The sequence below is a fragment of the Podarcis erhardii genome (genome assembly GCF_964252035.2).
Source record: "Podarcis erhardii genome assembly, chromosome: 14".
Lineage (NCBI taxonomy): Eukaryota > Metazoa > Chordata > Lepidosauria > Squamata > Lacertidae > Podarcis > Podarcis erhardii.
In genome coordinates this window covers 53,715,793-53,785,842 of record NC_138503.1, presented here as the reverse complement: position 1 = coordinate 53,785,842, position 70,050 = coordinate 53,715,793, and the positions used below count along the sequence as shown (strand labels likewise).

General features: G+C 49.8%; 2 protein-coding genes across 2 annotated transcripts; both read left to right on the top strand.

The window, feature by feature from the left end:
* The first annotated feature begins 10,695 nt into the window (after nucleotides 1-10,695).
* On the top strand, nucleotides 10,696-17,002 carry ACTB (actin beta). The gene is made up of 6 exons (XM_081840202.1): nucleotides 10,696-10,857; nucleotides 13,350-13,478; nucleotides 14,158-14,397; nucleotides 14,889-15,327; nucleotides 15,495-15,676; nucleotides 16,122-17,002. The coding sequence occupies exons 2-6, from the start codon at nucleotides 13,356-13,358 to the stop codon at nucleotides 16,263-16,265; spliced, it is 1,128 nt and encodes a 375-aa protein (XP_081696328.1). The 5' UTR covers nucleotides 10,696-10,857; nucleotides 13,350-13,355; the 3' UTR covers nucleotides 16,266-17,002.
* Nucleotides 17,003-21,185: 4,183 nt separating this feature from the next.
* FBXL18 (F-box and leucine rich repeat protein 18) lies at nucleotides 21,186-56,696 on the top strand. Its single transcript, XM_081839738.1, has 5 exons — nucleotides 21,186-21,311; nucleotides 23,176-23,376; nucleotides 23,959-25,508; nucleotides 29,503-29,721; nucleotides 54,764-56,696. Exons 1-5 carry the CDS (start codon nucleotides 21,294-21,296, stop codon nucleotides 54,918-54,920), a joined length of 2,145 nt encoding a protein of 714 aa, XP_081695864.1. The 5' UTR covers nucleotides 21,186-21,293; the 3' UTR covers nucleotides 54,921-56,696.
* Nucleotides 56,697-70,050: the final 13,354 nt, after the last annotated feature.

Sequence of the window (70,050 nt, the reverse complement as noted above, 5' to 3'; positions counted from 1 at the left end):
TATAATATCCAGCTTAAAGAATGGGAAAGGTTGTGGAGTGGAAGGATAAAATTTACAGCCTGTAATGCTTTGAAAGATGATGAAAATGATGTCTAGAACTCTAGATGGTATATTACACCAGTGAAATTAGCTAAAATGTATAAGAACAAATAATAAATTTTGGAAATGTAAAGAAAAAGAAGGAACATTTTATTATACGTGGTGGGAATGTAAGAAAGTAAAGAACTTCTGGGAAATGATATATAATGAGATGAAAAAGATCTTGAAATATACATTCTTAAAAAAAACAGAAGCACTTTTTACTTGGTATTATAGGCCAAGACATTAATAGGCAAGATGTTAAATTGTTCTTATAAGCAAAAACAGTGGCAAGAGTACTGTTAGCCCAGAAATGGAAGCAAGAAGAATGGCAGACAAAATTAATGGACTAAGCAGAATTGGGCAAAATGACAGGAAGGATTCAAAACCTGCGGGAACAGAGATTTACAGAAGATTTGGAAGAAGTATAAGAATTATTTGAAGAGCAACTGTAATCAACAAATTACGCTAGCAGGACTACAAGAAGTTTTGGATAAATATACAAAGTGTTACAAAGTAGAAAAAGATAGAGATATTGGTTATGAGTTTGAAATGTAACAGGAAAAATAAGAAATGCATACTAAGAGATTAGTTTGGAAAATGTTCAGACAGGACTGATGGAAGTAAAAAAAATTTGAATAAGATGTAAAAGTATGTTTAATTATTGTTGAAAATGGTATGTTAAAACACACACACACACACACATATATATAAATATAAATAATAGACTGAAGTTTCAAGGGTTCGGCCAGGCATTGGCGGAGGACGGGGTGTGGGGTGTGGGGTGTGTGTGTGGTCCGCCCCGGGTGTCATCACTGAGGGGGGGTGTGTGTGTCCCATACACCACCTCGAAGCCCTTGGAGGAAAAGTCAGAATATGAATGGGATCAATCAATCAATAAGAAACTGATAAATAACAACGCACACCAACTCTGCACTGGAGTTTCTGGAAACCAACTATCAAACCTGCCAGGATTAAGGATGACTTCCACCCCAATAGAAATAGCGCTTATTTATAAAGCCACCCTTATCTGATCGCGAAGGGATGCGCGCTACTTTGGCTGTGATAATAGAGGCAGATGCATCATGGGTAAACAGTAGGACATGAAAGGTTAATGGCGCCAAGGAGCTGGCAACTAGTCCCATACAGTAACTGGTATTGTTTAATTTTTCTGCTGAGATCTTATCGGGGGGGGGGGGGGTTGAGGCATAAACTGAGCATCCCAAATAGTGCTAGAGGTCAGTCATGGCGCTTTGGTCAGCTCCCAGATCTTGATGTCTAGCCACAGAGGTTTATTTTATTCCCCAATTATCTTTTGGACTTTGGACAAATATCTTTCAGATCTTATTAAACTTAAGCTCCGGATTCAAAGGAGGTTTCGCCTTAGATTATTGGAGGGGGGTGGGGAGAGGGGATGCAAAAAATACGATTGCAACGAAAATGGCGCTGCGTTTATTTAATGCCTTCTGAGGTGCCCAAGGCAATTCGCAGAGGTTCTCTCGAGTAATTCTTCCACCCTAAATGGTAGTCCATATTATTACCCCCCCCACACACACACTGTGGCAAGAATGGAAGGCCGAGCCCCCGCCCTGTGGCTTCGTGGCTCAGGTGAGATTCATACTGGGTATTGCCAGGCTAAGCCACCTTTCATCTCTGCAACCCTATGGTCTCACCAGAAATGCATGATGGGAGCCAAAAGGTAAGTTGGGGCACCTTGAGGTGCCACAATAAACAGTTTCTTTTTTTAAAAAAAATTATTCATTTTTTAAACATATCATTTTCAACAATTATTAAACATACTTTTATATCTTATACAATTTTTTTTACTTCCATCAATCTGAAAATTTTCCAATCTTTTCCACTTAATTTACATTTCTTACTTTCACTGTTACATTTAAATATCATAACTAACATCTCTCTTCTTTGCAATATTTCATATATTCCTCCTTACAAAACTTCTTGTAGTCCCACTAGCGTAATTTGTTGGTTACAGTTGCTCTTCAAATAATTCTTATATTTCTTCCAGTCTTCTGTAAATCTCGGGTCCCGCAGATTTCGAATCCTTCCAGTCATTTTGTCCAATTCTGCGTAATCCATTAATTTCGCCTGCCATTCTTCTTTCGTTGGTATTTCTTCTTGCTTCCATCTCTGAGCCAACAATTCTCTTGCCGCTGTTGTTGCGTATAAGCAATAAACAGTGTCTTTGTGGGGGGGCGTTAAGAGGTTTTCCACAACCTGATTCCATCCAGCTTCCCTGCGTGGTAATCCAAACATCTGTTCGCAGGAAGTAGCACCAAGCTGTGCCGTTTTGAAGGTGGCAAGAGCACTGTTTTCCTGGGACTTAAAAAATCCATGGGATTTCTTTCTCGAGAGCCATGCGCATGCGATATATTCCCAATGCTCTGCAAGAACCTGCCATAGGGGTGTGGAACATGTGGCCCTCCATATACTTATTTTTAAACTAATATTATTCACACCGCACCTTGCAGGATACAAGCTTATAAGAAACACATTATGCAACTTTTTTTCTTTTGCAAACTATGCCTGCCTTGGCTTATAAGGAACAATGAGGACCCTTAAGAACATAGGTAATAATAATAATAATTTTTATTTATACCCCGCCCTCCCCAGCCAAGGCCAGGCTCAGGGCGGCTAACAAGCAATAATAAAACCAAGTTGAATGAATACAACTTAAAAACAAGATTAAAATACAACAATTAAAATACTGAAATATTAAAATGCAGCCTCATCACAGGAGGAGAAAGAAAAAAGAAAGAGGGGGAAGGAATCAAATTGATTCCAGGCCAAAGGCCAGGCGGAACAACTCTGTCTTACAGGCCCTGCGGAAAGAAATCAGATCCTTCAGGGCCCTGGTCTCATGAGGCAGAGCGTTCCACCAGGACGGGGCCAGAGTTGAAAAGGCCCTGCCTCTGGTTGAGGCTAATCTAACTTCCTTAGGGCCCTGGACCTCTAGGGTGTTGCTATTTATGGACCTTAAGGTCCTCTGTGGAGCATACTGGGAGAGGCGGTCCCGTAGGCACGAGGGTCCTAGGCCATGAAGGGCTTTAAAGGTCAAAACCAGCACCTTGAACCTGATCCTGTACTCCACCGGGTGCCAGTGCAGCTGGTAAAGCACTGGGTGAATATGCTCCCATGGCAGAGACCCCGTGAGGAGCCTCGCTGAAGCATTTTGCATCCGCTGGAGTTTCTGGGACAGCTTCAAGGGTAGCCCCGCATGGAGCGAATTACAGTAGTCAAGCCTGGAGGTGGCCGTCGCATGGATCACTGTGGCCAGTGATCTGACCTTCCATAAGAAAGGTCGGTTGGATCAGGCCAATGGCCCCTGTTCTCATCATAGCCAAACAGATGCTCTTCATTCATTCATTCATTCATTCATTCATTCATTCATTTCCTAGCTTTTCCCCAACAGGAACTCAAGGCAGCTTACAAATAAAAATAAGAACAGCTAAAACCATGGGAAACCAGCGAGTGGAACCAAGCACAAGCTCCCTCTCTGCACCTGCAGTTTCCAGCACCTGGGATTCAGAAACATTGCTAGCTCCAGCTGCAGAGTCCGACCACGGCCATCCTAGCTAGCAGCCGTTGATAGCCCCCTCCCCTCCCCCGTGGATTTGTCTAGCCCTCTTTTAAAGCCATCTGATTGGCCACCCCTCCCTCCTGTGGCAGCGAGTTCCGCAGTTGAACTCTGCACTGCTGGAAGAAGCACTTTCTTTCTTTCTTCTTTTTTATACATTTTTATTAATTTTTTAACATAGCATTTCCAACAATCATTTAACATACATTCTTATCTTGTATCATATTTTAGACTTCCATCAACTACCTCTGAAGATTTTTCCATTCTTTATCACTTAATCTGCATTTCTTAATTTCTCTATTACTTTTAATTGTCCTTAACTAATAATTCTCTTCATAGTCTTCCTTGCAATATTTTGCATAATCCTCCTTACAAAACTTCTTGCAGTCCTACTAGCGTAATCTGTTTATTACAATTGCTTTCCAAATAGTTCAAATATTTACTCCAATCCTCTAAGAATCTCTGGTCCTGGAGGTTTCGAATCCTTCCTGTCAGTTTGTCTAATTCTGCATAGCCCATTAATTTCATTTGCCACTCTTCTTTCATCAGTAATTCTTCTTGTTTCCAATTTTGTCCCAATAATATTCTTGCTGCCGTTGTTGCATATAAGTAATTTCGTTGTCCCCGAGAGGGGGCAATGACAATAAAGATATTATTATTATTATTATTATTATTATTATTATTATTATTATTTAAAACAATCTACAATCCTGTCTATTAATATCCTCCCCTAGAATGCCAAGTAAAAATGCTTCTATTTTTTTTAAATAAATGTATATTTCAACATCTTTTTCATCTCATTATATATCATTTCCCATAAGTTTTTTATTTTCTTACATTCCCACATGTGATAAAAAGTTCCTTCTTTTTCTTTACATTTCCAACATTTTATTACTTATTTTGTACATTTTAGCTAATTTCACTGGTGTGATGTACCATCTATGGAAGAAGCGCTTTCTTTCAACCGGCCACAAATCTTCCAGCATTCAGCTCCGTTACCCTTGCCATGGGGCAGCTGCTCAGAAGGAAAGGGGGGGCAAGGGGACCAGCCTTGCCCTCTCTCTCTGGGAATCCTTCTCATGGGACCGTGGCAGGTGCATGACTCTTGAGGGGGCAGCATGTGTGTATGTGGGGGGGGGGGTCCTGTTGTCACACCCCGTCTCCCATCAGCTCCAGGCTGTCTGCAATAAAATGTCAAAATCCCACATAACTGGACCCTGTGTGCTCTGTTGCTTACCTTGCTGCTAACCCCGGAGGAACAGAAAAAGGTGCTACAAGTAAGAATTAGGATCAGAGTTGTCCACAAGGGCCCTTCTCTCTCTCTGGCTGAAGTGCTGTTCTGTGGGCGCCATTCTTCCTTGCAAATCATCCATGACAAGTAATGTGCTGGCCGTTGAGAGGTGGTGTTGACAGCTGCTTTCCTGCTGCATGCAAGGATTCCACCCTGGCTCGCTCCGCTGTTGTCGACATTGCCACTTCTGGCAGAGCCACTGGTGCTGCCCAACTCCACTTCCGACAGGCCGTATGAGAGATGGAGTGGGTGGCGGCAGCAGGAATATCAGGCTTCTTGCTCAGAGCGAAGCCTCTCCCTCCCTCCCCTAATTAGCAGAATCCTTTATCATGACTTTCCAAACAAGGACACCTGAAAAACTGCTATTTATGCCTATTTTACGTGGACAGCAGGTGCGCCTCTCCCTTTGGGCGGTTTCCTTGAAAACGGGGTGGAAGCATTCCTTCGAAACAGGTGTCATGGTGGGGGCCTCTTTCACCAAGGCAATGCGACTGATGCTGGGTGTGTTCCTCCAAGGTGGCAGAGGAACGAGGCCAGGGAAATGTATCACCAGAGTGCCATGAAGCAAGCCAGGGTTTCATTTGCTCTCAGTTAGCCAGCTACCTGGGATGCGGGGGGGCACTGTGGGTTAAACCACAGAGCCTAGGACTTGCCCACCAGAAGGTTGGTGGTTCAAATCCCCGCGACAGAGTGAGCTCCCGTTGCTCGGTCCCTGCTCCTGCCAACCTAGCAGTTCGAAAGCACTTCAAAGTGCAAGTAGATAAATAGGTACCACTCCGGCAGGAAGGTAAACGGTGTTTCCGTGCGCTGCTCTGGTTCGCCAGAGGCGGCTTAGTCCTGCTGGCCACATGACCCGGAAGCTGTACGCCAGCTCCCTCGGCCAATAAAGCGAGATGAGCGCTGCAACCCCAGAGTCATGCGCGACTGGACCTAATGGTCAGGGGTCCCTTTACCTTTAGCCGGCTACCTGGTTCCCTGTCCATGACATCATCATGGAAGGTTACAAGGAAAGAGATTCCAACTCAACATCAGGAAGACCTTTATGATGGTAAGAAGAGGTGTTAGACAGTGGGACCGTCTCCCTCGGGAGACGATGGACTCTCCTTCCTGGGAGGTTTTTAAGCAGAGGTCAGATGACAGCCTGCCAGGGGTTCTCTACCTGAGATTCCTGCATGGGAAACCTGCTGCTGCTGCTGATAATATTTAGAAGACTGTGCATGCACTGAGGTAGGGGTCTTCCCTCCTGCGCTCCCCTCTCCCAGTTGACATCCATCACCAGGGCCTGCCCCCAGGTCTCAGGTTTGGGCCCTGAAATGGCAGGATCTGGGATGCTCCTGAACTGGCTCCGCTGGGGAGCAGGTGAGGAGGCTGACAGGGAGCGGCTTGCTTTAAGGCTGCCTGGCGAGTTCTCCGCAGAGTTGAAATTCCTAGTCATGGTGCGTGATGGAGTAGAGAGTCAATCTCTTGACTGCTTTTCACCCCCCTCATTCTAGGAGAACAACTTCCATCAGCCTCCATCTCTCAAACGTCTTCCCTCTTGTTTCTGCAGAGCTCTCAGCGCTTGGGTTTGCGACGAGAGGGAGGGATGATGTCTTGGGATCTGCCTTGCAGAAAAGCATCCTGTGTAAAACTACCTGTCATTATTGCCTTGACAGGGAGATATCACCTAATGCTTGTTCTCAAATGAATGCTGCTGCTGCTGCTGTTTTGCGTAGTGCAGGGGGACCAGCCTCTGCCCGAAGGAGGCTACAATCTAAGATTCCACCCAGGGAAAGCAACAAGAAGGGAGGGACACAGATACAGGTGAAAGTAAACAGCTGGCAGATACGCTGGCTGGCGGATTTACAGGTATTTTGGCTCAGGACTGAGCATACCTTGGTGCCGATTTGTTTAAATGCAAATTGCATCAGCTGATGGGTGGGGCGGGCTTGGTAAACATGGAGATGGGGGCGTAACCTTTCCCCTACCTGAGAAAGATCCTTCCTCTGAACCTGCTGTTTGCACTGGGAGGAAATCCCCCGCTGGTGCCTGATCCTGTTAATTATCAGAGCGGAGCTGATGCAATTTGCATTTAAACAAATGTGCAGGTTTGATGCAAAGATGCCTTGGAAAGTCAGGCCAAGTCTAATTTGGCCCCAAACTTCCCTAGGGGATGAGGATAAACAGGTTGTGCCAAAGACTTCCTGAAAACCGCCTGATCTGTAAGCATGCTTTTACTTCCAGCACCCTGGGATTACAGGAAGTACCGAACTGCCCTGTTGAGAAAAGGGCATCAGAAATCAGCAATGAGATCTAGCGACTCCCCTGTGAAGGAAGGCTGCAACATTTGGGATATCCCCCTCCTTGTGTCATGACACTGGAACTTGTAGGCCTCCAATGGAGTTGCATGTTGGACGGACACAAGGAAGTATTTATTCACAGTGTAAACGATGCAATTCACTTCCAGAAGAGGTAGCGATGCTCAAGTTGGATGGCTTTGAAAGGGGATTGGTCCCTTACCTTTCCTGCCCCGACCTGGCCACTGTGATTCACGCGACCGTCACCTCTAGGCTTGATTACTGTAATTTGCTCTACACGGAGCTGCCCTTGAAGCTGTCCCAGGAACTCCAGCGGGTGCAAAATGCTGCAGTGAGGTTCCTTACGGGGTTCCTGCCATGGGAGCATATTCACCCAGTGCTTTTCCATCTGCACTGGCACACGGTGGAGTACAGGATCAGGTGCTGGTTTTGACCTTTAAAGCCCTATACTGCCTAGGACCCTCATACCTATGGGACCGCCTCACCCAGTATGCCCCACGGAGAGCCTCAAGGTCCAGAAATAGCAACACCCTAGAGGTCCCGGGCCCTAAGGAAGTCAGACTAGCCTCAACCAGAGCCAGGGCCTTTTCAACACTGGCTCCGGCCTGGTGGAACGCGCTGTCTCATGAGACCAGGGCCCTGCGGGATCTGATTTCTTTTTGCAGGGCCTGTAAGACAGAGTTGTTCCACCTGGCCATTGGCTTGGAATCAACTTGATCCCCTTCCCCTCTATCCTTTCTCCTTCTGTGATGGAACTCCTATTTGGGGACTTCCCTGGCTTTTTTCTGGCCCACGCAGGACCAGTCTGGATAGTTGGCCTTGGTGAAGATTTGACATTTTCATCATCCAAAAGTTTTGATTTGAGTTTCTACTGAAATGAGGCTGCATTTTAATGTTGTGCTTAATTTTGTTTTTAAGTTGCATTTTAATCAATTGTTGTTATACTTGGTTTTAGCCGCCCTGAGCCCGGTCTTGGCTGAGGAGGGCGGGGTATAAATAAATGTATTTATTTATTATTGTTCTTCTTCCTCCATCATCTGAGGCAGAAGACCAGGGGCTGGAAGTCGCAGGAGGCGGGCAGGATCCTGCTTGCAGGTTTCACACAGGTGTCTGCAAACCCCCGACCATGAGCCTCAAATCCTATGCCAGCTGAATTTGGCACATCTAAGCAACTCTGAATGGGAGAAGGGAAAACGTACTGGAAAATATTTTCAGAATTCATTCATTTTAGGCTTCGTAATGTATGTCCCCTAGCTGAATCTAGGAAAGGCCCTGCGTAGGTCAACCCAAAGGACCATCTATCTCGAACCTAGTTTCTTGAGTTGGGATGGGGTAGATTCAGTTCCTGTTTATAGCCAAATGCATCAAATCCACACATTCCCAAACAAGAACCAAGATACAGTCGCCCTTCGAGATTTCGGATTTCGCAATGCAAAATTGTGTATGTCGGGGGTGGGGGGTGGGATGCACATGAAATATATTGTCGAAAGTAACATACCAAACCGCATTGTCTTATGGAAACCTGCTTGCAGAAATGTGGGCCTTCGTCAAAACTGCATGCAGAAATGTGTTTATTAGGTGCACAAGGTGCTGACGAATCTTCACGAGGATGTTAAAAAAATAATACACACATGCTGCTTCAAAAATGTGGAGAACTGAATTTTAAGATTGGAAAAACCAGAAACTGGGAGCAGTGAAACTGGCCCCCTACTCATGAGCAGCCTTTGGCCGCATGCCAGAGGTGGGCGGGACCAGCGTCAGAAGCAGGTTGGAGCAAGGGATGGAGGAAACTTCCCTTTCTTTAGCCGGCCCATGCAAAAATGCCAGAGGGTCATGCCATGCACAGAGCCCTTCATGCAGGCAACGGGGATCATAATATTATCAGAATTCACATCCTGGGCAGGCCAGGGCGAAGGAGGGTCGTAACCACCTAAGAAAGGAGCCTGCTGGATCAGGCCAGTGGCTGGATCTCGTCCACATCCTGTTCTCACAGGGGTTGAAGGAGCCCACATGCAGGGCTGGCGTCTCCTCCCCCCCTGCGCTTCCCAGACCCTGGCATTCAGAAGCCGGGCAGAGCAAGGCCATCATCGTAGCTGGTAGCCACCAATATCATCAACCTCCCAGCCTCTTTCAACCCTACATCTTGTGGCAGCCAGTTCCGTAGGTTAACTTTGTGCTGTGTGGAGATTTGGGCAGGGGGTCCAGGTGCCCTCTACAGTCCAAAGGAGCGTCTTTAAGGCGGCCCCTGCCTACAACCTAGCCGGTGTGTGTACAGTATGTGTGGTTTCCATTAAATTTAGCAGTTGCTTCTGCCCCAGCATGCATAGATACAGTACTTCGTGCACCGTCCTTAAAATGTGGACCCTGCTGTGGGTCCAGTATGGGTCCAGTGAGGTTCATGGCCTTCCTTGCAAAGTTTTGACCCATTGGCCTGATCTCTGAGTGGGCACCTGAGACGTTTGTGGGTCAGTGGATTTTTACTGGGAAGTCAATCCTATTCTGTGTGTATGTGAATATGTGAGAAGCAGGGTGGTATACAGGTCGGAGTGCCAAACTAGGGCCTGGGAGAGACCCGAGTTCAAATCCCCAGCTGGGTCCAGAAGCTGGTAGCAATGACAGGCATCACCTCTCAACCCTAACCTACCTGGCCCCGTTGTTGTGGGGGTTAAATGAAACTTAGGACCTTGGCAAGGCCAGGGTTCAAATGCTGCTCAGCCATAAAACTCACCGGCTGACCTTATTAGCTGCCTCTCCCGGCTTAGCCTACCTCACAGGGCTGTTGGGGGGATGGATTAGCAGGGGGAGATGAACCACGCCGGCCACCTTGAGCCCCTTGGGAGACAAAAACGTGGCATCTATTAAGGCAACAAATACAAAGCCTCAGCCAAGCATCCCTCCACGCCACGCAGGCTTTGCTCCCAAAGGAGGCGCACAGGGTCCCCGGTTCAGGTTCTGCAACCTCCCAGGGCCGAGCTGGGGTCCCCAATAACCCGCGCGTCCCTTTGAGGGGGGGGGGTCCGCTTCTCCGGAGGCCGGCAGACCCGGGCAAAGGGTGTGCACGCGCGTCGCTTGCTCTTTCCGAAGCCGGAGGCCTCCCCGTGCCGCCATCCCGTTGCAAGACCCCGCTGCCCCAAAGGGCGCGCTTGCAAAGGGAGGCTCGGCGGTGCAATGCTGCGGGGGAGCCCCTGCGCGAGGGAAGCAGGCGTGCAAGCGGCCCGTGCAGAAGCCGCGCATCTCTGCCCCCTCCCGGGCTTGCATTCCCCCCCCCCTTCTCCTTTTCGCTTTGCAAGAGAGAGAGAATTGCTGCAATGTGCACCGAGGAGCCTCGTGAGTGAGTGAGGGCGGCGCAGCCAATCCGAGGCGCCCGCTCCGAAAGTTGCCTTTTATGGCGAGAGCGCCGCCGCGCTGCCCGTATAAAACCCGGCGAGGCGGCGCCGGCCGGGCAGCCGTTAAGCGCGCTCTCTGCCGTGCGGGTCTCTCTTGCGTGCCGGGTGCTCCGCCGCCGAGCTCCCTTTTTTTGCCGCCCCCGCCGCTCCTTTTGAAAAAGCCACCTGCCCCCCTCTTCTCCAGCAAGCAACCTTGCCACTAGCAAAAAGGTAAGCGCCTCTGGTTTATTTTATTTTAAATTTTTTGCATTTGCAAAAAAAAAGGAAATCTAAAGAAGCAAGGGGGGGGTGGGGTGGGATCTTGGCATTTGCAAAGAGTAAGTGAAGGTGCATGGGTTAAAACGCTTCGTGGGGGGCCTCGGGGGGCTTTGGCACTCGGTTGCGTAAAGTTGCGCGTTGTTGGTGGCTCGCCTAAGAAAGGCGCGCGCCGGGTTTGGGTTGCTTTTCTTGGGAAGGAAGCCCTTTTTTGGGGCTGGGGGGGGTGTCTGGATTCTCTGAGATGGAGGCTTGCTCTGTAAAAGGGGAGCCGGGTTGCATCTCTAGGAGTTGCCAAGGGCTTGGATTAATCGCGTGTGCGTCAGCCTTCCGCGGAGAAGCCGCGAGGCTCTTTGCACGGAGTTTGGGACGGGTGGGGGTGGGGGCTGGAGGTTTCCTGGTAGGATCGCGCGCCCCCTTTCCGGAGCCCTTGGCGCCGGTGCCTTTGGACTCGGCGTTCCGGGCTGCGCAATGGGCTGCGCGCCTAAGCCGTGGCGCGCCCGGGATTTGCAACTCCGGAGTAAAGGGGGGGGGAGGTGCCGAGAAACGAGAGGTCTTTTGCCCAGCTTTTGTTAACGAAGGAGAGAGAAGGAGCTCCTCTCCCCGGAGCTAAACAGAAGGCAGCTGGGTTTGCGCGGGGGTTTTTCCTGTTCGTAGGAACGCGTTGACGCGAGTCTCGCCTTGCGCCAGCCAACGGCCTGGTCCGAGTAGACCCGGTCGCAGCTTGGCGACTCTTCCTAGGCATTCCCGGGCCTGGTAGGCTCCGTTTCCGGGCTGGTGGTCTGTTTTTCGTGGGGCCTTTTTCTCCCCCCCCCCCCAAAGTGGGATTTATTGCAAAGTGCAAAGATGGTGGGCTTGACTTGCATGGGTAAGATTGGCCATGCTGGCAGGCAGTTGGCTTCAAGGGAGGGAGGGGGGTTGTTGGAGTGCTGTTCCCCCACCCTTTCTCCTAGCCACCCCCCAAGAGGGAGGTGGGGGCAGCACCCAAACGTGCCAGGGTGTGCCTCGAGAAGGAGGGGGTTGTTTCCGGTGGGGGGAGCCGGCATGTCTATTGTATTGGTGGAGCACATGGGGGGGGAGGGAGGTGCCTTTTGGGGAGGGGAAGCCGATCAATCATTCACGGAGGGGCTGCCCCACCCATGTGGGTGATGGGCGCTCTTTTGTCTCCTTGGAGCAGCTCTAGATCCTTCGGTGGGGGAAGGAGGAGCAGGAAGCCTTGTCTCTGTGTTATTTCTTTTGGGGGGGGGGGACACTGGCTGCCCTAGAGGGCTGTCCTCTCCCCCCCCCCAATAAAGAACATTTACTTATTTGCTCAAGTGCCAAAAAGTTCCCTCTCCCTTCTTTCAGCCCTTTGGCCTTTTTCTTTTAAGCTTCCTGGCGCAGAGTGGCATGGCGCTAGTCCTCATTGAGAACCTTCCATTGTGTTTTATCTTTATAATAAAAGACTTCGGCAGCCGGCTGCTCTGGAGAGGGGTGGGGTCCTGCTACAGCCAACTGGGGAAGTAGTACAGGGCTTGCAGCTCCTGGGTGGAAATTCCCCATTTTTTAAAGCACTGCTGAATTATTTGCGTCTTACTCCGACAGAAGCGGGGAGTTGAGGAGCTGCTCCTTTTTTGCAGGTGGGGAAGCAGAATTTGCTCTTGGGAGTTAATGCCCCTCCGAGCCCAGCAGCAGAAATAGCATCTTAATCTTCGGCCGGGGACAAAGGGCCCTGGTCATGCCAGCCTCCCCTTGCAGGAGGGCGAGGCAGACGGTGCCCCCCTTCTCTTAAAAATCCCTGGGAGGAATATTGTTGCTCCTTCCTGGCTTTTTAGCCGCATCTTGGCTTGCGAGACTAGCAGGACGAACAGGTTGGCGAGCCTCTGTTCTGAGCTGGGTGCGGATGCGAGAGCCCTTGCATTTTTTGAAAAATAACCTATAGGGTGTAACTTGCCCTAGTTTCAGGGCAAGACCGTTAAGGTCTTATCTTGCCTGAAAGGGGTGTTGAGATGAGCTGCCTGCGCCACTCCTGGGAGTGGCCCTCAGACATATGCTCCGCTCGGGGGAGGGTGGGGGGGAAGGCGTGGCCTCCCTCCCCATTCAGCCCTCCGAAATCTGGCTGCACAGCTCGCCTTTCTCCCAACCATTGCCTTTTATGGTAATAATGCGAGACGGGGAGCAGAGGACTTCCTTTGTCCCAAATCTGCACAGAGGAGGCGGGGCAGGGCCCCCTGGCGGCGGCGGGCGGCAAGTGCCGCGCGATGACAAAACAGGAAGCTGGGGAGGAAGTAGGGGTGGGCGGGTGCCTGCCTGCGCCATTAAATCCCCAGAAGGAGAAGTGGGTGGGGTGGTTGCGCTTAGCAGCGGCAGGTGACGCCGAGTGCGAAACCAGCACCCTGCGGAAGAGACGGTCCTCGGATCCAGCTGCCTCATTGCCAACTCTTCCTTTTTGTTTCCTCCTTTTAAAGATCGCCATGGATGATGATATCGCTGCCCTCGTGGTTGACAACGGCTCTGGAATGTGCAAAGCCGGTTTTGCCGGGGACGACGCCCCTCGCGCAGTGTTCCCCTCCATCGTTGGTCGCCCCAGACACCAGGTATGTCGCTTGCCAGGGCCTCCTAGGCTCAAAAGTGAGTTTAAACGCATTGCAGGTCTCTAACAAAGTATAGTTGGTAGGTCTCTAAATCGGATGCTGCTGCTGCAGCTGCCAACTTGTGCCTGACGCTGATAGTTTTAAGTGCCCTTTCACTACCAACACCAGGTCCACTTCGATCCAAGTCATCTGCTAATTTCTCTCTCTCTCCCCCCACCCCAGCCTTGCAGCTGGAGGTACAAGGAGGGGTTGAACCCAGGGGCCAAGTGTGTACAAAAGCAAACCAGGGCCCTTCCTCACAATGATCTCTGCCCCCTTTTGAAAAAGCTTGGAATAAATTAGTAGCCTCGAAATAAATTTCAGCAGTGGACGGCTCTCTAGATGGGCAAGCACTTTTAGCTGGGAGTTTTTCTCCTCTGTGCCAGCAAGTGAAATTTAAAAGTCCCTTCCTCGCTTGGGGCTTTCCAAAGCCTTTATACAGAAAAGAGGCAATGATGAAGGGGCCGCCCCAGGTGTAGAAATGGCACCCCACCCTGGGTTCCTTCACAATCGAGTCTCCTTGAGCACCAGGAACTTTAAAGACAAGCCACACCTGCTGCTTTTTGTGCCCGGTGCTGGGCTTCTGCTAAAGGCTGGCTCTGGTGCCTGCTTGTCTTCTGATGCCTCTTGTCTCTCCTCCCAGGGTGTGATGGTTGGCATGGGCCAGAAGGACAGCTATGTTGGTGACGAGGCACAGAGTAAAAGAGGCATTCTGACCCTGAAGTACCCCATTGAACACGGCATTGTCACCAACTGGGATGACATGGAGAAGATCTGGCACCACACCTTCTACAACGAGCTGAGAGTCGCCCCAGAAGAGCATCCTGTGTTGCTGACAGAAGCTCCCCTGAACCCCAAAGCCAACAGAGAAAAAATGACGCAGGTACGTGCCGGCAGAGCCCCGCTTCCGCCCACCTCTCTTCCCCCTCCCCTGCCAACGTGCCAGAAGGCTACCTGTCAACATTCCCATTTTCTTTTTGCTCATCTTTCTCCTCTTTTGCCCATCTCTGCAGGGGTTTCCTTTCCGGGTCTGAATTTCTCTTGCTGGATCTTGAAAGGTTTTTATCTCTCCTGAATTGGCTTTTCTTTTCTCCTCCCGACTTGCTCGCACCACTTAAAAGCCACTGCTCTTTTCCACTAACCCTTTTGACTTTGTTTTTGAGTGACTTCTGTAACATTTCCTGTGTTGTGAAATCGGGGTGGCGCGGGCAGAGTTTGCCACTATGCAAGCTGGTTGCATCAATTGTGTGGGGGCCCATGGCTGCCTAAGCATGGGCTGACCATCTGGGTGGTACAGGCTATGACCTGTTGAGCATGAGTTTTGGGTGCCCCTGGGGCTTCCAGGTTTTAACAGTCTCCCCTGTGCTCTTCCAGATCATGTTCGAGACTTTCAACACCCCAGCCATGTACGTAGCCATCCAGGCCGTGCTGTCCCTGTACGCCTCCGGCCGCACGACAGGCATCGTGATGGACTCTGGCGACGGCGTCACCCACACTGTGCCCATCTATGAAGGCTACGCCCTGCCCCACGCCATCCTCCGTCTGGACCTGGCGGGGCGCGACTTGACCGACTACCTCATGAAGATCTTGACCGAGAGAGGCTACAGCTTCACCACCACGGCTGAGAGGGAAATCGTGCGCGACATCAAAGAGAAGCTCTGCTATGTTGCGCTGGACTTCGAGCAGGAGATGGCGACCGCAGCGTCCAGTTCCTCCCTGGAGAAGAGTTATGAGCTTCCTGACGGCCAAGTGATCACCATCGGCAACGAGAGATTCAGATGTCCAGAAGCCCTCTTCCAGCCCTCTTTCCTGGGTAATTTTTTTTTGCAAAGCTGTTCCCTCAAAACATAGCCTCCAAGAGTGGTAGCTGTAGTCTAGCAGAATGTGGAGGCTGTGGGTAAAATCAAGGTTTCGGTTGTGTGGTGGGGGAACTTTGTCCTGGGTCCGAGGCATTAAAAGCTTTTTCCCACCTTCCGGCAGGTATGGAATCCTGCGGCATCCACGAAACCACCTTCAACTCCATCATGAAGTGCGACGTGGACATCCGTAAAGACCTGTATGCCAACACCGTCCTGTCTGGCGGCACCACCATGTACCCAGGCATCGCTGACAGAATGCAGAAGGAGATCACAGCCCTGGCACCCAGCACAATGAAAATCAAGGTGAGCTTTCTGTTTTCAGCTGACACTCTCTTCAGCCAGTGGAGCCACAGGAGACTTGGCGTTGCTTTTAAGCAGGTCCTTCTGTAGCTAACTCTGCTGCCTGGAGGACTCTGGTTTAAAAGTGTGCTTTGCAGCCACTGAAAGATTGTGTTTGGCCCATCTCGTCGTGAAGCTTGTGTGCATAAATCACATCCTTGGGATTTGGGGCCTGCGAAGAATCCTACCAACTCTACAAAGAGCTGCCATGATCTCTGGCAGGGGTTGGGGGGAATGGCCAGTGGTTGGGAGTTGCTTGTTTTATACCAGGGTATAGTCAGTGTTCGATTTTGTGAATGGGCAGCACCTGAGCACTCAGCTGAGCTTCTGTAGCCTTTTTCATGGCTGAAACCTTTTCACCCCCGGCCTGTGGAGTCTTAACAAGTTCTGTAACGCTTTCTACCAACAGATCATTGCTCCACCAGAGCGCAAATACTCTGTCTGGATTGGCGGTTCCATCCTTGCCTCCCTGTCGACCTTCCAGCAGATGTGGATCAGCAAGCAGGAGTACGACGAATCTGGGCCCTCCATCGTCCACCGCAAATGCTTCTAAAACAGGACTTAGTTACCATGATAACAATTACCCCCCTTTTTTGACAAAAAAAAACCCATTACTGCGCGTTTAAAAAAGTGAGAGTTGAGATTGGCATGGCTTTCTTTGTTTTGGCGCTTGACTCAGGATATAAAACTGGAACGATGAAAAGTTGACGGCAACAGTCTTTTAGAAAAATAATAATTGTGTTGGAGTGAACATCCCCCCCCCCAAAGTTCTGCAATGCATCTGAGGACTTTGATTGTACATTTGTGTTCTTCCTCTTCCTTCCCTTTTTTTTTAAATAGTCATTCCAAATATTGTACCATGCATTGAGAAGAAGTTAAACCGGCCTCTGCGGAGGCAACAGCCCACTTTTTGAAGGAGCAGGAGTGCTTTCTGGTGTTGCAGGAAAGTATTGCTTGTACTTAGAAACCTCCCCCCTCCCAAATGTAATCCAACAAGTGTCTTTTCTGTATCTTGCGCCTTAAAATGAAAAAAACACTTGGTCCTCTTCCAACTTTTGTTTACTTTTGGCCATGCAAAAAACCAATAATGAAATAGAAACGGGCTGTGTAGGTTTATCTTCTTCCCAATCTCTAGATGTGAAGGTTTACAGTGTACCCCCCTTCCCCCTCCCAGAGCTGGGGGAGCCCTACCCAAATTTGGTGCCAGTATGTATACGGGGATAACGGTGGGGGTGAAAACTGTACACTGACTTTAAAATAAACAGTTCCAATAAAGATGCACATGATAGACTTTTGCCTCTTTGTGTCAAGTCTCTGGTCGGCGCAGTCTGGGTTTGGTTGGGGCAAAGAAGAAGGTCATACAAACAGAACTGCAGAGGTGGAAGGAACCCCAAGAGAATGTGGGGAGGGTGGGGGGAGTTTGTCCCCAGGGCTGGTTCTGATACTGGCAAGATCAATTGCCAATCTAGGAAGTGTTGCCAAACCAAGCTGCTAGTCTAGTTGGAGTAATGCATGGTCCAAGTCAGCCACAGGCTTCCATACATGAACTTCCTTCCAAGAGACTTCCCTTGCCGAGGTAGAAAGCGGTCTGACTACAACTTGGAACAAGCATAAAACTAGTACAAGAATGGGAAACCTGGGGCCGTCCCAATTCCTATCAGCCGTAGCCTGTAGGATCTGTGGTTGAGGATGAGCAGCCTGGCACCATTTGAAAAGACCTGGCCTTGTGGCTCTAAAGCGCTCCTGGGATGCAAGTTCTGCCTGCTTACAGGCCTGGGCTTTGAACCACTGCTGCAGAACAACTCATGAAGCCTAAGGGCTGAGCAGAGTTGGAGGCAGCCTGCTTACCCCTAAGCTTCAAGCAAAAGCTCTTGGCATAGTTTCATTCATGCAGGCAGACTATGGTGTTGAATACTAATAACGTGAAGGGACAGGATTAACTGGACAATGCCCTTTTTCCTTTTGACTTCATTTTCTGTATGGGCTTGAGGGGCAGGTATATGAAGTATATGAACATGGTTCCACTTCAGGGTGAGTTCTGCCTTTTGATCTACTAAGATCTGCTGTTTCTAGGTGCATTCAAGGACAATTGGGTTGGCAATTCAAAGCAGCCAGAAGCCTTGGGAGCCATGACCCAGGCGCTTTGCTCTGGTTTGGGCTGAAACGGTCCTCTTGGTACTGGAGGTTCCACTGAGCTGAGGGGCTGGGATGATGCACACAGGATGGTAGAAACCAAAGAAAAGTAGCTTCTTCAGTTTGGCACCTTGAGTATAGTATTTAGAAGCATTTCTAATTATAAAAAGCCATTCAGCTCTCAGGTGGCAGCCTGCAACCCCTGATACTGTACTGAGTTAGAACTGGTAAAAATGTCTAGAACTGACCAAAGCTCTTAATATTACTGTCTCCTTATGCAGAACCTTTTTAGTTGCAAACACAAGCAAATATGTATTAATCCCCTAGCACAGAGATTTCTCTTCTGAGACTTGGATTCCATCTGCTTGCCCAAGTTGGCCTTGCAACAGGAACAGGGGTCTGCAACCCTATCCAGTTGGTCAGAAGGAGAATTTGCTGGTTCCTTCAGATGTTGGTCGTATGTGTGACCACTTAAAGGGACCCCTGATGATTTGGGTTGCGGCGCTCATCTCGCCTTATTGGCCAAGGGAGCTTCTGGGTCATGTGGCCAGCATGACTAAGCTGCTTCTGGTGAACCAGAGCAGCGTATGGAAATGCCATTTACCTGTACCTATCTACTTGCACTTTGAGGTGCTTTCAAACTGCTAGGTTGGCAGGAGCTGGGACAGAGCAATGGGAGCTCACCCTGTCGCGGGGATTTGAACCACCGACCTTCTGATTGGTAAGCCCAAGGCTCTGTGGTTTAACCCACAGCTCCACCCGTGTCCCTTAGTCCTTCCCTTAAAGATAGGCCCTCCTTGAGGGACGTCAACTGCCAATGGTCATTTTGAGATGCAGCTGAGCAACCTTAGGGAAGCTTGGCAAACAGTGCCAGCCTGGCAATATGGGCCCCTCTGCAATGCCTGGAATCCAGGGTGCACTGCTTCTAACGGGAGTTGAAGAAATTAGTTAATGGGCAGCCATTGATCCGATTCCTTTTTAGCTGTCTTGAAGGCTTTCCCACTTTACGTGTACCTTTTGCTGGAATCCTGTTCCGCCTTCCTTAGAGACGTGGGGCTGTTTTCAGTCAAGGTGTTTTGAATCGCAGGTGCTATTTAAAAGGGATCCAGTGGATTCATGGAGGAGAGGAGGTGTGTTGATGGTTACTAGTGAGGATGGCGCTCTAGAGATCTCCAGGATCAGAAGCAGTGGATCTCTGGGCAAGGTCCCTAATACAGTAATGGGTTTTGCAGACAGGCTCCTGTGAGCGATGGGGTGCTGGAAGAGGAGACGGACCTTTGTTGCTCTCCTGAAAACTTCCAGTAGCGTTTACCTGAATGAATTGAACCGAGGAAATGGGGTGTGTGTCTTTCTCACTAGCAGTTCTGCGAAAAGGATTTACAGTACAGATGGTTCTTTAAAGCGAGCAGAGTGTTTCTCCCTTAATAATAATGTAACACTAGAACTGATGGGCACCTAAAGAAGATGAATATTAGAAGGTTCAGGGCAGAGAAAAGAAAGTCATTTTTTACCTAGAGCAGAGTTAAAACTTTGGAACTCCCTCCCTCAGGAGACAGGGATGGTCACCAACGTAGAATCATAGAATCGTACCACTGGAAGCGACTCCCAGGATCCTCTAGTCCAATGCAAGAATTTCAACTAAAGCGTCCATGACAGATGACTGTCTAGCATCTGCTTAAAAACCTCCAAAGAAGGAGAGGCCACAATTTCCTGGGGGAGTCTTCCTGATGTTTAGTCAGAATCTCCGTTCTTGTAACTTGAAGCCATGGGTTCAGGTCCTCCCCTCCAGAGCAGGAGAAGCCAAGCTTGCTCTCTCTTCCATGTGGCTTCCATGTGAAGATGGCTTTTGTAGCTCCCCCGAGTCTGCTTTTCTCCAGACTAAACACGCCCAACTCAACTGTTCCTCCTAAGGCTTGGCTTCCAGACCCTTGATCAACCTGGATGGCTTTAAGAGAGGTTTAGACAAAATCATGGAGGAGAGGGCTATGATGCCTATGTCCTGTGTCCACCGTCAAAGGCTGATATGCCTCTGAATACAGACAGCTCAGTTGATTAGCGCATGGTGCCGTTAACTCCAAAGTTGCGGGTTCGATTCCTATATGGGAGAGCTGCCTATTCCTGCATTGCAGGGGTTTGGACTACATGATCCTGAGGGTCCCTTCAAACTCTAGGATCCCATGACCATATAAGCCTAGAGGAGGGATGCACTTGGCCGCCACACTACAGTTCCCATCCCTCTGGGAGAGGCATGAAGCGCAGCCCTAGCCATGTCTGCTCAGAAGTCAACCCTGCTGAATTCTGAGCGGAGTTGGGATTTCAGCCTCTGCTGTCCTTCATAATCCATATTTGCTGCAAGGAATTTAAGAGCCCTGCTGGAAAAGGTGAAAGGTGTGCAATGCAGTGGCCAACCAGAGTCCACAAGCACAATTGCACTCTTGCTGTTGCCCCACAGCAGCTGGTGTTTGGAGGCCTCATCTGGAGGTGGCAAACACAGCCATCATGACTTGCAGCCTTCCCAAAGAATCTGCCAAGTCCTCCTTTTAAAGCCATTGAGGTCCAGTACAGGCTCTTTCTTTCCTTGGAAGTTTTTAAGCAGAGGACAGGTGGCCATCTGCCAAGGGATTCCTAGATTAGTAGAGGTGGAAGGGCTCTTGAGGGTCATCTAGTCCGACCCCCTGCAATGCAGGAATCTCAGCTAAAACGTCCAGGACAGATGGTCCCTCCAAGCTCTGCTGAAAAACCTCCCAGGAAGGAGAGGGAATCCATTCCGCTGTCAATCAGCTGCAATTCTTGAGCTGCAATTCCCGCATTGCAGAGGGTTGGGCTAGATGACCCCGCGGGGTCCCTCCCAACTCTGCAGTTAGGAAGCTGCTTTATACCAAGTCAGGCCTACCTCGCAGGGTTGTTGTGAGGACAAACAGGGGGAGAGGGAGAGCTATGGAGGCCGCCTCGGGAGGCAGGTGGGACAAGTATGCCCTCAGTCACTATGCAAAGAAAAGCAGGCATGTTTTGGATAGCAGCCTAGAAGCAAGAAATCTGAGGGCCGGCTCTTTTTGGCCGGCCAATGCCACTCCCAAGATGGCGTCCGGGACACGATGGTACACACACGGAAAGACAGGGAGGCAGAGAGAGAGAAATAGACGGAGACATAACGAGGAACACAGAGGCAGAAACTCTATTCCCGCGCCAGCGCCGGACGGAGGCGGAGAAGCTGGAGAAGAGACGGCTCTGAGGAGGCGGGCGGCGGACCTTCTCAAGATGGCGCCTCCGCTTTCTTCCGCCTCTCCCCAAATGGCGCCTCTGAGGCGGCCGGGGAGCGGAAGTGAGGTCAGGAGCGCGCCGGAAGCTGCTCCGTCCTCGTCTCCGCCGGCTGGGAGGCTGCGCGTGAGGAAGGGCCGGCGGCCGGGGCCGAGGCGGAGGCGCTTTCGGAGGCCGAGGCCCGCCGACCATGGCCTCCCCGGGAGAGGTAACCCCGCGGAACGAGGCGCGGCAGCATCAGCCAGGCTGCCTGCGTGTCCATGGCAACCCCGGCTCCCTCGCGTGTCCATGGCAACCGCTCCCAGCAGCTCCTCCCGGGGGCGAACGTCTGAAGCGGCCCGGTCGCGTGTCAGGGGGGGGGGAGCGGCCCAGTCAGTGCCGCCTGCTGCTTGGCAGGGAGGGAAGGGGAGGGTTCGGCTCCTCGGCGCTTGCTAACTGCCCCCCCCCCGCCCCCAGTCGGAGAGGCTGCACTTCTTTATGTATTTCATCCGTTTCATAAAAATCCAGAAAACATCGCCGGCTCCCAAAGGGGAAGCTTCTATATGCGGGTGGTTGACCTTTATTAGCACGTTTGCAGCTCTCCCCGGCGTCCGATGTGGTGCCAGGCTGGGCTGACCCCCCGCCTGTTCGGCACTGCTGGCTTTTCCCTGCCTTGCTGCCTTTCGGGTCTGATTTGTATCACTTATTAGCATTTCCATGAATTAAAGTGAGAGCAGGTAGGACAGAGGTTTCAGCCTCTTGAATCTCAAAGTGCAGGGCAGCAGCTGCTATAAGGTAAGGCTGCAGAGTTCATACCCCCCCCCCAAGACAATTGCATGGGCCTTAACCTGGTGCCGAAAGTTGGGGGCAGCTGGGCCTGAGCACCTCTGTTTCGCTCTGACAGGCAGCTACTTTCCAGCACGAGTGGGTGATCTCCAGATGTTATTGGGACTCCCATCAGCCCCAGCTGCGCATGGGAGGGGTGGGAGAGTTGCAATTCAGCAATATCTTGGGGGGGGGGTCCCCCCACAAATGTTCCCCTACCCCTGTTCCAAGGCTTAGGCTTCTGCAGCTCTGCTTCCTGAGGCAATTCTAATGGTCATTCAGAATGGGGCCTCTTCTATGCAGAGCAGCTGCACCACCCTCTGGGCTGTGCCCCCCCTCCCCGGTCTCTCCCAGCATTGTAACTTGAGATCTTGGAACTAGAGGTGCAGCCGGCACACCCATCCATCCTCCCCTGCTCAAATTTGTGGTAGTTGACAGTTGACCAATTCCCACCTCTCCTCCCCCCACCACTTATATTTCATTCTACTTTCTCTTCATCCACAGCTGTGGTCTTGCCCTAACTTCCTTCCTCACCACTCTTCTTCACCCCTCTACTTTAATTTTGAGCCTTTCCCCCTCTTCCCCAGCTTCTGGTCTCCCTCCATTTCCTTCCTATGGGGCCTTTCCTTCTATCCACAGTCACCCACCACATAGCAGACCCTCACCACTTTTGGTTCATAGCCCACCATTCTCTCACAGACCAGTTTTTAAGTGCCTTGAGTCAGGTGTGGTTTTGCACCCGGGAGGAACTGGAGGACACAATCCCCAAGGGCCCTAATTCAGGCCTGGTTCAAGCATGCCTATGTGTCATTTGGCATCTCGAGACCTGCTGGCTCACAGTGGGCCTGTGATCTTCACTCCCTTGGGAACTGTTGTACTCCATTCACATGTACAAGATGTTAACTTGACGACCTTTCATTCATATTTATCCACTCAACCGTAAGTCACCAAATATTGCAGCAGAGAAAAATTAAGAGATAATGTTCACACATTGTAGTCATCAGGTGATAAACATGCATGTGTGAACAAGTTTCCAGCATTTCCAAGTTGCTTCCTGTATTGCTCTTTTCTCGATTTTGTTCTTTACTCTCCTGCTCTTTCCAAAATCCCCGCTTTTCTTTGTTAACTGGCTTGCAGGTTTCTTCACCGGAAAACCCGTCATTCCATATGCTCTCCTTCAGACACATTCTCTTCCCCAACGGTCCCCAAAGGAATCTCATTTCTGTGTCCTGAGCTCTTTTGCTTTCTCTCTGTCTCTCTCTCTTCAGGAAGTGACGGGCGATGAGAGTGGAGAGGAGAGCAACGCTATGAACTTAATGGAGTTCTCGGATGAGATCCTTTTGCACATCCTGAGTTACATTCCGGTTTCAGACCTGGTCCTGAATGTCCGAAGAGTCTGCCGGAAGCTTTCTATTCTTAGTCTCGACAAAAGCCTTACCCACGCTGTGACCCTGCATAAGGACTATCAGGTGAGGAAGAGCCTTGAGGGAATCGCAGGATGTGGATGGAGCTGGGAGGGGTACTTGTTCTCAGGGATACTGGGTTTCAGTTCAGGGATTCAGTCCCTAGTGTACATCAGGGTGGAGAAGGTGATTTTGTTCTTTACTCTCCTGCTCTTTCCAAAATCCCCATGGAGAAGGTGCTTCCTGGGTTTAGTGTAAGAAAATGCTTTCACTTGTCTTTATTCTGGCCTCAAACAGGGTAGGGGGTTTGCTATATGGCTCTCTCTAGCAGAGAGAGTGAGAGAACAGGCTCAGTCTGACACTTTTCAGGACTGCCCTTAACTTCACCATCAGTCTCTCTCCCAACCTTTCTCTCCCTCTGGCTGTTTCTTCAGTCTGAAAGTTAGCCTAGCTCTCTGAACACAGTGCAGGGTGATCTGGCCTTCCATGCTGAAAACACTGGAAGCTAACCCTAACCCTCAGCTGCTTTCAAAGAGAGCCCTGTAAAGAAAGAGGTCTCTGGAGTGTCTCTTCCTTCACATCGAAAGTGGTGCTGGCTCCTTTCACGGATCGCTAACGTGTATTTTTGTTTCTGCCTGTTGCACACAGGTGGACAAGGACAAGGTGAAGCAGCTCATGCGGGAGATTGGCAAGGAGATTCAGGAGCTGAACATGAGCGGCTGCTATTGGCTGCCCGGCTCCACCATCGACCAGGTGACCCGCTGCAGGAACCTGGTGAAGCTGAACCTGTCCGGCTGCAACCTCACCTCCCTCCGCCTCTCCAAGATGCTGTCTGCCCTGCAGCACCTGCGCTCCCTGGCCATCGACGTGAACCCGGGCTTTGACGCCTCCCAGTTGAGCAGCGAGTGCAAAGCCACGCTGAGTCACGTGCTGGAGCTCAAGCAGACCCTGTACACGCCCTCCTACGGGGTGGTTCCTTGCTGCACCAGCCTCGAGAAGCTGCTCCTGTACTTTGAGATCCTGGATCGGTCGCGGGAGGGCTTGATTATCTCTGGCCAGCTCATGGTTGGTGAGAGCAACGTTCCTCACTACCAGAACCTTCGGGTCTTCTACGCTAGGCTGGCGCCCGGGCCGGTCAACCAGGAGGTGGTGAGGCTGTACTTGGCGGTGCTGAGCGACCGCACACCCGAGAAACTCCACGCCTTCCTCATTTCTGCCCCTGGCGGCTTCCCCCAGAGCTGCGCTGTGAAAAACCTCTTGGACTCCATGGCCCGGAATGTGACGCTGGATGCCTTGCAGCTGCCCGGGTCTTGGATGAATGGCTCCAGCCTCCTCCAGCACTTGAAGTTCAGCAACCCTGTCTACTTCAGCTTCAGCCGCTGCAGCTTGTCCGGCAGCCAGCTGGTCCAGAGGGTCCTCAATGGCAGCAAAGACCTCCGCAGCTTAGTCAGCCTGAACCTGAGCGGCTGCGTCCACTGCCTGTCTCCCGACTCCACGCTGCGGAAAGCGGAAGACGAAATTGACAGCAGCATCGCTGAGACCCTCGTCACCTCCTGCTGCCACCTGAGGCACCTGAACTTGTCGTGCGCCCACCACCACAGCTCCGAAGACTTGGGCAGGCACCTGTGCCAGCTCCTTGCTCACCTGAAGTGCCTCCTCTCGCTGGCCTTGCCCGTCTGCTCCATCGCCGACGTGAGCCCTGTGCTCGCCGACAAGCCGTCTGTGCAGCCGGCAACCAACACCACCTCCCCGAGTTTTGGGAAGAAAGTCCGGATCGGGGTGCAGACGTATCCGCGGAACTGCTTGGAGCAGGGGAATTCCAGACCCCAGCCCTCTGTGTTTTGGACCCTGCTAGAAAGCCTTCCCTTTCTGCAGCAGCTGGAGCTGATTGGGTCCAGCTTTTCCTCCGCCATGCCGCGGAACGAGCCGGCCATTCGGAACTCGCTGCCTCCCTGTGGGCGGGCCCAGCACGTGGGGGATGCCGAAGTGGCCGCCATTGCCCAGCTGACCTTCCTGCAGAGCCTCACGCTGGCCCAGCTGCCCAATATCCTCACAGGCTCTGGGCTCGTTCACATTGGGGCCCAGTGCCAGCACCTGCGGACTCTTTCCCTCGCCAACCTGGGCATGATGGGCAAAGTGATGTATATGCCAGCCCTCGTGGACACGTTGAAGCACTGCAGGTGTTTGCGAGATCTCAGGTGAGGGCCTCAGGTGAAGCAGAGGTGGGCCAGCTCCTGAATTAGCCCAGCACTGTTGCCTTCCCATCCCGTCGCAGCAGGGAGAGATCTCTGGCACCTGGGGTTTCTTTTCTTCCTGGCAAATGAGGTTGTGTGCTGGGTCATTTTGGTTTTTAGCTAGGCGGAACTCCTAAAGAGGCAGAGGGCCTACGACTCAGGCAGCGTTAGAAACTCAGATACACAGTCATGGGGAAAAGAAAGCCTTTGAATTCTGTGGTTTTACATATCAGGCATCATAACAATCCTCTGTTCCTTTGTTGTTGTTGTTTAGTTGTTTAGTCGTGTCCGACTCTTCGTGACCCCCTGGACCAGAGCACGCCAGGCACTCCTGTCTTCCACTGCCTCCCGCAGTTTGGTCAGACTCATGTTTGCAGCTTCGAGATCACTGTCCCACCATCTCGTCCTCTGTTGTCCCCTTCTCCTTGTGCCCTCCATCAGGGTCTTTTCCAGGGAGTCTTCTCTTCTCATGAGGTGGCCAAAGTCTTGGAGCCTCAGCTTCACGATCTGTCCTTCCAGTGAGCATTCAGGGCTGATTTCCTTCAGAATGGAGAGGTTGGATCTTCTTGCAGTCCATGGGACTCTCAAGAGTCTCCTCCAGCACCAGAATTCAAAAGCATCAATTCTTCGGCGATCAGCCTTCTTTGCAGTCCAGCTCTCACTTCCATACATCACTACTAGGAAAATCATGGCTTTAACTATACGGTCCTTCTCTGTTCGTTAGCAGGTCTTAAAATTTGGTAAATACAACCTCAGAGGAACAACAACACATGACATATTACACCATGTCATGATTTATTTAACAGCAATAAAGCCAAATGTATGTATTTACCTACTTAATTTATACAGCAGAAGTATTCTAGGAAGCCAGCGTGGTGTAGAGTGTTGGACTAGGACCTGGGAAATCAGGTTTCGAATCCCAACTCAGTCAGGAAGGTTACTGGGTGACTTTGGAGTCAGTCACAGCCTTTTAGCCTACCTCACAGGGTCGTCGTAAGGATTAACTGATGAGTGGGGTGAACTGTGTACTACTTGGAGATAAAGGTGGGCTTCAAAGGCAGTGAATAAGCCCTTCTGCTTACCTGCTTAAGAAAGCTGGAGATCTCCGTGTGGTTGCAGTTGGACACAAAACATGCCTGGCACCTGGGGAGTTTCTAGCACTGGACTCGGGTAGAAGCTGCACGTTCCCTCCCTGGTACATTGACTCTAAAGGCTCTTGGTCATTAGTCCTGGGGATTACCTTTGCCCGACGCCCTAGGAAACCACGGCCAGGCAGAGTCGTTCGTTTGGGCTAGATTGGTATGCGCTAGATCAGGCATATCATATCCAACTCTATAGAGACTACGATCTACTCCCAGTGTAATAAAACTGGCAGTGATCTACCCATTGTCATTGCCCATAGTTGTTGAGCTTTTTTTGGGAAGGGTTGCATTAATTCGCTCACCAGTCCCCAGCCCTCCCTCTCTCAGACGCCGTCAGCAGCGATTGGGGTGGGTAGCGATTGCTCATGAACAGGGGTCAGCAACCTTTTTCAGCCATGGGCCAGTCCACTGTTCCTCAGACCATGTGCTGGGCCAGACTATATTTTGAAAAAACACATGAATAAATTTCTGTGCCCCACAAATAACCCAGAGGTGCATTTTAAATAAAAGGACACATTCTACTCATGTGAAAACATGCTGATTCCGGGACCGTCCGCCGGCCAGATTGAAAAGGCGTTTGGTCCACATCCAGCCCCCAGGCCTTAGGTTGCCTACCCCTGCTCATGAAGAACCGGGCGAACTCTTTTTTAACTCCTGCGATCGACATGGAGAACCCTCACGATCTACCTGTTGATCACGGTCGACCGGTTGGGCATTGCTGCGCTAGATCATAGGTGAAGGATGCAGTGGCCCTCCAGATGTTGTTGCCCAACTCAACACAGCTAGTCGTTGGACATTGCGATGGGATATGCAGCCTGTGAACATCTGGAGGAGTGAAGAGACCAACAGGCTCACTTGGTATAAGTAGAAAGCCGCTTCGTGTGTTTGCAATATCAAGGGGGAAGGCTAGAGAAGGAAGCAATGGACGTACACTATTCAATTTACAGTTAACATAAAAGGCTGTCAGCTCATTGATGAATTTGTAGTTGGTTGACCAACTGATTAAAATGCTGGTGAGTTTGCTTGTCACCAAAATTGCAAGATGGATGCCTTCCGGAGACATGGAAAGGAGTTTTATGATCAAAACATCCCTGCATTGTTTGTAGCAAATGCCATTCCTTGTTTTATTTCCCCCCCCCTGCTTCCCCCCCCCAACCTAATGAAACAGTAAAACTGAAATAGCCTCAAAGAAAACCGAATGAACATGCCTTTAACTCCCAGGCCCATTGATAATAGTTGGCCTTCGCTGATTAATACACCACAGAGCCAATGGAATCAGCGTTCTAAACAGAAAAAAATATATTTTGATACAAAAGAGGATAGTTTCAAAGCAACTCCCTGGGGGTGGTGTCTGTCTGTGATTCACCCTGATTCTCAACCCGTTTCTAACTCTGAACATTTAAACATTGTCAGGGCTTGAAAACAAAAAAGCATATTCTGATGATAATAATATGGCAACAGTGTCACCTGGTGGACGGGATGCTGTATTGCAAAAGTATTTTCTGACCATTTACTGTTGTGAGTAACTTAATGTCATAGAATGGTAGAGTTGGAAGGGATCCTGAAGATCTTCTAGTCTAACCCCCTGAGGTGCAGGAACATGCAGCTGCCCCATGTAGGGATTGAATCTGTCACCTTGCTGTTATCAGCACCATGTTCTAACCAGCTGAGCTTTCCTTTGCTTGCTCACACGTTGCTTTGATCATGGAGCAACAGTGAAAACTGTTTATTCGCCCCTCCCCTACATTTCCATGGTACTTATCACACAAGGAGTCCTTCCTTTGCTTCCCTTTTATTTATTTGATTTATTTCATAAAACTTGTTTGCCGCTTGTTTGTAGAAAACCTCAAAGCGGGTTTCCATTCTTTGGATCTCAGACGGAAGATCAGCGTTTGACACCTGAGACACGCTGAGACACGATGCTGAGTATCAAATAAGTGAATTCTTATCCCTGTGGCAGAGAGGTGTCCTGAGGGGAGGGTGGAGGAACACACACACACACCCACACACACACACACACACCCCTGCCAGCAGATCATTTTCAATAGTGTTTTCCTCCTTTGGATTCCTGGAGCTGATCCCACTCACTCCAGGCAACTGGGAAAACAGCAGTTTACAAGCTATGGCAAGGATGAGACCATCTCAGGTTGCCCTGTAAATAGATAAAAGCTCAGAAGTCAGGGCGTTGCCACAGGTTTCACCTGTCCAAGAGTCACAAAAGGGAGAGGAGTGAGGCAGGAGCAGATGCAGCCCAGTTTGCAAGACGCCCAGTCTCTTAACTGGAGCTTTTTGTTGGGGAATTGTCTTTCTCCTTTAAAACCCACCGATGAGTTAACTCTCCAGCTAGTTCCTTCATAGAGGTTACATCAGAGGTTTCAACTAAAATCAAATGGATTCTGCCTTCCCCAAAGCTCTGCGCTGAGCTCCACTCTGCTAAAAGCAGCAGGGGTGTTCTTTCCTCGTCCCCTCTGGCTTTGCAAACCCTTCCCCTCCTGGAATAATAATAATAATAATTTATACCTCACCCATCTGGCTGGGTTTCCCCAGCCATTCTGCATGGCTCCCAATGGAATATTAAAAGCACAACAAAATGTCAATAACAATAATAATAATTTATTATTTATACCCTGCCCATCTGGCTGGGCCTCCCCAGCCACTCTGGGCAGCTTCCAACAAAATATTAAAATACAGTAATGCATCAAACATTAAAAACTTCCCCTAAACAGGGCTGCCTTCAGATGTAGAGCCCCCCCCCCTTTGCAAGTGTTGTCCCTCCGAGGCGTGTCATTTGGTTGACCCTTGTTTTGCCTCTGCAGGCTTGAGCAGCCCTACTTCAACGCCAACGCCCAGTTCTTCCAGGCCCTGAGCCACTGCTCGTCCCTCCAGCGCCTCTGCATAATCTCCCGGAGCGGATCTCTGCAGCCGGACGCCGTGATGGCCTTCATGACCGCTTGCCTCGAGGTCATCATGTGCCACATGTTTACCGGGGAGTCTCTCACAGTTTGCAAAACCTTGCAGCAGTCCTTGATAAAGAGGTGAGTTCAGGCAGGTGACACGTTCAGACCATACCGTTACTCTGGGCAGTCCTATGTTTTTGAGGCTTAAACAGGAAACCCCAAGCTCTCCCTCCTTGGCTCCTTGGCATCGTGGCTCAGGCTGCAGAGTAAAAACATGTGAGGCTGGAAGTGCGCTGAGTGATGGCATCCTCATTGCCTTTGCCTGAGCTGCTCACAAAAGGTGCCAAGAGTTATGTGCTGTGACACCTCTGCCATCAAGGGCTCCCCTGTCTTCCAAGCTTGGCAGGGCAACTGAGAACCTCCCGCAAGTTTGCAGGAGGGTGAGCAGAACAGTGTTTTTTTGTTTTATTTTTAAACTTTATTCCAAAACTGAAAAAGAATTACAAACATCAAATTCAAAATCCATATTCGTTTTGTAACATAAGCCAATTACATAGTTGACTAGATTAAAATATACCTAATTGCTATAGACTTCCCTTTGCTATATATAAATGCAATTAGAAATACTACAGTGGTACCTCGGGTTACATACGCTTCAGGTTACAGACTCTGCTAACCCAGAAATAGTACCTCGGGTTAAGAACTTTGCTTCAGGATGAGAACAGAAATCGTACAGCAGCGGCGCAGCGGCAGCAGGAGGCACCATTAGCTAAAGTGGTGCTTCAGGTTAAGAACAGTTTCAGGTTAAGAACGGACCTCCGGAACAAATTAAGTACTTAACCCGAGGTACCACTGTATATTAGAAATTTTTATAAATTCTCCTATACCCCCCCACTCCCCTTCACCCATGTGTGATCTCAATATTTTTTTAACTTCTTCCATCTTGTTGTGTTGTTGTAGTTTAATAATTATTCAATTCATTCTTTTATTATTTCCTTGCTTACCCCTGCACGTTTTACACATTATCTATTAATATTCCATTTCCGGAACCATATTTTTTCATGTATTCCTTCTCTCCATCCCACTCTTTAATTATTCTCTGATTTGAATGGCCTCTAATGATTGCCGTCAATTTTGCCATTTCCACAAACTCACAGGGCTTGCTTTGCCATTCTAATAATGATGGTCTTTTCTCCCCCTTCCAATTCTTTGCGATCAATATTCTGGCCGCTGCTGTTGCATAAAAGAATAATTTTTTCTTATCTCTGGGGATGTCATTAGATATTGGGCCTAACAGAAGAGCCTCTGGCTTTTTGATAAACGAAATCTTAAATAGTTTTTTCAGCACGTGAGCAGAACCGTGTTGGTGGACCTGCTTCCGCCCTCAGGCTGCTAGTTGACCATCACTTGCAGCCTCTCCCAAGCTGCCTCCCTCCAGATCGGCCTCATCCTGACCAGAGCTCCTGGGGGTTGTGGAATGGGCTCTAATTTGGGGCAGGCTGATGTCTCGGCTAAGTGGTTAGGAGATTAACTCAAGCATTTTTCTGTGTTATTTTCCAGTATAGCTATGCATGCACATCATTATAGCTGGAAATGTCTGAATTTTACTTGGTTTTTCTTTGAAGCGACAACTTTCCAGCCCTGATGACAAAGAGAGAAATTTGAAAATGTGCCTGGGTGTATAGCATCAGCTTAAGGCTCAGGTACCAGCACAGGAGATAATAACAGTGCTGGGCTTCCTACGTCAGGGAGAGTTGACATCTTGTAGCTCTTCTCAGTTTCCTGATCTATATTCTTGATCCTTCAATAGCTGAGTTCTGAATGCATTTACATGTATGTTAGTCAAACTCGTGTGCTTTTTTGCTCGCTTCACCCTCCCCTCTTTATAGTTTTATAAGGAAACCACCATATTGCCCCAGTACATATTGCAACACTTTGGATTTAATCCCTGCTCATCCCAGTGGCAGAATAGAAACAGCGTCGGCTATGAGAAGAAGGTGAAGTTTGCAGCCTTGACAGAGGGAATAGGGCTATGGCTTGATTTAAAAGATATCTTAGTTGAGTGAGTTTCATCATTTAATTGATTGATTAAAAGCATTCGCAAAGTTTTGCATATAAAATCCACAGTATTTTTATAGGGGAAAATAGGCCATGAAGGCCACACGGTCGAATTATGTGGGACCCACTTCTCAGTAGGCATGCAGAAGACTGTGCTGTTGCCCCTTAAATCAGAACTGGCTTGGATGATGCGGGCATGTTGTACGGGAGAAACTGTCCCCGTTCTCTTCCAAGATTGCGCTCACCTTCTGTTTTTGCAAGTGCTTGGTTTTATTTAAAAACTTTCCCAGGTAACTGAAAGTGGCATTTTAATCTATTCACAGATTCACTGTTGAAAAGTTGCCGCCCTAGCAAGCTGTCACTGTAGGCTGCAATTCTTGGGGCCGCAATAACTCCTGTAGCATAGCTAGTAGACTGACCACCCCCTACCCAACTGCTTTGAAGTACTGTAAGCCCTATTGAGTTCAGTACGACTTACTCCCAGGTAAGTGTGTCGAAGACGGCAGCCAGAGCTGGGGACCAAGAAGGCTTTTCCTCTGCTGTGAATTCTGTCAGTGGCTAGAGGGTGAGAGGCTCAGCTCCACAGTGGTGGCAATATTGGGGTGGTGAGATCATTCATGTAGTTGGTAGTCTTTTGGCCTTCCCAAACCCACAATGCATCTTGTAACACGAAAAGCAGACGATGCAATAGCTGCTCAGCAAGTGTCTCCCGTGGCCGGTCTTGGCCACTTTTTCAGTCTTACCTTGCCAAATTCACATGCAGAGTTGTTGTAGGTTGAGGTGCAGCTCCAGATGTTGACATACTCCAGCCCCCCCAGCATCGCCAGTCATCCCCAGTGATTCTCCAACAACACCTGGAATTGCCTAACCGCATATGTAGCCTTGGTAACACCTGGAGGGCCACAGATTCCCCATCCCTGCCATTGAAGAATAGCTTCAGCCTTGAATTCACAGCGCTTTGAACCGTCAGGAAAAGTGCTGCACAACTTTGGAACTTTTCTATTACACCCAGAAAGAACTGTGGGGTGTCTTAAATCAGCTTCAGAGGAGACTTTTCTCTGTAGAGCTGCCGCCTTCACAACCATTCTGCTTTTGGCAGTGCGGCTTTTGGGAAGCCAGCCAAGACATGGGCTGTTAAACTCCCCGTGGTGTCAGGGGTTTCTTTTCAACAGAACCCTCTCCTGTGTCTTAATTGAATTCATCTATGGGGATTTTTTCTCTCTCCCTGTAAGAACCAGAAATTCTTTCTCCAGTCTTATCGTTCTTTGCCTGTCCTATAGCTCATAGCAGAGCTGATCTAAACTTTAATATCCTTTTTCCTGTGCTGGCTTATACTGCCCAGCAACCAGATTGCAGCTGTTTTCTTCCATTTCATACAGACTTCTTCTTTTTAAATTTTTTTCTTATTTACAGCACCAATACAAACAACACAACAATTTCCCTGTCAGCCTTACTTTATTCCCCTTCACTTTTTGCCATTCTGTTCTCAAAGAGGGAGAGAGAGCCCTGCTAGATCAAACCGATCCACTTGCCCTGTATTCTGTCTCCCAAATGCAGGCACCCAGATCTCTCGATGAGCTTTCAAAACTTTCAGTGTTGGTGACACACTTTTTAGACATGCATCATTTCGCGACACAGTAATTCAGTTTTACTAGCAAACCGAAGGTTAAATGAACGCCTTTCCAGCCTGCGGAGCACGGGGAGAATTTGTGCGACACATCTACACACTGCAGCCAACACACTAACGTGTCGTCACACACAGTTTGGAAAGCCCTCCTCTAGGGAGCTCACGGACAGGGTGTGATGGTGATATTAGCTGCCCTTGTGTGTGTTTGGTCTTCTGAGGCTTTGCTGACATCCTCCTTTTCCTCATCAGTACTAATTACAACACCAATTCTCCCTTGCTTGTGTTTCCAAAATGGCACCACCTATTCACAAGAGGCAGGTATCCGCAGCCTTCGGGGAACCCTCAGGTTTGCCGAAGCGTCAGAAATATTCAGGGGGTAAAGCCCTAAAGAGAGGGAAATGGCTCACTCGCCCCCTTCCAAAGGTTCCTTCTTCTGTATTCTGATCAGCACCATGAGACACAACTGGCAGCTCCCAGGGGCGGGGCCTTTTCTGCGGTGGCCTCCCCCTTGGCCAACGCCCTTCTTTGTGAGATCTGCCAGGCTTTGGCACTGTGCTGTTAGGCAACTGGATAGAACAAGGGAGGTGTTTGGCTGAGTCTTTGTTATGTCAGTGCTGCTCTAGGTAGTTGTTTTAGGAATTAATTTCATTTGTTGGTTTTTGCGTGGGTCAGTTTTCTGTAGTGCATGATGTGGGAATCAGGATACTGGAGGAGGAAGGCCTTATGGTCTGAGCTGTAAGGACTCCTGCAGTGGTCCTGCCTTGTGCTGACTTGGTGCCCTGACTGAGTCCTCGGAAGAGAGACCCCACAGGTCCTCAAGGACCTTGAGATGCAGGTGGTTGTCTTCCAGAACCTGGGCTGAGGGTCCTCTGGCATGAGACCTTCTGAAGACCCTTGGAGCTGTCAGAGGGGAAGGGGGAGCCTTACCTCTGCTCCTCAATAACCCTGCTGGCTCCAAGAGGGCCCAGGCCAAAGAGCAAAGGAATGGCAAATGTCCAGAGACCCAGAGTCCTTGCGCTGCTTGTGCGTAAGGGATCTACTCCTGAGTAAGCGATCCCTGGAATTCCTTTCCTACCAGCAGCTGGGCTTAGGGTGTGGCATAGAGGGCTCTTGAGCCTTTTAGTTGCTGGAAATAGCACCGGCCTCCGTCTCCGTCTCCTTGCAGAACTCCCTGTGATACAGACCCTGGACAGTTTCCTGACCTTGCTTCTGCACCCCGTTGTTGTGAGCAGTGTTAGAAACTCGGATATATAAGCTAGGTGCCAAACCCTCCTTAAACCAGGGTTACAGTGGCCACAATGGAATGCCTGGTTGCAATTTTGGGGCCAGATGGCTCGAAAGTAGCATTTTCCAATGCAATTTCTGGTTCTTGAATTTCATTCTGATTGTGCAGATACAATAGAGCGGATAGAATTCTACAGGATGTGTTGTTATATTGTGAAAACAGGCAGGACCCACGGATCCCCAGGCATCTTCACTTGGTCGCAAGTGGCCGATAACCAGGTGCAGGATGGTTGACTAGGGCTCTGCTACACCTTGGGATAAACGCTTTTACCTCCTTGGGCAGAGGCCCTGGCTCTGCAGGGAACCTCCTGGAGGGCAACCTCACAGACCCAGCCACGAAGCGAGCCTGAGAGCGCAGCCCTGCACACCTTCCTACTAGAGGCTTGAGGGGCTCTCCATTAATTTCCCCCTAGATGGAGCTGTGGCTTCGTGTTAAAAACTCCGGAACGCCTCTCCGCCCCCCCACCCCCCCCCGCTAATTCTGAAGGGTAAGTATTTTTCTCCACCACCACCAGCATCAGCAGCCCCTGTCGCCGCCACGCTCGTTCTCCACTGCAGAAGTCACGCCAAGCAAAGAATCCCAATGACTTGCGATAACGGCACTTGCTGCACGGTGCGTTGAGCACAAGTGTTTGCAGAGGCGGCCCTCTCCCCGCCCCTCCTGCCAAACCTGCTGGGAGCTGGAGGGCGGCGTTAAAAGAAACGTTTGTGTTGCAGCAAGTGTCCTTTTGGACCCTAACCCTGCCACCCCCCCCACCCCCGCCCCCAGGTACCTGTTTTATTCAGCATAAGCACTGCAGAGACTTGTCTTTTCAAGGGCAGGGTGTTTGTGGGAGAAAGAGAGCGTGTAAGCTAGTTACACCCATGAACAATTAGCAACCGCAGCAGGCATGCCTTTAAGAAGCAGCTGACGCAGGAGAAGCTGGGGGGGGGCGGCTCTGACATGCCAAACGCTGGCCGTGTGAGTGTCGACTCGTGGCAAGTCATACGTGCGCATTCTGCAGAGAAGGGAAGGCAGGAGCGCTGAGAGGGTGAGCGGGATCAGCAGTCCAAATGGCGTGCCCGGTTCGATTTAACAACCTGATCTCATTATTGAGACTTGCGCTTCATTCAGCATCAGCAGAAAGGGGGGCAGCCAGCGTGGACGACGAGGTTTTCTGTTGTAAATGGCTGGAGACCTGGGGGTGGGGGGCTGGCTGGGACTGGATGTGGACAAGCAGGGAGGTCTAGGAAGTGGGGGGGGGTGCTGTGGGGCTTGGAGAAAGGATAGGGAATTGGGAAGAGTGGGGTGTCAGAAGGATGTCATCAGAGCCCCTGTTGGAGCAGAGGAAAATATTTGTTTTTATTTCTTTTTGTTGTTATTTGTCTGGAAAAGATTTATAGGCTGCCTTTAAGAGTACGCTCTCTCAAGACAGTTTCCATCATGAAATGTTAAAAGCGCAATATGACACAATCTAAATTATCATGCACAAGCGAAACCTTCAATAGCAAAACACATTCCTTCTTCTCCCACCCGAAAAAGCCCCACCTAAAATAAGGTCGCTATCCATGACCCCAGACCCTCGGCAGAGAGGGGAGGCAACCTGTAGGTAGGGCAGGATGATCGCCAATCCTGGAGAATTTGCCTGGAATCCTGGAGGACTGTTGCCAGACAGTGTAGACAAGACTGACGTAAATGGTGACTCTGTACCAGGCAGCTTCCCATTCCTAAGGGAGGGGGGGGAATGTATTTATCTTCATGCATTATTCTCCTGCACCTCTGTCGGATCCCTCTGTCCCCTCTCTCCAAGCCCCTAAACATCTTGGCTTTCCCTCGCAGGAGAGATTATGAGAGAGGAAGAAAAACTTTCTCCATGCCTTGAATTTCCTTCGTATTCCTACCACATGGTGCAAAAGGTTTCCTTCAGTCCTCTTTTCAGGAATATTTATCCTCAGCTGGTGGGTTGAGGCCAGTCTTTCACATACTTAAAGGTGGAGTCACACAAGCACACTCACATCCGCCTTTTCCCCCTTTATGACTTTCGTTTTAAGAGAAGGCAGAAGCTGAGACAGAAGGAATTAAATGTGGGCCTTAGAAACCTGGAGTATCCCTAAGTACCCCAAAAGCAGCAGGCGCCGCCTTCGTTTTTCAAGCTTCTCCCTGAAACCAAGAGAGCGAAGAACTTGGCCGTTTTCAAAATGAAATCTTTGCCAGGGAACTGCGGGATGTGCCATTTTAACCTCGTTGGAAATCAGATTCCACAACTTGCACTGGGATTTTAACCAGAGAGTAAACGATTCCTTTCCTTGGCATGACGGAAGCAAGAGAATCTGAGCCCAACCCCAGAGGATTGCAGCCCAGCCCCGTGATTCAAATAAACAAGGGCTGAAATCTCGCCAAGCCAGATCCAGTGTGCTTGTTCCAGGAACATATAACACTCACAGGGCATCCCCTCCAGGCTTTTGTGGCCTGCCCATCATTTCCCTATTGCTGCCTGCCATCATTCCTTGCATTTGCTGGCCTGGCAACACATAGCTGGTGTGTGTGCATGTGTGTAAGAGAGAGAGAGAGAGAGACTTTGGGCTGTCTTGGGGCCTGTTTTGTACAGATTTGAGGAAACGTCAGCCAGCATAAACAGATCACTAAAGTAAGTTGGTCTTGGTACGCTCCCAGGAGGTTGAAGGGCTCCTTGCTTTGCTCTGTTGTGATTGGTCCCTTGTCCTGTGGAACTCACTGCCACCGGAGGCTGTGACAACCACGAACTTGGGTGGCCTTAAAGAGAATTAGACAACGGAGGAGAGACCTATTGATGGCTATTAGCCAGGATGGCTGTGTTCTGTCTCCATATTTGGTGGAAGTGATGCTTCTGAAGACCAGTTGCTGGAAACTGCAGAGGGGAGAGCAATACTCTTGTGCTCAAAGGTTGCTTGCAGGTTCCCCACAGGCATCTGGTCAGCTCCTGTGAGGACAGGATGCTAATCCACCTCTTTGTGGCTTACATCAGGTCAGCCTATTTCTCTGCCTTGCCCACTCTGACCGGCAGAGGCGTTCCTGGGCTTCAGGAAGAGAATAACCTTTCTCACCGCCTGCCAAACTGGAGATGCCGGACACCAGACCTGGAAACCCCTGGCTGCAAAACCAGGCGCTCTGCCATGGAGCCAAGTTCTCCCTCTTGTGCTTGGCTTGCCTTGCTCTCTCTTGGCTTGCTCTCCCGGGGTTGGCCTGAGCCTTCCTCTCTGAGCAATTATTCTGCCTTGCCCTTTGGTTGGATGCCTTGGGCAAGCCGCAGGGCCCTTCAGACTGCACGGTCATGTGGCTTTCCTTGCTCAAGGGCGGCCGAGGGAGCTGCTGGGTAAGAGCAGAGTGGAATTGCCTTTGGGTCTTTTTGCTTTCCCCTGACACGGCTGCCCTTCGTGTGCCCAGTAGTGCCATCTTTGGGGCTTCCCTGGTCTGAGTCCCAGCATGCTTGGCGAGCTCATTCTGCAGTTCCCCTGCATGCACACTGGAGAGAGAGAGAGAGAGAGAGATTATTTTTGCCCTGGCATCCGAGAACCCAAGGTGGAAAGCTGTCTGCTCTTGCCTCAACACAAGAACCAAGATCTTCCGGTTTCCAGGCCCATCCCTGTCACTGATGAGCTCTAGGGTGGTCAAACTCCTGCTGCTTCCTGGCCTCTGTCAGAGTTGAAATACGGGAACCTGCCAAAGGAGAGCCAAGAGCCAGGGGTAGGCAACCTGAGGCCCGGGGGCCGGATGTGGCCCAATCGCCTTCTCAATCCGGCCCACGGATGGTCCGGGAATCAGCGTGTTTTTACATGAGTAGAATGTGTCCTTTTATTTAAAATGCATCTCTGGGTTATTTGTGGGGCCTGCCTGGTGTTTTTACATGAGTAGAATGTGTGCTTTTATTTAAAATGCATCTCTGGGTTATTTGTGGGGCATAGGAATCCGTTCATATATATATTTTTTGAAAATATAGTCCGGACCACCACAAGGCGGCCCATGACTGAAAAAGGTTGCTGACCCCTGGCATAGACAGTCAAACCAAGAATTGGAGGTGCTCGGAGAGCATAAGAAGGGCCTGCTGGATCAGGCCAATGACCCATCTTTAGTCTAGCAGCCTGTTCTCCCAGTGGCCAACCAGGTGCCCGTGAGAAACCTGCAAGCAGGATTCAAGCACAACCCTCCTTGTGGTTTCCAGCCACTGGCATTCAGAAGCGTGGTTGCCTTCAGTTGTGGAGACAGGACATAGTCATCATGGCCAGTAGCCATCCATAGCCCCCTTCTCCTCCATGAATTTGTCCAATCCTCTTTTAAAGCCATCTAAGTTGGTGACCTGTTGTTATCGTCCATGGAGTTTTTGAGTCGGCATCTCAAAAAGCAGAGACATCACCTTGCCAACAAAGGTCCGTATAGTTAAAGCCTTCCTACTACTTCCTAGTAGTGATGTATGGAAGTGAGAGCTGGACCATAAAGAAGGCTGATCGCTGAAGAATTGAAGCTTTTGAATTCTGGTGCTGGAGGAGACTCTTGAGAGTCCCATGGACTGCAAGAAGATCCAACCTCTTCATTCTGAAGGAAATCAGCCCTGAGTGCTCACTGGAAGGACAGATCATGAAGCTGAGGCTCCAAGACTTTGGCCACCTCATGAGAAGAGAAGACTCCCTGGAAAAGACCCTGATGTTGGGAAAGATGGAGGGCGCAAGGAGAAGGGGACGACAGAGGACGAGATGGTTGGACAGTGTTCTCGTAGCTACCAGCATGAGTTTGACCAAACTGCGGAAGGCAGTGGAAGACAGGAGTGACTGGCGTGCTCTGGTCCAGGGGGTCACGAAGAGTCGGAAATGACTAATCTACTAAACAACAACAAGTTGGTGACCATCACTGTCTCCTGTGCGAGGGAGTTCCACAGTTTACATGCTGCATGAAGAGCCTGGAGGTGAAGCTCAAGCTAGAGGAAGGTCTATTTTTCCACCGGCCAAGTCCTGACGTGGCCATGGGAGGCTACTTTACACTGAGCCAGACCACTGGTCCACCTCACTCATTGTCCACACCAGCCTTCTAGATGTTTTGGACTACAACTCCCATCAGCCCCAGCCAGAAGGTTGACCCTGATTTGCAGGGACGCCTCCAGGGTAGGATCTTTCTCAGCCCGACTGGGAAACACCAAAGATTGGACCTGGGATATCATGCATACAAATTGGTGTGTTCTACCATGGAGTAACGGTCCCTCTCCAAAGGAAGGGGGAACTCTTTGCAGCCCAGGGAGATGCACTGCCCAGTAGCTGAGCGCAGCACTGAGTTTGCCCACTCCAGCCATGGCAGTCTCTTTTGAGAGAGCTCTAGAAGCAGGACGGACTTTGGGTCCGGACTCTGTCCCAAAGAATAGATGGAAAGTGCCTCTGGGGCAGGTGCAGAGTGCAGTTCCTCCATTGCTAGGTAAGTCATGAGAACCGCCCACGTAGCAGGGATGATGAGGCGTAGTTTTCAAATCTGGTGAAGGATACTTCCTAGGACCCTTGTACCTATCGGACCGCCTCTTTGGTATGCCCCACGGAGGACCTTTAAGGTCCAGAAATAGCAACACCCTAGAGGTCCCGGGCCCTAAGGAAGTCAGATTAGCCGCAACCAGGGCCTTTTCAACACTGGCTCCAGCCTGGTGGAATGCTCTGTCTCATGAGACCAGGGCCCTGTGGGATCTGGTTTCTTTCCGCAGGGCCTGTAAGACAGAGTGGTTCCGCCTGGCCTTTGGCCTGGAATCAATTTTATTCCCTTCCCCTCTTTCCTTTTTCCTTTCTGCTTCTGTGATGGAACTCCTATTTGGGGACTTCCCTGGCTTTCTTCTGGCCCATGTAGGACCAGTCTGGAAAGTTAGCCTTGGTGAAGACTTGACGTTTTCATCGCCCCCAAAGCTTTTGATTTGTGTTTCTATTGAAATGAGGCTGTATTTTAATGTTTTAATGTTGTATTTTAATCTTGTTTTTAAGTTGTATTTCATTGAATTTGTTTTATATTGGGTATTAGCCTCCCTGAGCCTGGTCTTGGCTGGGGAGGGTGGGGTATGAGTAAAATTTATTATTATTATTATCATCATCATCATGGAAATACCAGTTTCTGGAAGCCACAGGGAGGGAGAGGGCTCTTGCGCACAGATCCTGATTGGGGCACCTGGTTGGTCACAGTGAGAACAGTGGACTAGATAGGCCTGATCCAGAAGGCTCTGCTTATGTGCTTACGTTTTCTAGACGTGCAGGCTCTGCCTGTTAGCCTTTGCAATGTGGGCACACTGGCTGCAGAGTGAAGGGGGGGCTCCCTCCTGCCTCCCCAGGTTCTCTCCTAGCTCCATCTCCTTCGCTTGCCCTCCCTGCTCCGGTGATCGCACCCTTAAAATATTTATCTTCTCTCTTCTGTCCCCCACTCCCTTTAATTGTCGTTTAGTCAAGCTGTAAATATTTAATTCTCATCTCTCTCCCCCCACCCCCAAACGGCCCTGCAGCTCATTAAGCATCGCCATCCTCTCCTCCTCCTCTTCTCTGAAATGCCCCCTCTTGTCCTGCAGCTTGTATGTAAGTCGGCCTTTTATTCCGTGGCATTTGGCCTTGGATGCCAAAGCACAGGTGTGAGAGTCTCTGGATTTGCCGCGGTTTCCAATCTGAGCAGGCAGGTGGGGACTTCTGCCTCTTCTCTGCAGATCCTGGGGAAAACTGGATGGTGGGTTTGCTCTCACGCAAAACATGTCCCGGGACTTGTGCATTCCTCGCTGCTTGCTCCTGAGTAGGTCCAAGTGTGGCTGCAGCTGAAGTCAGCGGGCATCTGGGCTGCTGGAAGCATTTGCTGGAGTTGGTGGGTGGTTGAGTGGGGGGGGGGGGGAGCAAGGGGTCCATGCTCACTTCCTGGGAGTCTTGTTAGTTCTGTGCTTTTTGCTGACCATTCTCGGGGCACCAGAGGATTTGCCAGAAGTCATGCCAGCAGCCAGAGAAGGATCCAGGGCTAGCCAAGGTCAGAGTCCAAGCAGGCTGGGTGAGAGCAGTCCAGGGTCAAGGTTGGCAGAGGAAGTGCCCAGAGCCTAGGCTTCGCTCCAGCCGCTTTTTGGGGGGAATTTGAGTGGGAATTGATGGAGCCACACCCCAGCTGACCCCCACCCCTGGAGGTCTCCTTGAGAGGAGGGTCTTACTCCTGAGGCATCCTTGCAGTGGCGAAAGAAGTTGGGCTTCTGGGGCAACGTGGATCTGGGCCCATGACCTTATTGTTATGATGTGTCCGGGGAGACGGGGGCAATTGGCAGGCCCCCAGCTGGCTCCAGCCCACCGGCCGGCAGCCGGGCGAACTCCGGTTCTTGGAACAGCATCAAAACTGCGGCTCAAGCCTCAGAGACCTTTAGAGACTGAGCACGCAAGCGAGCAGAGATAAGAACTCTTCGCAAAAGAAGTAGCGGACAGAGGCATATACAGTGGTACTTCACAAGACGAAATTAATTCGTTCTGCGAGTTTTTCCGCCTTGCGAATTTTTCGTCTTGCGAAGCACGGATTTTGGAAAAGCTTCAAAAATCACCAAAGTCTTCAAAAACCTCAAAAACGGCTAGCACACTGCGTGCTATGAGTTGCTCCTCGAAGTCAAGTCGCAACTGCACCCCCTGAATGCACCCTGGGTATTAACGGTTTTAAGAAAAAGGAAACAAACTTGCAAGACGTTTTCGTCTTGCGAAGCAAGCCCATAGGGAAATTCGTCTTGCGAAGCAACTCAAAAAACCGAAAAACTATTTCGTCTTGCGAGTTTTTCGTTTTACGAGTCATTCGTCTTGCGAGGTACCACTGTATAAGCATATTTACAGGCATTTATTCAGCAGCAGGACAAAGGAAAAACATGCCTGCTTCCCTTCGTGTCCAAGCAAGCAGCATGGCAAAAGCTGTACACAACGGAAGTTCCCAGCAGACTGTGCGGGAAGGAAACAGACATGTGACATACAACAACTCCACATGCCTGTTCTAAAGGGGGGACGGAACTATATCCTAACAGGGTGCACCATGGAGCCTCTGGAGTCTGCTTGCCTCCCCCGCTCTGCTGCCCTACAGCTGGGGGGGAGGCAGCGGGTGGACCATTTGGGCAGCACGGAGCCTGCGCGCACACAATCCACCACGTCTCTCCCAGGAGAGACGCATGGCTTGGGCACAGTGCAGGTGCCACGGTGAGTGGTGGATTGTGCAGTGGCACGCGGGGCGGACTGCACCTATCACACCCGCCTTCCTCTGGCCCCTGCAGCCTTTCCTGGAGAGCCCTTCTCTAGATGGGCTGGATTCCAAGCTGGCATTTACAGCACCTGCTTGGGCAGCCTCGATGCCAGAGGCTTGCCCTGGGTGTGGGAAGCCTCTCCTAAGCCTTTTTGCAGGATCCTGGCTCCTCAGTCCTGGACAGAGCCAGACAAGGCTTGGTGTGAGTCCCATGTCTGAAATCTGACGCTGTGCCTGTGGTCTTAGGGATGTTGTCAGACTCCTTCTCCCATCACCCCTTTTCCCTGTCCACTTTGACTTTTTATATATATAATTTTTTATTAGTTTTTTTAACATAACATTTTCAGCAGTAATTAAACATATTTTTACATCTTATTCCATTTTTTTTACTTCCATCAATCCTGTCTGAAAATTTTCCAGTCTAATCTCTTAGTATGCATTTCTTATTTTCCCTGTTACATTTAAAACTCATAACCAATATCTCTGTTCTTTATCTACTTTGTAGCACTTCATATATTCCTCCTTACAAAACTTCTTGTAGTCCCACTAGCGCAATTTGTTGGTTACAGTTGCTCTTCAAATAATTCGTATACTTCTTCCAATCTTCTGTAAATCTCTGGTCTCGCAGGTTTCGAATCCTTCCTGTCATTTTCCTGTCTTCCTTCCTGTCTTCATAGTCCATTATTTTCACCTGCCATTCTTCTTCCATCGGAATTTCTTCTTGCTTCCATTTCTGGGCTACCAATACTCTTGCTGCTGTTGTTGCATATAAAAACAATTTAACATCTTGCCAGGAGGCAGGTTTCCAATCCCTTTTCTATCCAGTGGCAGACCTTGCGCCGGTTCTGTTTGAAACCTGCGTGTCTCGTGTTAGGTGAAATAAGTGTTGTGTGTGTGTTTTTAAGGGCGGTGGTGGGGAGATGAAAGGGGTGCCTTCCTGGCGCTCAGGGGAGGCCGGCAGTTTGGGGGTGCAGCATCAGCCTTGGCGGCCCCCCTCCACAACCAGCTTCCCAGACGGAGAGAAGAAGAAGAAGAAGAGGAGTTTGGATTTGATATCCCGCCTTTCACTCCCTTTAAGGAGTCTCAAAGCGGCTAACATTCTCCTTTCCCTTCCTCCCCCACAACAAACACTCTGTGAGGTGAGTGGGGCTGAGAGACTTCAGAGAAGTGTGACTGGCCCAAGGTCACCCAGCAGCTGCAGGTGGAGGAGCGGAGAGGCGAACCCGGTTCCCCAGATTACGAGGCTACCGCTCTTAACCACTACACCACACTGGCAGGAACTGTGGCACATCATTCAGCATCAGAGCAGGCAGCTGCTCTCTGGACTCAGCTGATTCCCAGGGCTGAGAAGATTCTGGGATGCAGCGCAGCCTTCGCAGGGCAGCCGGCTGTTCTGTTTTCACCTGGGGAGCAGGGAAAGGATCCTGGTCCGCCAGGCTTGCGGCTGCAGCACTGTGAGGCCTGAGAGCGGCCGTAGCTCAGCTGCAGAGCATCTGCCTTGCAAGCAGAAGGTCCCGGGTTCAAAACCCAACCAGGTAGGGCCGGGACAGACACTCTGCCTGAAGCCCCAGAAGTTTAGGCAGGGCTGCACTAGGTGGACCAAATGGTTGTGTAACCCAGGAGCATCTTGTGTTCTTACAGGGTAAACAATGGTCCTTGAACGGTATTTCATTTAAAACTTACTTCTCTGCTGTGCCCCCCTTTCCCTTGCCTGCCTCCACCCTCCTTCCCCCCCCCTTCCTGACCTTGAGAAGGCTCCCGCCCTCCTCCTCCTCCTCCTCGGTTGCTGCTTGCTTGCTGTGGGCCAGCGGCTGATGCGGCTGCCAAACCCCTCTTTGCTAGCCTAAGCATGTCTGCTGGCTGGGTCCCCGCCTCCGATTGCGGAAGGCTTAATGTATCGCTGGCGTAGTGAATCATTTAAGATCTCGTTCCAGCTTTCATTGTCTGTTTGGCTTCCTGCTCTCTTGGACCCCTCGAGTAAGGCTGTCACTTTGAATTAATAATAAAGGCGGGCGGGGGGGGGGAGAGGGCTCCTCCTTGGCTTGCGTTACTCGAGAGCGCAGACGGGCACTTGTTGAACTGCGGCTGTTGGGGGTGCGGTGGGGGCCGGTACTTGCTAACTTCCACTTTCAGTAGTGGGGAGGGCTACACACACACAGAGAGAGAGAGAGAGAGCGAGAGAGAGCGAGAGAGCAGGTTGTTAGGTAATCAAAAGGTCCTGCAGAGGAGTCACCTGCCTTATTTAATTTGCTTGGCTCATTTATTTATTTGATTTTTACCTTGCCGCTCATCTCCAAAGAGCTCCAGGGTGGTGCAAGGGGTTCAGCGCTCCAGAATATAGCCGCAATAGGGGGTGGAAACTGCGCATAATTTGAGATTTCAACAAGGGCGGGAGCCTCCAGACACTTTTTATATCATTTTGGCATTCCTTTATTACATATACAACGGAACAGTCATGTTCATGACATGCCGTGCCACAAGCCTGGCAGATCTGGAACGATGCCTGATAACTGGATAGCGCTGATATCCTTCACCAGGACTTTTGTTATTTTAACCCACGTGTGACGGTTGTTGTCATTATTATTATCTTATTATGTATTAAATTTGTATGCCGCCCTTCATCCGTAGGTCTCAGGGCAGTTCACAACATAAAAATAAAGGATAAAAAAAAAATTAAAATTCCTTCCAGTAGCACCTTAGAGACCAACTAAGTTTGTTACTGGTATGAGCTTTCGTGTGCACGCACACTTCTTCAGATACACTGAAACAGAAGTCACGGGCCCTTATATATAGTGAGAGGGTGGGGAGGGGTATTACTCAGAAGGGTGGTGGGAATGGGTGATTGGCAGATAGGGGTGGTAAACCTGTTGACGACTGTTGACGACTGCAATTGGTCTTACAGGAAAAAGCAAGGGGTGAGATGGCTAAAAATGTCCCTCTTCAGAGCAGGTTTCTCCTTGGTTTTAAGTTTGGTAATAAGTTGCAATTCAGCAACTTTTCTTTCCCGTCTATTTCTGAAATTCTTTTGTAGTAAGACAGCTACTTTGACATCTTGTTTAGAATGTCCTGGGAGATTGAAGTGTTCTCCTACCGGTTTCTCTGTCTTGTGATTCCTGATGTCAGATTTATGTCCACTTATCCTTTGGCGTAAAGTTGGGCCTGTTTGTCCAATAGAGAGAGCTGAAGGGCACTGTTGGCATGTAACTAGGATAAAAAAAGAAACAAATGCATAATAAAAACAGGAGCAGACCCAATTTCATATTTTTGTTTTCACTTGTTGTTATAACTGTTCTCTCTGTTTTATATAATTTGAAATTGAAACATTTTACAAGGAAAAAAAACGAGAGGCAGTGAGTGGCCCAAGGTCACCCCAGCGCATTTCATGGCCAAGTTGGGATCTGAATCCTGCTCTCTCCCAGGTCCTAGGCTGGCACTCAAACCGCTTCACCACTGAGGGCTTATCTATTCAGGTGTGTTTCTAAAGCAGGCATAGGCAAACTCAGCCCTCCAGATGTTTTGGGACTACAACGCCCATCATCCCTAGCTAACAGGGCCAGTGGTCAGGGATGATGGGAGTTGTAGTCCCAAAACAGCTGGAGGGCCGAGTTTGCCTATGCCTGGTCTAAAGCTTCTGTATTCATCATGCTCTCGTGTATGGCCCTTGTTTTCATCTAATAATAATAATAATAATAATAATAATAATAATAATAATAATACTTTATTATTTATACTCCACCCATGTAGCTGGGTTTCCCCAGCCACTCTGGTCGGCTTCCAGCACAATATTAAAGTACAGTAATGCATCAAACATTAAAAGTTTCCCTAAACAGGGCTGCCTTCAGATGTCTTCTAAAAGTCAGATAGTTGTTTATTTCCTTGACATCTGACAAGAGTGCGTTCCACAGGGTGGGCGCCACCACCGCGAAGGCCCTCTGCCTGGTTCCCTGTAGCCTCACTTCTTGCAGGGAGGGAACTGCCAGAAGGCCCTCAGAGCTGGACCTTAATGTCTGGGCTGAACGATGGGGGTGGAGATGCTCCTTCGGGTATACTGGGCCGAGGCCATTTAGGGCTTTCAAGGTCAGCACCAACACTTTGAATTGTGCTCGGAAAGGGGGCACAAGGTGCCTGCCTCTAGCAGGGCAAAACATTTGCTGGAGCAGGTGAGTGTGAATGGTTAAAGAGCCACCCCTGGCTCCATCCCTCATCCACAGCTCCAGCTTTAAGGACTGCTGAAGAGAGCAGCTGCTGCAGCTTCCTTGACTGGAAGGCGTCTCCAAAAGGTCTAGCACCCACTTGCTCTGCGCATATGCCTGCGCTGTGTCTTGGCCAAGGGTTGCCATGATTTGCGTTCCAATCCCAGTTTGGCCATGAAGCGCAGCAGCTCACTGGGGGCCAGTCTTGTGTACACTACCCAGTGGGGCGGCTTTGAGGATAAACTGCAAAGTTGCAGGGGGAAAGCCGTGTGCATCTCTTGCAAGAAGGGCAGGCGGGTAGCTTTTTTTAAGGAAAACCCTCAAATTTCACACTGGTGTACAGAAACCCAAATTCTGCAACCGGTGCGTTGAAGCTGCATTTCGGGTTTTTGCAAATACCTTTGATCGAGACTGTAGCGGACGACAGGAAGTGTTTTAGAGAGTGACCTCTGCCGTTTGTACTGGATCGGTTTCGGTTGTTGTGATCCAAGGGCGCAGACAAGCTGCGTGAAGAAGCGCAGTGTTTGTTTTTAAATGCCTGTCATCCGCCTTGAAGAGGTGGCGCTGCACCCCCTCCTTAAGAGGACCTCCCTGGACCCAGAAGCATCAAACAGCTTCCACGCAGTGGCAGATATCCCCCTCTTGGGGCAAGGGGCTTGAGAGGATGGGGCAGTCTGGCTTCAGGCATACTTTGAAGAAACTGAATGTCTGGCTCCATTGCAATCTGACTTCAGGCAATGAAACTGCCTTAGTTGCCCTGGTTCATGGCTTTTGTCGGAAGTGAGATAGTTAGAGAGTGGCCCTGCCCTTTCTGCTTGGCCTTTCAACGGCTTTTGATACCATTGACTATGGCGTCCTCTTGGAGCAGCTCAAGGAGTTTGGTGTTTGTGCTTCTGTGGTCTTTCCCCCACCTTCAGGGCTGTTCCCTTGCAGTAGATGTGGGAAGCCACTACTTGACGCCATGGGAGCTTCTCCATGGTGTCCCACAGAATTCCTTCTTGCTCCCCACGCTATTTAACATCTACAAGAAGCCTCCGGGAGCTGTCACCAAGAGATTTGGAGTTAGGTGTCACCCATATGCAGATGACATCCAGCTCTGTGTGATGGCCTGGGACTCGTGCTCAGACTCGGAACCAGAGGAGACTCAGTCTGCACCGGATCCTTTGCCTCAGGCATCATCTGAACCAAGTCTAGGGCCTGATCCTGAGGAGTCCCAGTCTGCACAGGTTCCCCTGCAGCAAACACCAGCTGGGCCGAGTCAGGGGCTGAGCCTGCCCTCGCTCCAGATGCGGGGATGACCTCGTTGCCTTCAGCTGGGCCATCACTTACAGCTGCTCCACTACTGGTTGGGTCAGGGGAGGCTGAGGCGGCCTCTGGGTCTAGTCACCCACCGACGTCTCCCGAGCTGCAGAGACTGAGGTCTGAGAGAAGGAGAGACTTGAGTTCTTGCAGCAGGAGTGCTCACCTTTGGGTGAGACAGGGAGGTGAGTTGCCGGGGGATCAGGACCAGCCGCTACCCCGACAAAGATAAAAGGCTGTCGGACCCCACCCCAGGTTGTGGGAGCCACGTTGCTGTTTGCTAGATCCTGCCTGAGACCCTGTCCTTGTCCTTGCCTGGTTTCCTGCCTCGTGTCCGGCCTGGGCCCTGTCAGACTGACTCCTTTGGGGCACAGATGGCTTGGCTATGGTTCGCCCACACTGCTGACTTCCAGGCTGGATTATTGCAACGTGCTCTGTGTGGGGCTGCCCTTGAAGACAACTGCCTCCTCCTTCCCTGTAGACCTTCTTGGATGTTAAGATTAGCAGAGGGAAGGCCGTCTTGGTAATTCAGAAATTGGGGGGGGGGGGGACCTGGGATGCTTAGTTAAGTGTGCAGCCTTGCCAGGCCTCTAGTCTGCTCCTGGGTGTTTCTGAGCCCTCTGCACATGACACCCACCTGTTAGCAAGCTTTTCTCCACAACTGTTGCATAGAGAGTGTTGCAAAAGTGATGCAGATGCCTTTGACAACCCCCAACAGGAACGAGAGATCAAAACTTGATGCAATTCTCAAAGCACTGCATCTGTGCTGTCCTCAGAAACATGCCAAGGGCACTTCCAAACCTCCACCTTCCTCCCCTTAGCTCCTCTGTGGCCAGCCCAAAGCTCCCATCCCCTGCCATATGCTCGGGGGGTGATATTTTGGGTGGTGCCAGTTGCAGGGCACAGCGGGCATTTGCTAGTTCCTCTCCTCTCCCCCTCTCTTTCTGAAGTCTGGGTCAGGGCAGCCCCTCTGCGCCCGAGAGCTTTGCCATGGCACCCTGTTTTTGTTAACGTTCCCCACTATGTATGCAGGAGGGGGAAGGCAGAACAAGAGGCATCAACCGTCGCCGTAATGTGTTTCCCAAGTAGAAATTAAGCTTAATTGGCCAATTATTGAAATAACTTCTTAATTTGCGGAAGATGTTGGAAAACAACTTCCCAGTCTGTTTGAGCTTGTTGTGGCAGCGCCCGGCCTTGAGATTTGATAAGCTTGCTCTGGCTGCTTCCCTTTGATCCCTGCCACCCCCAGCTGCCCGCTCCCATTTTCCTTTTTTAGGAAGTGGCTTCTTGGGTATCATTCTTGGCGCACGTCCAACGCCATCTATTCTGAGGCCACAAAGCTTTCTGAATGTAAGAATTCACCTCGACAGCATAGCTCACTGTCAGAGGAGAGTTGTGGGAGGAGAGAGAGAGAGAGAGAGAGAGAGAGAGAGAAAGAAAGAAAGAGAGAGAGAGAACAATGCGCTTCTGCATCCACAGAGGCCGCCTTGCAGCTGTGGGCTTTCATGTGTGCCTGGGTGGCAGCTCCCCATGCTTGGAGGCTTGGCTCCTATGCGCCAAACAGGTGCCGTATCTAGTCATCTCTGCACCCAGGGCCGGCTCCCATTTCTCTGCTCCCTGATGCCCAGAAGCAGCACTGGGGTGAGTTGAGTGTGGTTGTCGTGCTCCGAAGATCCTGCTGCTGCTGCCACTTCAATTTCTTGACCAGCCGGGCTGATCTTGTTGGTTTGGGCAATGCGCACGTTTACGTTTGTCCTCGTATCTTTTAGTGGTGTCTGTTCTTCTTTCTGCTGTCGATAAATCACTTGATAGAGAGAATCCTTGGAAATGGTTTTAACCGGTGCTGTCACCTGGCTAGGGAAATCGGTCAATTTGATTGCATGAGCTTTTAAGTTGACTCTGGAGGATTACAATAATGTGCTAGAGTAATAAGATTCGGGAGAACCCGCTTGTGTCGCTTGGAACTCTTGTGATATTAATTTATTGTATTTGATTTGGGTATGGAAATCTGTTCTTATATGTTTAGTTCTAGATATATATTTATAAGGAAGATTAGACAAATTTGTGGTGGATAAGGCTACTTGCTATGATGGCTCTGCTTTGCCTCCAATGCTTCCGAGTACCAGTCGCTGGGAACCACAGAAGGGGAGAGTTGCTCTTGTGCCCGGGACCTCTTTGATCCCTGGCATCTCCAGGTAGGTTTGGAAAACCTTCTCTCTCTTTGGCGATCCCTCGTAGCCGAGTAAGATTGTCTTCCATGAACATGGTCTTAACAGTGAGTCCGTAAGTGACTGTGGAGGCCAATTCTGGATTCAAACATCCTTCCACAGTGGGGACATTGGTTTCTGGGCAGGAGTTGATCACGGTGTGGATTTGCCAAGCGTGCCTTCCTCTTAGTACGTTTCTCCCTAGCGTCCTGAGTTCGAGCGTCTTCAAAGCCCAGGACACCTTTGGTCAAGGCTGTTCTCCAACTGGAGCGCTCGCAGGCCAGTGTTTCCCAGTTGTTGGTGTTTATACTACATTTTTTAAGATTTGCCTTGAGTTAGTCTTTAAACCTCTTTTGTTGACCACCAGCATTACGCTTTCCATTTTTAAGTTCGGAATAGAGTAGTTGCTTGGGAAGACGATCATCAGGCATCCGCACAACAGGACCAGCCCAACGAAGTTGATGATGAAGAATCATTGCTTCAACACTGGCGATCTTTGCTTCTTCCAGTACACTGGCATTAGTTTACCTGCCTTCCCAAGTGATGCGTAAAACTTTTCGGAGACACCGATGATGGAATCTTTCGTGGAGTTGGAGATGGCGTTTTTAAGTGGTCCATGTTTCACAAGCAGACAGTAAGGTTTGGAAAATACTCCCTGCCTGGCAAGATTTTCCACGTGGGAAGGTAGCCCAACTAGGAGAAAGAAAACTCTGATCCTAAACCTCCACTGCCTTGCAGGACATATTTGGGAGAAGAAAAGGCTAAGGAGTAAGCCCTACAGAAATATGGAGTCCCTAAGGCAGTTGGATGGCATTTTGTATGCCTCCCTCTGACAAAGCCAAGCTGGACAGCTCAGGACCTCCAGACACACGGCCCAGGCTTGCGCCCCAAGGAGGCCACTTTGTGGGTGCTGCAAACACAGCTGTTTAACTTCACCTCCGGAGGTGCACTCCATTGTCTCTCGAGACAGACGGGTGCCAACCAAAGCTGGTTCTGTGGACATATTTGCAAGTCTTGATTAGGACATACCTTCAGTTTTAGGGCTTGTACTTGCTGGAGGTGATATGATTGCGTTTTCCTCCTTACCCAGTAAAGACAAATAGTCCCTGCGTATAGAAAACTATTGTATTAAGGGAGAAGGCAGGGCTAGACGTTTTGTCCCTGACGTGCTACATGTCTCTATGCAGCAGGCATTTTGGTACAAAGAACATTACCCCTGATACTCATAAGAATGAGTTTCTTGAATATGTTTAATGAATCTGGCATATTTATCAATGTATGTGGCCATCTGTCAAGGGTTCTTTTGTTGTGATTCCTGCATTGTGGGGGGCTGGACTAGAGGACCCCCGGGGTCCCTTCCAACTCTACAACTCTGTGATTCTATCCCTCTGTTTTTGTTCTGTCTGTATATTGATTTTTGTCCTTTCCTCTTCCCGTGAGCTGCTTTGAGAGCGATTATGCATATAAGTAAAAGAACAACAGTGAAAATGAAATGCAAGCGACCCCTTGAAAGCATGCTATAGAAGAAGGACCAGGCCTTTCCTGGCTCCTGTCATCTCTGTATTTCCCAGCAAGTTTATGGTGTCTTTTGGCCATTGTTATTCTGTGTGCATTAATCCCGAGTAACGGCACAGCTGGGTTCTGTCCTTGCAGTCACCGAGTCAGATTTGAGAGAGTCCTCATTCCACACACTGCCAGGCGCCATGACAGAGTAGAAATAAACCACCTCCTTGCCTTGTAATAAGGTGGGCATGGAATTTAAAGAGTGATGAGCGTACCTTTTCCGGAGACTGTTGAACAGAACTGCCTGCGACCATCCCATCGGTGGCTGTGGGAGGGGGGCAAGGACAGCTCCCCACATAACAGGGCGGGGACCAGTACGGGTGGCAATATTTCCAGTTAAGGTGTGGACATCCTTCACTTGCAGCCCTGTGGTCAAATATCCATCTCCACACCTCTGGGGGCTCACCTTTTTTTTGAGCCAAGGGGCAGCCGTGCCTCCCAGTTGCCCGCAAACTGGGGGTGGAAAATGTCACCTTCCCCACAACCCGACCTTTTGATGGCTCCTGTTGCAGCGGAATGACCTGCTCTCAGAGGAGGAGGCTGCCCGCCGTGTCCCTGCATGAGCAGCTCCTCTGAAGGTGCCTCTTTTCTGAGCAGGCCGTTTCCCCTTTCTGCTGCGTTCCCCGAGAGCCCCCTTTTGTAGAGCTGCCCACATTCCCAGGATTGATTTTGGGGGGAGAAGGACTGTGCAGCCAGCTCTCCCGGGGTTTGAAAAGTGCAGGGTTCAAGGATCAAACCCTGGGCAAGGGCAAAAGGGTCCTGGGCCCCCTCAATTGATTCCGTGGCCTCGGCTTAAGGCTCTGGTTGTTCCCCCTTCCCTTCCCGCGCGGAGACAGCCATGACCCGCGCTTCTCCCCTCCGGCAATCAATGCCAAATATTTTAACTTGCTCTGTGAGTGCGTGGGCTTCCTCCCTCCCTCCCCGGTTTCCCAGCATGCCTTATCTTTCCCCTCCTGCTGTGTGTCCTATTGCCTCCCTATGTGGCTATCATCATATAGGGCTTTCTGCCTAAGCCAGCTTTAAATGATTTCTCCCTCCACCCCTTTTGGTAAACATTGTGTACGGGGCTTAACTGCAGCAGCCCTTTTCTCTGCAATTACAGCCCTGCTGGCGCAGTCCTTTCTCTCCGTGCATTAATTCCACTTCCAAAGTCCAGGGGAGGGGAGATTTATGGTGGTCTACTTTTTCCCCCTTTTTCCAATGCAGCAAAATTAGCGGCGTGGCAGAAAATCAAGGACAGGAGGTATTAGAGTTGTGGAAGTGAGCCAGAGTTGAGGGGCAGCGAATGAAGTGTCCGGGGGGGGGGGGGAGCCACAAGCCAAGGCCAGGATCCAAGCAGAGAGGCAAAGGCTGAGAGGTAGAGCATCTGGTTTGACCCCTAACTTTCTATGCTTAGGAGTGGAAGTATTCTCTGTACAGTGGTACCTCGGGTTACATATGTTTCAGGTTACATACGCTTTAGGTTACAGACTCCACTAACCCAGAAATAGTGCTTCAGGTTAAGAACTTTGCTTCAGGATGAGAACAGAAATCGTGCTCCAGCGGCGCGGCAGCAGCAGGAGGCCCCATTAGCTAAAGTGGTGCTTCAGGTTAAGAATAGTTTCTGGTTAAGAACGGACCTCCGGAACGAATTAAGTACGTAACCCGCGGTACCACTGTATATGGGCCCGACTGTAGTCGCACTTGGAACCGCGGCTCTTGCAATAAAGCCACAGGGAGGACTCCTCTGAGAGAGGCCACTTCTTATTTCACAGGTTCTAGGAGGGGATTGGGGAACCTGTGGCCCTCCAGATGTTGCTGGACTCCAGCTGTTACCATCCCCGACCTCTGAGCTGGGTGGGAATTTGGAGCTGGTAGGTTACAGGTTCCTTGTCCCTGTTAGAAAAGCTGAGAAGTCTACTCTAGCATATTGGAAGCGCTTCTTACATGTTGAGGGTCCCATTCCCTCCGGGGTGATTTTGTCAAGGGTTCCAGGATGGGCACTGCCAGCTCTCTCACTTAGACCCGCCCTGCTTCTGTTTCCACTATGCCTGTCTCGGATCGGAATTCCAAATCCTAGGCAGGTTTAATCGGAAGCAAGATTCTTTGGACTTGATGGACAAACTCTGAAATAAATACAGTGGTACCTCGGGTTAAGAACTTAAGTCGTTCCGGAGGTCTGTTCTTAACCTGAAACTGTTCTTAACCTGAAGCACCACTTTAGCTAATGGGGCCTCCTGCTGCTGCCGCGCCGCCGCTGCATGATTTCTGTTCTCATCCTGAAGCAAAGTTCTTAACCCGAGGTACTATTTCTGGGTTAGCAGAGTCTGTAACCTGAAGCGTCTGTAACCCGAGGTACCACTGTACCCAGGGCATGATTTCTTAGCATGAAAGACCAACGCTCTTCTGGAAAGCAAGTGAAAGGCTTTTCTTCTTTGGCGATCCCTCATAGCTAAGTAAGATTGTCTTCCACAAACACAGTTTTAACAATGAGTCCGTAAGTGACTGTGGAGGCCAATTCTGGATCCACACGTCCTTCCACAGTGGGGACATAGGTTTCCGGGCAGGAGTTCGCCACGGTGTGGATTTGCAAGGGAAAGTGGTTCCTTTCTGACTAAGGAAGGGAGATGGGGGTGGCTTTGGGGAGCACTGGGGGCCCCACGTCACGTAAGGCGGCTGCTCTCCCATGCTGTGGACTCTGACACCCACCCCAGCTCCCCTTCCTTCCGCCCTGACCCCCTAACCTCTTCTGTGTCTGGTTTAGCTTTCAGGCCAGCCGACCCGCCTTGAACGTTGTCATTTTCCCTCTCCTGCACGAGGACTTGACGGAGGTTATCCGGGACGTTCCCATGATGCACTTGGACGAAATCACCTTGTTCAAAAGCCGGGTGGCCGAGGAGCCGCCCAACCTGTGGGGGTGATGGCGGCGGCGGCGGCGGCGCAGCGGAGTGGGAGGCTCAGCATGAGCGCGAAACAGCTGCTGATTCTCCTTTGCCAGGCGGTCCGGCCCTTGAGCCTCGCGGGGCCACCGTATTCCAGTGTTCTGCAACTCAGATGCCGCTTCGAGGGCAAGCTTGCCAGGGTGCCAGGCAGGCCTTGCGTATCCCGTTTGGGCAAAATTTGCCCCCGAAGAAAAATCTTAATATTTATTGGTTTTAATGAACAGCCTGCCCCACCCCTGAGGGACTCAGGCTGGGCCACAATGAGCTGGTGATTCCTTGCTATTTAATACATGAATTCTCATGCCGCTTTAAATGTAGTTAAAGGGAAGAGGAATTTAACTTGAAAGAATGTGCTCCCTTTTCTTCCTCCTCCCGTTACTTATTCTCGGAGACGGTTGGCTCTTGTGCTTTTTTGGGGGGGGTGTCTTCTTCACTCAAATGTCTTAAGGGACTTTGTAGGTTGATGCAGAGAGTGGACGTGCCTGAGCTTTTATTTATTGGGGGGGGGGGTTGGTGTGCATATGTCGTACAGCTGATCCTGCCCTCTTATCTTGAGGGGGAGGGATAGTTTGTGCCGCTAGGACCTGCTGTGCTGGATACAATTCCAGTTTCCATCTTTTTAGCCAGAGACACCTGGGATGTTTCTACGCTTGCCTGCTGGGGTGCAGCCAGTTGCCAGGCCAGAGTATCCTCCAAGTTTCATATACATCTAAATAAAAATATCCCACACAAAATTTACAGGCTGCCAAGTGCCAGGAAGTTCTCCTGCACAAGCCCCAATGAAATGAATGGATGCTGTGCAGGAACACTCCCGGGTCACTGCACAGGTCACCCTCATTGAGCTGGGAGCTGCTCTGAAAGGCCCACAGCACAAAGTCTTGTGTCTTTTAGCTTTTACAGCCTTGTAGCCGTTTATGGCGCTAAAGAAAAGCAAGCACACCTTGTAAGCAGTGGCTGGCATTGAGCTCCAATCCCAAATTGCCGTTGTGAGCATAAACACACACACACACACACACACACCCCTCTTTAAAGCTCCCCAAATAACCAACCCTTTCTAACAGCTTTTTTGAAAGCAGGCTTTGCCTTTATCAGGCTAGTTCTGCTGGAGGTGCTAGCTTGGACTGACAGAATTTTATCGAAACTGTGCCAAAACGCTCCTTTGCCAAGGCCCTCTTCTGGGGGGGGGGGGGGCTGCAGCTGTTTTGCCATGGGGCGTAACCTGGCCCTGGTCCTTCCCTCCATTGTACCGCAGGGCCCTTCCCACTCCCATTTTTGCATTCTCTTAAAACACAAGTGGGGAGCCCGGTGCCCCCTTCAGATGTCATTGGGACCCCCAGCTCCCCGAGAGCCAGCTTGGTCGCATTGGTCGGGGGGGGGCGATGGGAGCTGCAAGGCCACAAACATCTTGGAGGGGGGCGCAGAGGGTTCCCCACTCCTTTATTAAAAGGCCCTTCGCTTTCCACTTGGGGGGACGACAGTGGCAACACTGCAGCTTCTCCTGGGGGCAGATTTAGGTGTTCTGGAAGCAACGCTGCATTGTTTGCAATGGGGGGGGCATGGAAGGAGGGGGTAGAAGAAGCCCCCGTCTCCCTCAGTTGCTGTTTCTCAGCTTCTGCTGCTCTTCGCTTGAAGTCGTGGGCCAGCTTGAGTATCCGTAGCAATGTGTCTGTTCCAATGTGATGCTGGTATCTGTGTTAATTGGATCAACAGTGGATTTACCTGTCAAATATGGCATATAAACACTTCTGTACTCACCTTTGCTATCTCAGTATGCTCTTTTTGTGTGTGCAGGGGGCGGATGATGACAAAAAAACTGCCTTCTATCAGATCAGACTCTCTCTCTCTTTTGTCCAGCTTCAAAGGTTTTGGACTGCAACTTCCATCAGCCTCAGCCAGCTTAAACCAGTCTCCTCTCCTCTGGCACTGGGTCTCCACGGTATGTTTAGCCTGGAGGAAGAGGGGACCAGGAGGTGGTGTGAGAGCCATCTTCAAATATCTAAAAAGTTGTCATGCGGAAGAGGGAGCAAGCTCGTTTTCTCCTGCTCTGGAGGGTGGGACCCAAACCCAGGGCTTCCCGTTAAAAGGAAGCAGATCCCGACTCAACACCAGGAAGAAATTTCTGACCGTTAAGAGCTGTTCGACAGTGGAACGGACCCCTTCAGAAGGTGGTGGGCTTTTCTTTTTTATATTTAGAATTTTACTGAGATTATTAGAGTAAGTTTAAGTGAATTGGAAGGAAGAAAAAAATTAGAAAAAGAGGGTGAGGAGAGAACATTAAAAAGCAGTTTAAAAAGCAGAGGGAAACAGCAATAACAAAATAACCATAAAATATAATTAAGGCTACAAAACTATATAGTATGTTAGTAGATGGATAAACTTGTCTCCCTCAAGCGTATGCTAATCCGTGTATCACTATGGTTTAGACAAATACATTCCAAATATCATTAAATTCATTGGAGGCTGTTAAAGAAAGGTGGGGGGGGGGGCAATCTGTCAGGGATGCTTCAGCTGTGATTCCTGCATTGCAGGGGGTTGGACTAGAGGACCTCTGGGGTTCCCTCCCAAATATACGATTCTCTAGGACCTACCTCTCCACCTCTCTCTATCTGGAGCTGCTTCCAGGGATTGAACAGGAATCCTCTGCAGGCAAAGCAGAGACTCGGCACCCCGGAACGATGGAAAGGTGGGGAGAAAAGCCCAATGGCTTTGCCTAGGTTCTCGTTTGCAACCTTCTCTGAGGACTGGGGCAGATCTTTGCTGTCCCCTGGTGCTGAGGAGCTACAAAGGCCATATCCGCCCCATACAGCGAGAACCCTGTGATACCGCATTGAAGAGCCAAGCCTTCCCGCAGAGAAGCTGTCGCTTGTTAAGGGCGCTGCCAGTGGTTACGAGCTGCCGCCGCCTCTTCCTCTACCAGAGCTACAATTCCCAGAGCGGTTTAATCACCAGTCCCTCTTCACGGCGGGTGGAATCTGGAAGTGCAGGAAGAAAGGTTTCTCTGCGGTTAAGTGGGGATTCGAACCCTAATCTCCTCCCAGGCCTGAGTCCGAAGCTCTGGCCATTACGCCACACTGCTCTCTGGCTCCGCAACCCAAGTCTCGGCCACAAATCCTCCTAATGCGAAGCTGGATTTGAGTTGTTGCTGCTGCCGCTGCCGCTGCCGCTGCTCCAGGCAGGATGCAGCAGATGTTAATAATGTGCTTATTTTCTCTCTAAGTGCCATTTTGGCATTGGTGTTAATTACAATTTATATTCGGCAGCGTTTATGTTGGGAAAAGAAACCCACCTTAATGGTCCCCAACTGACAGGGGTGGGGGTGGGCAAAGGGCTGTTAAACGGAGCTCCATATGTTTGATGGGGTGCCAGGCAGAGAGGCAGGGAGGTGGGTCCCTGGACTCTCTCTCTCCTTTCCTTCCAGGTTTCATTTCAGCCCAGAGCAACTCTGGAGGTTTCTATACAGAGGTTGGGTGGCCATCTGTCAGAGACGCATTTGTTGCAATTCCTGCATTGCAGGGGGCTGGACTAGATGACCGCTGGGGGTCCTGCTCGACTTTACAATTCTGTGACCTCCTCCCCTTCATCCGCCCACGCTCAGCGGCTTCATATGCTCCCTGCAGACGGCTTAAATGAGTTCATATTTAATACATGGAACTGCTTTTAGCATCACCTTTTGGAAGAGAAAGGAATGGCTCAGGGGTGGGGACCTAAGAGTCTCCCCCCCCCCAAAAAAAACCCCAGTCTAATGAGCGTTGAGTGCATTCTCATTGAATTCTCCATCCACCTCTCCCACAATCCCTTTGAACATCCACCCCCAGAGCTACCTTTTGCCTGTTTGGTTTGTTTGAAAGGGTTTCTGAACCACTCAGTGTCTGAAATCTAAGCGGCGTTCTTGCGTGTGGAGTGCCCAGCCCTTGCAAGAGAGGCCTGGCCCCAGTGAGGTCAGGCCCACGACCGCCTTGCTCTACCCAGGGCCCGATCCCTTCTACACACAAAGCCAGGGAGTTCTTCACTGCTTCTGGCAGTTTTAAGGGCCTGAACCCCCAGCCCAGCCCAGCCCAGCCCAGCAGGAGCAAACCCAGGGTGACCAGAGCATCCTTATCACAGGACCTGAGAGCTGGAAGGAGCTGTTTCCATGAGGTCCCTGAGGATGTTCCAGGTCGTTTGGGTGGGAGGCCATAGCCTTCCAGAGGTGGAATGGAGGACCAGTGACCCTCTCGCCCCAGATAATAATAATCCGTTCCAGAAGTCCGTTCGACTTCCAAAATGTTCGGAAAACCAAAGTGTGACTTCTGATTGGCTGTGGGAAGCTCCTGCAGCCAATCGGAAGGCGTGCTGGACAGCCACTTCCGGGTTATTATCATTTGGGAGCCGATTTGTTCGGGAGCCAAAGCGTTTGAGATCTAAGGTACGACACTAACCCAAAGTTCTTCCTGATGTTTAATCCGAATCTCCTCACTGGATCCCTCTGGATCAAGCTAGCAGCCCAGGATCCTGTTCTCATAGATGTCCAGCCAGATGCCCTTGATGGGAAACTCGCAAGCAGGATTCGCGCCCAAGAGCCCTTTCCCCCTTCTGTGCTTCCCAGTGCCTGCTACTCAGAAGCGCTGCAGCCATGACCGGGACAGTGACCGGTAGCCTTGCCTCTGCTTCAGAGCCACTGGCCCCCCTTCTGCCTCTGGCCAGTTTCCAGGGCTCTTCTCGGCCCTGAGGAGGTCTTGTCATAAAAGTTGTGGGCTCATTGGTGCTGAGCTCTGGAGGGAGGGCAGGGGTTCGCCTTGCCAACCCTCACCGATCCATATTCATCGCGCACCGTCCGCAGGTTGGGGCGGCTGCCCGCCGACACCTTTCCACCCCTCCCTGAAGCCTGTCAAAGGAGCAATATTCTCGGCGCCTCAGGCGCACCCCACCGGCTCTCCGGCAAAAGCCTCATTTCCATAGAAACCGGACAGGATGCGGGAGAAGGGGCTGTGATTAATAGCCGAGGGAGGCTGCCTTGGGCCCTCTTCAATTTTTGGGGGGGCAGAGAGGGCCAGAGGCAGACATTGGGGGGGGGGAGGGGAGAGGCAGGTGCCCATAAAGCTAATGAAAACCATTTTGCCTGCAAATTCCGCAGGCAGCCTATTCCCTAGCACGTTTTCCATCCTGCTTCACCCTCCTCTTTTTAGCAAAGCAACTAGCTCTCTTCCAAAGGTTTCCTTGCCCTCCCTCCCAGCAGCGACCCCCATGGCTCAAATTAATAAGGGTTTCTAAAAGGACAAGCAAAGTCCTCGCCGCTGTCGCTGGTTAGTAGCGGGGGGTGGGGTAGGATAGGCTGGTCATCTAGCCAGCTTTTGCCGTTTGAGCTAAAAGAGGGTTAAAAAGGTAAAGGGACCCCCCTGACCATTAGGTCCAGTTGTGGCCGACTCTGGGGTTGCGGCGCTCATCTCGTTTTACTGGCCGAGGGAGCCGGCGTACAGCTTCCGGGTCACGTGGCCAGCATGACTAAGCCGCTTCTGGTGAACCCGAGCACCGCACGGAAATGCCGTTTACCTTCCCATCGAAGTGGTACCTATTTATCTACTTGCACTTTGACGTGCTTTCGAACTGCTAGGTTGGCAGGAGCTGGGACCGAGCAACAGGAGCTCACCCCGTCATGGGGATTTGAACCGCCGACCTTCTGATCAGCAAGTCCTAGGCTCTGTGGTTTAACCCACAGCGCCACCCGCGTCCCAAAAAAGAGGGTTAGGGATGGGTATTTTTCCCCAGCAGCCTTGACCCAGGGGTAGAAACTCAAATCTCTCAGCTAATCACCAAAAGGCACCTTAAACCAAGGTTATGGTTGCTGAAACAAAATGTCTAGATGCCCATTTGTTTCCCGTGAATTTATTACTATCCTCGTCATTTTCAATATCACTTTATATTTTAAAGGATTTTAAGGAAAGAATCTCCAGTATTTAGCTGGCCGAAACAGCTTCCTCCTCCTGCCTAACGGCAGAGCCGGCCTTGAAGAGATAGAGCAGAGGTGTCCGCGTTTGCTTCTGATGTTCCCTAACCAAAGAGAGAGAGAAAGATTTGCAGTGCGTCTCCTTCCAAAGTCACATTTAAGCCCCATGAAAATATTCCGTATGGCTAGATCTGAAGGCAGGCAGAGGGATTTCAGTTTAATTGCTGTGCGTCCTCCCTCCTCCTGCTTTTCTCTTTTAGATTTCAAAATGCTCACGAGTGTAGCGTTTTTATGCTAATTCTGCGGAAGCTGGCATGCCTTTGTCTTAAATTATTTATTTTAGTTAATCCCCTTTTTTTGCCTTAAAAAGGGAGGGGAAGGCGGGGGCTCCTGAACTCCCATCTCTACACACTGAGAATGTTAAATTGGGCATTGCTAATTAGCCATTTGACAATTAAGGAACATAGAGCAAAAAAACACACCATTAGGACATTGGGGTTTGGGGTTTTTTTTGCTTTCTTTATGTATTTGTGAAGTTCTCCTCCACCCCATGTGCTCCCTTTGAAGTAAAAGCTGCGCTCAGTTCTTGCCCGTGGCTGTGGGATAAATGTGTCCTTTAAAAAAAAAATTCCTTGTGAAAACTTTAAAAACTGCTGTGAGAGGTTTGAAAACTGTGTGTGAGTGTGTAGGAAGCAATTTTATTAAATTTGTAAGCCATATTGCTCATAAATGGGAGTATTTGATAAAAACAGTGGATTTTTACAAAAGTAGTGAAAGGGATAGCTGGTCTCCGCAGGGAGGGCTTCCCTTCCCCCCTTTCAGTTTTTAGTAGCTAAAATTCGTTATATATGTATGGAACACTGTGCAAGCTTCAGCCCTGGCTGCAAATTATAGCATATACAACCAGCAGAGGGTCTGCCCTCCTCTGCTCCCTTCTTCCTTCGCCAGAGTGGTGCATGCTCTGGTTATCTCTCACTTGGACTACTGCCATGCGCTCTACGTAGGGCTACCTTTGAGGGTGACCTGGAAACTACAACTAATCCAGACTGCGGCAGCTAGACTGGTGACTGGTAGCGGCTGCCGAGACCACATAACACCGGTCTTGAAAGACCTACACTGGCTCCCAGTACATTTCCGAGCAAAATTCAAAGTGTTGGTGCTGAGCTTTAAAGCCCTAAATGGCCTCGGTCCAGTATATCTGAAGGAGCGTCTCCACCCCCATCGTTCTTCCCAGACCCTGAGGTCCAGCTCTGAGGGCCTTCTGGCGGTTCCCTCCCTGCAAGAAGCCAAGTTACAGGCAGAGGGCCTTCTCGGTGGTGGCGCCCACCCTGTGGAATGTCCTCTTATCCGTCAAAGGAAAAAACAACTACCAGACTTTTAGAAGACATCTGAAGTCAGTCCTGTTTAGGGAAGCTTTTAATATCTGAAGGACTATTGTAGTGTAATCTTTTGTTGGAAGCCACCCAGAGTGGCTGGGGAAGCCCAGCCAGATGGGCAGGGTATAAATAAATTCTTCTCCACCTCCTCCTCCTCCTCCTCCTCCCAATCAGCCTCCATCTCCAAGGCCTGCTCTTGTGTAGGGTTGCCATAAGTCCGGAATTTCCCTGACAAAGCCAGTATTCGACCCTCGTGAACAGCATCCAGGTGGAAAACTGGACGTATGGCAGCCCACGTCAAAAATGTAGGATATGATGAAAATCATTAGCTCAAAAACTCATTTTTTGTTGTTGAGATTTAGCCCCCCCCCCAAAAAAAAGCTTACCAACTTTGGGCAAAACTTTAAAAAGCTGAAAAACTTTGCCCAAAAAGCTCAACAACTTTTGTTTCTGTGTTTTCACTTTTTGAAATTTGGCATCACCAGGGCCCTCCCCTAGGTTTCAGGTCTGGGGTGCTCCTGACCTGGCAACCCCATGTCCTTCTGATGTTTTGGCCTCTGGTGCCCATCAGCTGCAGCCAGCAGGTTCATTGGTCAGGCATGATGGTGTTAAATTGTTATAAGAAAAAAAAACTGCTCCTTTTCCCTTATGGGGTACCCAGGAGCCTGTTTAGAGTCCTTATGTAGGTTCTCTTATCGGTAGGAGAGAATAACAGAGGCCAAGCAGAGAATATTGAGAAGCAAAGCAGCTAGTAAGCCTGATCTTTATTGATCTGTTGCAAGAGGGTGCTCCCCTCACCACACGCAGGGAGGGAGGAGAGGAACCCAGAACATTGGTGAGCAATCTCTTATATAGACTTTTGAAATTGCCCACCCTGCAGCCCAAGACCACCCCCCAAAACATGATACATACATCACAGAAGGAGGCGGTCTACAGCAGAAATTCTGTCTGCCAAGAAACCTGTTGATGGTTTACCTGGCTATTAATGGGTTTACCTGGAGAGCCGGGGCATCCTTTTGAGATGATAAATACTTAATTCCTGAGTCAGGGTCACAGGCTCACCCTAGTCATACCCAAATGTGCCCTTAAGGCAGGATTTGTGAGCACAGAGACAATGGGGAGGCTTCTCCCATTTGCATCCAAACTGCAGAGGAATATTTGAGGTCACTGAAAGAGTCAAAATGGCTTTAGGACTTTTCCTGTACTGTTTCAGACATGTGGTTTATATATTTGTGTATGTGTATGTTTGATTTTAATTAATTTTCATAACGAAAGGTTTTTAGAATGTTGGATTATTTTGATTGTTGTTAGCCGCCCTGAGCCCAGCTTCGGCTGGGGAGGGCAGGGTATAAATAAATTTATTATTATTATTATTATTATTATTATTATTATTATTATTATTATTTGTTTGCCTGGGACATTTATGAACATTTATTTTATATCTTAGACCGTATAATTCTCATAACAATGGGAATTGTAGCCCAACGGATCTGGAAGGCACTAGGATTGGGGAAGGGGCTCACTTCTGAGTAGACCTGCCTGGTTTGTGGTTGTGAATCAAGTCTCGCCCAAGTTTTCCAGCAATTGCTGTGTGACGCAGAAAGTGCCCCCCGTTCAAGTCTCGCTGGTGTAGATCAATGAAGATGGTTCAGACCTGTTTGAGATCTGGATCTTACCACTCTGGGACTTAATATCCATGGTCAAAGTGACAAGCTGGGTCTGAGATTCGAACAAAACAAGCAACCCCTCCTTTTCAACCAACCCGGCATAGTTTAATTTGTTACCCAGTGGAACATGGTTCTAGGCCTGCATGGCAACTTTGGAATTATAGCTTTGTTTAAAAACCAAAATGACTTAAAAGTTAAATGTCATCAAATTGACATTTACTGCTTGTGTGAGCAAAGGAGAGGGAGCTGGTAGATGGTTTAATAATGAAATATTTGGGAGAAAACGGAGGAGGTTGGACGAGGAGATGCATGGGCAAAGAGCATGGGCACTCGTATCCTGTTAGCGCTCGCTCATCACTCACCTTTGAGCAAATCTATGCAAGCTTCAAAGTATCTCCATCATCACCATCGTCCCTTAACATTGCCTTCACACCTTCATAAAACCATAGCGTAGTGTGCGCACGCTCAGAGGATGACCTCCAAACCATCCTAAATATCTTTGCAGAAGCTTACAAAAAGCTTGGCCTGTCACTCAACATCTAAAAAAACCAAATTGCTGCACCACCAAGTACAAAATAACCCCTCTGCAGCGCCACAAATCCAACTCAATGGGGTAACGTTGGAAAATGTTGATCACTTCTCCTAACTGGGCAGTTATCTTTCCACAAGGGCCGACACTTATGCTGAAATCCAGCATCGCCTGAGCTCTGCAAGTGCGGCTTTCTCCAGATTGAAGTGCAGAGTGTTTGAGGGAAACATTCACAGGGAAACCAAAATGCTTGCTTACAAAGCTATTGTACTACCAACCTTACTGTCTGATGGTGAAACATGGACCCCTTAAAAACGCCATCTCCAACTTCTCGAAAGATTCCATCAACAGTGTCTCTGAAAAATCTTACACATCACTTGGGAAGACAGGTGAACTAGTATCAGTGTACTGGGTGAAGCAACGACCACCAGTGTCGAGGCAATGATTCTTCAACATCAACTTTGTTGGACTGGTCATGTGCTGATGCCGGATTATCATCTTCCAAAGCAACTACCGTATTTTTCGCTCTATAACACGCACCTGACCATAACATGCACATCGTTTTTAGAGGAGGAAAACAAGGGAAAAAACATTCTGAATGAAACAGTGGATGTATCATTTTTGGGCTTCATGCTGTGGCCACAGACATGTGATCTGATGGTGAATTTGGGGTGACCCAATGCCAAAATCCTGAGAATTCCTGTGGATCCATGCTTTGTAACCACGTTTTTGCACCATTGCAGCCCCAGGCAACAGTGGGTGCGTGATTTTGGGGGGGCAGGCTGTAGCCATGGACATGCTATGTGATCTGATGGTGAATTTGGGGTGACCCAATGCAAAGATCCTGAGGATCCATGTGGATCCATGCTTTGTAACCACATTTTAAGTGGGGAGCGAAGGAAAAACAAAGAAGGGACATGAGAGGGGTGTGCAGAGAAGCAGCTGGCTAAGAATGCAGGAGAGGGATTTAACGGGTTGGAGGAAAGAAAGGCAAAATTTCCCCCCCACCCAAGCCAGCCATCCCTCTCTCTCTCTCCCTCCCTCCCTCCCTCCCTCCCTCCCTCCCTCCCTCCCTCCCCTCTCTCTCTCTCTCCCTCCTCCTCCTCCCCCCTCTCCCTTCCCCCCTCTCTCTCCCTCTCCCCCAGCAGCACTGGAGCACAGAGAGGAATTCCCCTCTGCTTGCCTGGAGGGGAGGGGCTTTCCCTGCTCTTTGTTCCGTTTCAGCAAACACAGCAACAAAAGAGAGGAGGGTGGGCAGTAAGACCCTGAGGCAGAATGCAGGAAAGCAGCCGCTTCCTCTTTTCAGGTTTCCCTTCTCCGTGAAGCGACGCGATTTGATTTTTGCCTGATTTTTCGGCTCCAGGGACCACACATTCGCTCTATAACACGCACAGACATTTCCCCTTCCTTTTTAGGAGAAAAAATCTGTGTGTTATAGAGGGAAAAATACGGTACTCTATTCCCAACTTGAAAATGGAAAGCATAATGCTGGTGGTCAACAAAAGAGGATTAAAGACTGTCTCAGGGCAAATTTTTAAAAATGTAGTATAAACACCGACAACTGGGAAACGCTTGCCTGCGAGCACCCCAGTTGGAGAACAACCTTTACCAAAGGTGTCATGGGCTTTGATGACACTCAAACTCAGGACGCAAGGAAGAAACATGCTAAGAGGGAGGCACACTTGGCAAATCCACACAGTGATCAACTCCCACCCGAAAACCAATGTCCCCACTGTGGAAGGAGTATGGACCCAGAATTGGCCTCCACAGTCACTTATGGACTCATTGTTAAAACCGTGTTTAGGGAAGAGAATCTTACTCGGCTACGAGGGATTGCCAAAGAAGAAGAAGAAGAAGAAGAAGAGGAAGAAGAAGAAGTTACCCCCTGGGGTAATCTAGTCCAACCCCCTGCAACGCAGGAATCTCAACTAGATCATCCTTGACAGATGGCCATCCAACCTCTGCTTAAAACAAAGGAGAGTCCACCACCGTTCCCACTGTCAAATGGCTTTTTACTGTCAGATAAAATAAAGAAAGAAAAGCTATGCTTAAAAAAATCCTTTAAAAACAGAACAGAACAAAACAAAACCACCTGCAGAACAAATGCTTTGAAAAGAGGACATGCAGGGCATTTATGAAAAAAGGACCTGGGTGCTTGTTATTACTGCGGGGCGGGGCGGGGGGGGGGACGCATTATTTCACAGTGCAGATAAAAGGAAGTACTGAAAGCACTGCATTTATAGGCATGGAGACCGGGTTTCTTGCTAAGCCGCTATTATCAAATTAATGTCAAAATGCATCAAACAGGCCTGAGTGTTCTGGAGGCTTCTGCAAAAGTGCTTTGCAAATTGGCGACAAAAACAGTTTTTTGTTTACAGGGTACCAAGCAAGAAACCGACTAATTAGCCATTGTAATAAAAGGGGGTGGGGGAAGGAAATGGGCAATTATACAAACAAGCTGTTTTGAAGTATAAATACATGCTATTCTATGGGCCCTGCTTTAAATGTACACAGGCATATATATGTGTGTGTATAAAATCTATTGCGGCAGCGCCTCCGATGCCAACTTCCCAGGGAATGTGAAATTTGCAGAAAGGCGGAGCGCTTTGAATGGGAAAGACAGGGTTTTGTTCTGAAGGGATGTTGAAACAAAATGAAGCAGGCCAGCTGAGAATCTGATGATGAGTTTTTAATGAGGATTGAAGCCTCGTTCCAGTGCTGCAGGCAGCTTGCCGGAACTTGCATTTGTGGAACCGCGGGCACACTTTTTGCATGCGGGAGCCCTCTTGGCTCAGTCTGGACAGGTGCGGCCACCAGGTGCCCCCAAATCCTGAGCATTTTTTGGTTTCGAAAGCAGTGCGATTGCAAGCTCCCTTCTGCTGCCTTTCCTTCTACCGGGTGGCTGCATTGGGGAAAGGTACAGGATTGACCAGACCCTCCAAGTGCCCCCGTTTTCCTTTTATATTTACACACACACACACACACACACACACACACACACACACATTTTTATTGGTTTTTTAAATATATCATTTCCAACAATCATATAACATAACTTCTTATCTTCTACAATGTTTGAGACTTCTGTCGACATCTCTGATGATTTTTCGTACTTTATCACTTAATCTGCATTTCTTAATTTCTCTATTACTCTTAATTATCATTAACTAATAATTCTCCTCATAGTCTTTCTTGCAATATTTCAGATAGTTCTTCTTACAAAACTTCTTGCAGTCCTACTAGCGTAATCTGTTCATTACAATTGCTTTTCAAATACCGGTAGTTCGTATATTTACTCCAGTCTTCTAAGAATCTCTGGTCCCGCCGGTTTCAAATCCTTCCTGTTAATTTATCCAGTTCTGCATAGTCCATCAATTTCATCCATCTTCTTTCGTCGGTAATTCTTGCTTCCATTTTTGTGCCAATAATATTCTTGCTGCTGTCATCGCATATAAAAACAACATTTTCTAGGGACCGTCTTGGATTTGCAGAAGCAGTACCTGTTTCTGATTTGATCCCAGAGTGTCCCTCTCTTCCTTAGGACGTCCCTATTTTCATCGGAGAAATGTTGACGGATATGTGTGTCTTACTTTAGGGAGGACAGTCCTATATCCAGTGGCATAGCTTGGGGGCGACATAGGGATTATTATGTATTCAGTGGTCTGTGTTTGCCTGAGCTTGAGTCTGGACTAAGGATTCTGAGCTCCTGTGTTCTGTTTTGATACACGATGTTGAATCACAGAACATTTCAGGATTTGGCCCTCTGCCATTGGCTCTTGAATTCTGACTTACGATTCGCAGCTTGGAAGTTTAGACAGCCAATCACGTTGGTAGTGGGAGTGGCCCAGGCTTTCAGGAATGTATATAAGCAGTTGCTTTGTCCCTGTTTCCGAGCTATGTAGTTCAGTGAAGGTTCTTGCTGTTATCACTACGTCTTGCCTTGTGGGAACCCACCTAACATTTCAGGAATGGTGCTCCGGGTGCAAAAATTTGTCACCCAGTGTTGCTCCAGTACAGCTGTGCGCTTCCGTGCCTGGGCTCCGTTGAAAAATGTCTTCTCCAGTGAACCAGGAAGTGACCTCTCCAGACAATGGAATGATTGCGATCTCCTGGGTGATGCAGATGCCATTAGGCAGCTTAATGAGCATGCATACTCCATCCGTTTGCCTCCCCGGGCAATAGCAACCCACACTATGCCACTGCCTCTGTCCAAAGACACCCTCTGTTTAGGGAGGCGCCTTGAAGGTGCCCATCAGCAATACACAGGAGACTGAGCAGCTCACCTGGTCACAGCTTTCCTTGCCATGGCGAGACATACTGCAGTTCTGCCTAAATTTTAGAGGCAGTTATTAGCAGATTTTACTTTCTTGGGCTCCATGATCACTGCCGATGGTGACAGCAGCCACGAAATTAAGAGACGCCTGCTTCTTGGGAGAAAAGCAATGACAAACCTAGACAGCATCTTAAAAAGCAGAGACATCACCTTGCCAACAAAGGTCCGTCTAGTAAAAGCTCTGGTTTTCCCAGTAGTGATGTATGGAAGTGAGAGCTGGACCATCAAGAAGGCTGATCGCCGAAGAATTGATGCTTTTGAATTCTGGTGCTGGAGGAGACTCTTGAGAGTCCCATGAACTGCAAGAAGATCAAACCTCTCCATTCTGAAGGAAACCAGCCCTGAGTGCTCACTGGAAGGACAGATCCTGAAGCTGAGGCTCCAATACTTTGGCCACCTCATGAGAAGAGAAGACTCTCTGGAAAAGACCCTGATGTTGAGAAAGATGGAGGGCACAAGGAGAAGGGGACGACAGAGGACGAGATGGTGGGACAGTGTTCTCGATGAGTTTGACCAAACTGCGGGAGGCAGTGGAAGACAGGAGGGCCTGGCTTGCTCTCGTCCAGGGGGTCACGAAGAGTCGGACACGACTAAACGACTAAAGAACAACAACAAATTAGCAGATTTGCACCCATGCATATACCTAAATCAGCAAATGCAAAATTGGTAAGAGGCTGGTGGACAAGCAGGTTGGAAGTGTAAAAGGGAGTCCTTGGAGCACCCCACGATTGCCTACCTGGGCCCCAAAGGGTCATTTGGTCCGGCCCCCTACAAGACCGGTGTCATCACCAAGGAACCCCCGACTGTTGGTGTCGGTCCTGGGACTGAAGAATGATGGATCTGCACTAGTGACATTTCCAGCAAAACATTTTCCAGAAGGCAAAAGAAGAGGAAACGATATCCAAAGGAAAAGGGCCCTTGGAGAGGCAGGCAATGGAATGGAGCAGACTTTAAAACTCCAGAGAGGAGGAAGGGGGGGGGGGACAGAGGAAGCGACTGGGCTGCCTGCTTCTTTCGCAAACGAAAGCTTGGGGAATTGTGAGAAGGAATTTTGATAGCTCTGTGGTACGGTTTTCCATTTGCAAAACGCAAACAAAAACACGTATTAAATTGTCCTTTTGGCTGCGGTGCCCTTCCTGACACTGCTGAGCAGACTGGGAGACCCCAGGACCAGGCCAGGGGGAGCCTCTATCCCCTCGAAACACTTCGGTTTAATCATTCACCACCACAACAGCAAAAGATCCTGTCCTTGTTTGTGCAGCCTGGACGGGTGGGGGAAGA

What these genes read in the sequence shown, in the direction of transcription:
- FBXL18 (XM_081839738.1), top strand. An exon ending in AGGTGTTTGCGAGATCTCAG is followed by an intron (nt 25,509 to 29,502) that starts GTGAGGGCCTCA and finishes TTGCCTCTGCAG; the next exon opens with GCTTGAGCAGCCCTACTTCA. An exon ending in CAGCAGTCCTTGATAAAGAG is followed by an intron (nt 29,722 to 54,763) that starts GTGAGTTCAGGC and finishes TGTCTGGTTTAG; the next exon opens with CTTTCAGGCCAGCCGACCCG.
- ACTB (XM_081840202.1), top strand. Translation starts at nt 13,356, where the DNA reads ATGGATGATGATATCGCTGCCCTCGTGGTTGACAACGGCTCTGGAATG. An exon ending in TTGGTCGCCCCAGACACCAG is followed by an intron (nt 13,479 to 14,157) that starts GTATGTCGCTTG and finishes CTCTCCTCCCAG; the next exon opens with GGTGTGATGGTTGGCATGGG. An exon ending in ACAGAGAAAAAATGACGCAG is followed by an intron (nt 14,398 to 14,888) that starts GTACGTGCCGGC and finishes GTGCTCTTCCAG; the next exon opens with ATCATGTTCGAGACTTTCAA.